The sequence below is a fragment of the Rhinoderma darwinii genome, chromosome 3 (genome assembly GCF_050947455.1).
Source record: "Rhinoderma darwinii isolate aRhiDar2 chromosome 3, aRhiDar2.hap1, whole genome shotgun sequence".
Lineage (NCBI taxonomy): Eukaryota > Metazoa > Chordata > Amphibia > Anura > Rhinodermatidae > Rhinoderma > Rhinoderma darwinii.
In genome coordinates this window covers 425,841,668-425,913,756 of record NC_134689.1, presented here as the reverse complement: position 1 = coordinate 425,913,756, position 72,089 = coordinate 425,841,668, and the positions used below count along the sequence as shown (strand labels likewise).

General features: G+C 41.6%; 2 protein-coding genes across 2 annotated transcripts; both read right to left on the bottom strand.

Annotated features, from left to right (window-relative positions):
• Positions 1–12,531: 12,531 nt before the first annotated feature.
• Positions 12,532–13,660, bottom strand: LOC142750693 (olfactory receptor 1468-like). The gene is made up of 2 exons (XM_075859681.1): positions 13,604–13,660; positions 12,532–13,461 (listed from the first exon to the last, which is right to left on the bottom strand). Exons 1-2 carry the CDS (start codon positions 13,658–13,660, stop codon positions 12,532–12,534), a joined length of 987 nt encoding a protein of 328 aa, XP_075715796.1.
• Positions 13,661–23,325: 9,665 nt separating this feature from the next.
• Positions 23,326–55,084, bottom strand: LOC142750692 (olfactory receptor 5G3-like). The gene is made up of 2 exons (XM_075859680.1): positions 54,863–55,084; positions 23,326–24,288 (listed from the first exon to the last, which is right to left on the bottom strand). Exons 1-2 carry the CDS (start codon positions 55,082–55,084, stop codon positions 23,326–23,328), a joined length of 1,185 nt encoding a protein of 394 aa, XP_075715795.1.
• Between the last annotated feature and the right edge of the window lie 17,005 nt (positions 55,085–72,089).

The window sequence follows — 72,089 nt, the reverse complement described above, 5'->3', positions numbered from 1 at the left end:
TGGTGTGTTGGTTAGCTACTACAATCAATTGCTTTTGTATTTTATTAGTGGCATTAAGTAAGCTGAGTATCTCAAATATTTGTTGAGCCAAATAGTCTGTAACCTCTATTAGTTTATCCCACATCTGCATTATCATAGGGTAGATGAATAGTGTACTTATGACTGTGTTAGCACTTCCCATACGTACAATATGGGGTCGCCCATCTGTCCGAGGTTTGTTGTATGCCCTTCTTTTATACAACGTGTGTCTGGGCACGGCATTAACATATACATTCTCATGTGGTATAATAAAAGTTGCAGGTGTTAGATAGGCTAATGTACATGTACCCGTGAAGTTACTTGGAAACCATTTATACATCTGATGTTCATCTACAATATACATATTTTTCGGTACCCCTATGACTGACCCTTTAAACAAACTGTTCACCCATTTAGCCATCATATTACCTTCTAATCTGGAGTAGAAAGCTGTGATGTCGGTGTTATTCCTAACATATAATCGCAAGGCCTCCCCAAGTAATCATACAGTGGTATTTACGCAGGGGAGCATCTGACCTAAAGTAGCATCAACTCTTACACACTGAGTATCGATGGAACTGGTTCCGTTGCACTCTGTGTAATTCATTAATGAGAAGGGTACTCCTTTAGATTTAATCTGAATACAGCTGCAGGATGAGAAGCTTGGATAACAGGCAAGGTCCACTCGAGCAGAAGCTCAAGGCGTCTGTGCAAATTTGAGGGGTAGTCGTTCCTGTTAAATAACATCCAAGGCTATTCCATCCATGTAGCTATGGGCAATGGTACATTTTTATTCTTGTTTTTCCCTGTTAGGGTGGTAATTATAGTACAGGGTGGGCCATTTATATGGATACACCTAAATAAAATGGGAATGGTTGGTGATATTAACTTCCTGTTTGTGGCACATTAGTATATGAGAGGGGGGACACTTTTCAAGCTGGGTGTTGACCATGGCGGCCATTTTGATGTCGGCCATTTTGTATCCAACTTTAGTTTTTTCAATGGGAAGAGGGTCATGTGACACATCAATTTTATCGAGAATTTCACAAGAAAAACAATGTTGTGCTTGGTTTTAACGTTACTTTTTCTTTCATGAGTTATTTACAAGTTTCTGACCACTTATAAAATGTGTTCAAAGTGCTGCCCATTGTGTTGGGTTGTCAATGCAACCCTCTTCTCCCACTCTTCACACACTGATAGCAACACCGCAGAAGAAATGCCTCCCGATCTGACCCCCTTAGACTTTTATCTTTGGGGTCATCTGAAGGCAATTGTCTATGCTGTGAAGATACGAGATGTGCAGCAACTGAAACTACGGATACTGGAAGCCTGTGCTAGCATTTTTTCTGCAGTGTTGCGATCAGTGTGTGAAGAGTGAGAGAAGAGGTTGCATTGACAACCCAACACAATGGACAACACTTTGAACACATTTTATAAGTGGTCAGAAACTTGTAAATAACTCATGAAAGAATAAAGTAACGTTAAAACCAAGCACACCATTGTTTTTCTTGTGAAATTCTCGATAAGTTTGATGCATCACATGACCCTCTTCCCATTGAAAAAACTAAAGTTGGATACAAAATGGCCGACTTCAAAATGGCCACCATGGTCAACACCCAGCTTGAAAAGTTTCCCCCCTCCCATATACTAATGTGCCACAAACAGGAAGTTAATATCACCAACCATTCCCATTTTATTTAGGTGTATCCATATAAATGGCCCACCCTGTATTATTATTTTATCTAAAGTAACAGGGATAGCGAGGCAGGGCATGCTTTTGGCATTGACAGGGCTGTGTGTGCAAGTCCAACCATCAGTCAGGTTATTTTGCTCCCTCAGAGCATGATACAAAACCAGGTGAAGTTTGATAAACGTATTGTCCCAATCATCCTCGAGTACATCACTGAGGGTGCCCGCCAGTGGCAACATCATCAAGTAGAAACATCTTTGACTTCCTGGTTTACAATATTTTTGCAGTGGCTGGCGTGGATCCAGGTGTCTTTGCCTTCGAGCTTGACTGAAGTTGCAGTGACCAGTTGCACTTGGTATGGTTCAGTATATCTGGGCTCCAAGGCCTTCCTTGTGTGTAATTTCAGGACTACCCAATCTCTGGGCAGCAGTTGATGGGCACCTTCTAAGGAATTGGGGTCTGGACAAGAAGAATACAATTGTTTATGCAATTCAGTTAAATGTTTGTGTAGTTGGATAACATAGGCTCCTAGTCCGTCAAACTGTTGTGGGAAGTACAAACCGGTCTTTGGGACTGACCGAAACTGTACTTCATAGGGGCTGAGTTTCAATGGCCCACTAGTAGTAGTTCTTACAGAGTACAATGCCAGGGGTAGGCATTCAGTCCATGGCAAACCTGAGGACTTCATGGCTTTCTGTTTTTTAACTTTAGAGATCCATTTAGTCTTTCTACCATACCACTACTTTGGGGATGATATGGTGTTTGGAATGTCTGTGTGATGCCTAGGCTAATAAGTATATGTCCTAGTATTTCTTAGTAGTGTTTTTAGCTGTGGCTTTAGTTACTGGCCAGTTTGAAAACAAGTTAGTACATACGAGGACATATTCATATACACCTACCTTGGGTAGCTGTCTGTAGTCCACCTGCAGTCGCTGGAAGGGGTAATCAGGGCAAGGCATGTGCTTACTGGGTGTTTTTGTCAATTTACCGGGGTTGTGTCTGGCGCATGTCAGGCAACCCTCTACATGTCGAGCAGCAGCATTCTGGAATCCAGGGGAAAACCAGTGTTGTAACACTGTGCTACTCATGGCTCCTTTTGAGTTGCTGACTGGGGAATGCACTAGGGCGCACATCATTGGAAAAAGACTATGTGGTAAGCACGTTTTACCATTTATACGCCATGGCTCTCCTTCACCTCTGACAGCTTCTGCCTCCTGCCACAAATTCGGCTCAGGGGCCGGCGCTTGTGTCTGGGAAGCACACAGCAATTCCTCCGTGACTAGGCCCACTTCTTGGACTACCAACACAGGGAGGGTGGCAGCTGCTTTTGCTGCTTGGTCAGCCTGGACATTCCCTTTTGCTTCAGGGATATCTAGTCTTGTGTGTGCTTGCACTTTAATTATTGCTACCTCTGTAGATAATGCTAGTGCCTCGAGTATTTGTTGTACTGCATCTGCATTTTTTATTGGTTTGCCTGCTGAAGTCAGAAAGCCTCTTGCTCGCCATATTGTGCCATAATTGTGTGTGACTCCAAAGGCATACCTTGAGTCTGTATAGATGTTCACCCTTTTACCTGTGCCCAACTTACATGCTTCTGCGAGTGCCATGAGTTCTGCCTCTTGGGCAGAGCTGCTGGAGGCAAGTGACTTTGGCAGCACTGTCTTACCTTCCTGGAATACTGCATACCCGGTGGTGAAATGTCCTGTCTGCTCATTCCAGTATCTGGATCCGTCTACAAAATACTGAACATCATAGTTAGTCAAAGGTACATCAGTGACACCTGGTAACCCTTGGGATTCAAGTTGCATTAAACTTTTCTAATCATGCTTATGTTCTATATCAAACAAGTCATTGTCATTTGCAAGCTCATACATTAATGGTCTGGCATCCCCACCTTCCCCTCCTTTTGCTACAACCATAGGCATAAGAGTAGCAGGGTTGAGTGTAGTACATCTTTTCAGAGTGATGGAGGGATTTAACAATGCAAGTTCAAGTTTGGTGATACGAGAAGTGGTGAAGTGCTTAGTCTTAATATTGTGCATGACCTTGGGAACTGCATGTGGGACATGAAGCACTAAATCATGTTGTAAAATAATGTCTGCAGTTTTGTCAAGGAAGAGGGCGGCTACTGCAATAGCCCTGAGGAAAGAGGGAGCACCTTGTAAAATGGGATCCATGCTAGCCGAGTAATATATGATGGACCGCATACGACCACCATGGTCTTGTGTGAGCACACCTGAAGCGTGTCCATCTTGTTTGTGACAATAGAGATGGAAAAGCTTAAGGTGGCTAGGGATGCCCAGAGCTGGGGCTGAGATCAAAGACAACTTGAGGGTCAGACGAGAGTTGGAAGGGGTCAGTCTGTAGGTAATCACACAGGAGCTAGCACCTATAATACCCCTTGGGCATAAGTATAACCATAAGACTTATTAAAAAATAGAACAAACCTATATATGTCTCACATGTACATACCATACAAAAAATAATCTTTAGACCTATGTTTAGTCCAACATATAAATTGTATTGTTCCATAAATATGGATACCCCCAAAAAACTCACGTAAATATACATACAATTGTTAAAACATACTTAAAAAATAGAACTCCGAGATCATCAGAAGATAACCACCATAGTTTGTATAGTGTATAGTGATACGTAATATGCAACAAGTGAGGCTACAGCACACAGGGAGAGCAAGTAATGTGCTTAAACAAATACCCTCTAGCACATCCACCTCAATGTGATCTGTAAGGTGGTGGAATAACTAGTACACATAAATAATCAGCATAACTTCATATCCATTACCTGTGGCTGGCATGATGGCTGTTAGTGATCTCAGAGAGGAACACTACGACGTGCGTTTCGCACCCTTTTGTCAGGAGGTGATGCTAGTGTACTGAAATACGATTTAAATAGTGAACCTGCATACTGGTGACCAATCGCGCATAACGATTCATCAGACCGTCCCACATGTGTCTTCCGCATCAGGAGCGTGCTGTGCAGTGGCAGATTTCTCCATCATCTGCACTTCCGCCCGAACTCTGCCAGGTCAGAAACGCGTTTCTGACCTGGCTGTGTCCATTTGTAAGTATGGCCTTTTTCGGTATTTTTGTATATGTCCCCTTGTTTTTATCGGTTCTGTTTGTGCATCAGGAACATTCTGTTCCAGTTTAGGAGTTAAGGACTCGCAAATCTGGGGATCCTTGTCGTGGATTGCGAGCTTGCGTCCTTTTGGCCAAAATGATTACCAATACCCCAGGTATTTTTCATTATTATGTATATTCGCTTCTCTTGGACACAGCCGGGTCTTTGATGCTGGAAAGCATGGTGTGTTGTTGTTTGGCATAGCAAGCAGGGTAGCCCGCTCTATGAATTATCAAGGCGTCACAAATAGGCTTCTACCTGGCTATACACGTTGTGCCTCATGACGTACACACTATCCCTCCATGTTTCACTCACTTGCACCCCATTATCAATTTATTTCTATTGAGGCACTTCACTTATTACTGCCCCCTATATTTCACTTATAGTATTACACTTGCACACACACTATTCATTTATTATTTCTTACTACACATCCCATGCACCACACACCACTCCCCTCAAGACTAGTGGGAGTGGCTATTATTATTTAAAACACCTGCTCGCCCTTTCATCAGCGTTTCTGACCTGGCTGTGTCCATTTGTAAGTATGGCCTTTTTCGGTATTTTTGTATATGTCCCCTTGTTTTTATCGGTTCTGTCCGCCCGAACTCTGACAACATCCGGTACATCATGTAGACGGCCGATCAAGCGCATGCGCACATCACCCTATGTGTCAAAAAAAACTAGTTTCGTTTAGAGTCCGAATCTGACGTACAGCTCAGAGAGGAGTTTGTGGTGAATTCAATCTCTACCAACAGCCATCAGTCCACATCACAGTGAGTAAATAAGACTTAAATATATATATATATATATATATATATATATATATATATATGTATATATATATATATATATATATATATGTGTGTATCTCCATGCGACCTATCTATACAACGATGTCACACACTGAATCATTTACAGACAAACACAGTAAATATAACGTAAACTGGAGTGCATCAAACCACTGTGCGGTACAGTGTGCACCAACGGCGGAGGAGCGGATCGGGAAGACCACCACCAATGCCCAACACTGGTGGTGGAAATTCCCCACCCGGACCCCCACAGCAGCACACACTGCGCCACACACTAATGTGAAACATATTCTAAATTTATCGATAAAGATACAAATACACAAATTGTGTGTAAGGTCGGGACGTGGACGACGAAGACCACCACACGCAACCCAGTGAGCGGTGACATTCACCGAACATGCCCTGACCTCATTTGGCAGTAATACACACACTAATACAAACAAAGCCATATGGGATACAAAATAATATGTATGAGATGATACCGCAAGATGATCTACATAAACTCAAAATATATAGAGAGTATAAAATCCATAATTTATAAGTGAGTGGTGTCGTGACCAAATATATAAATAACATTTAGGGGGGATTCACACGAGCGTGTATTCGGTCCGTGCGGGCCGCGTGGTTTTCACGCGGCACGCATGGACAATACAAGTCTATGGGGCAGTACAGACAGTCCGTGCTTTTTGCGCAGCGTTTGTCTGCTGCGCAAAAAGCGCGACAGGTTCAAAAACTCTGCGTATTTCGCGCATCACGCACCCATTGAAGTCAATGGGTGCGTGAAAATCACGCGCACCACACGGAAGCACTTCCGTGGGACGAGCGTGATTCGCGCAACAGCAGTGAAAAGGATGAATGAAAACCGAAAAGCACCACGTGCTTTTCTGTTTCCGAACATCCAAACGGAGTGTCTTTGCGATGAGCGAAGCGGGACAAGCGTACCGAACTTCACCGGGTTCGGCCAAACTCGTTTTGGCCGATCCCGGCAAAAAAATTATCGGTACGCGACGTCAGGAGATAGTCACTGTCCATGGTGCTGAAAGAGTTAAACTGTTTCAGCACCATGGACAGTGACTTGCGATCCCAAAATACATTAACCTGTAAAAAAAAACGAAGTTCTAACTTACCGATTACTCCTGTCTCCTTCCTGCAGTCCGACCTCCCGGGATGACACTTCAGTTCAAGTGACAGCTCCAGCCAATCACAGGCCAAGCACAGGCTGCAGCCAATCACAGGCTGCAGCGGTCACTTGGACTGCTGCGTCATCCAGGGAGGTGGGGCCCGATGTCAAGAGAGGCGCGTCACCAAGGACGCGTCACCAAGGACGCGTCACCAAGGCAACGGCCGGGAAGTTCTCGGTAAGTAGGAACTTTATCTTTTTTTTTTACAGGTTTTTCGCTGTTGTGTTCGGCATTCACTGTCGAGGGTGCTGAAACATTTAGCTCTTTCAGCACCTTGGACAGTGACGGGCGTTGACAAGCCTCATCTCTATGATGCCGGCTGCGCGAAAATCACGCAGCCGCGCATCAGACACGCATGACACACGCAGCTGTCAAATGGTTTTTGCGCTCGCAAAACGCTGCGTTGTTTGCGCGCGCAAAAACGCAACGTTCGTGTGAATCTCCCCTTAGGCATATATGACAATAACACCTCCTACCAAGGAGCAAAAAATATATAAATAAAGGTGTAACCTTAAAGAAGATATGGAGAGAGTGGATGACCTCACTCCCCATAAATGTGATCCATTACAACACAGTGACCATCCAACTGTCCCCGGAAAAGTCCGGATTTAGATCCAAACTGGTCCGGGAAGCGACGGACAGGCACATAATTACATATATACCACAATAATAAAGCGCATAAGTAAAATGAATAAAAGGGAGGGTGTCCCGAAAAAATTTTTTTTATATGTTTTTGCTTTTAGTATGTTATTAAAATAAATTTTATTTATTTGTGTTTTTGTGTTTTACTTGTTTTTTCTTTCTTTTACTTCTCTATGGGGTCTGCCATTTTTTTTTCATCTCTGTATGTGTCGATTAACGACAGATACAGAGATGGAATACGGCACATACATCCCCACAGTGAATGTGAACCAGAGCCGTTCCATTCACTATAGCGTACACACAGTCCAAAAGGAAGGTCTTCGGCCGAGCGACATCCGGCACCATCTTCATGTGGACCGGAAGCCGCGGCCAGACAGTAAGATGACTACTTCCGGTCGCGGCTTCCATCCATATGTTCAGAAGCAAGGACTAGGAGCGGAAAGAGCGGAGGGACCGGAGGGAGCAGAGGCAGCGGCAGCGGCAGGAGCAGGTAAGTTATGTTTGTTTATGTTCATGTAATACTGTGTGATTACACTGTTTCTAATTCTCCTACACTGTGCATTTGCTCAAAAAATGGTGGCACACAGTGTAGGAGATTTGAAAATGCAACGCCCTCCTTTCTCCTGGCACTAGCCAGGATAAAGGAGGGGGTATTGTTTGAGGACGCTAGAGCAAGTGTGTCTTCTCCAATTTTGCAGCATAAAGCAATGAGGTTGCTTTACCACATGCCAATGCTGCAATTTTGGGAATTGCTCCCTGTAGTGACTAGCACATGGAAATGTTATAAATTAGAATCTAATTTACAATATTTCCTGACTTGTGAAAAAATTGAAAAAATTAGAACAATGTGTAATCATTTATATACTAACAGTTTAACAAAATATATATATATATATATATTTTTCTAGTGACACATTCTCTTTAAGTAAAATTAGTGCTAATAATACATATAAAAACAATTATAATGACATAATAACTGTAAAGATAGCAATTACTGATACTGCGTGAAGCACAAATAAATAGGTGTAAACCCTCCTATTTCACCGATATCTAAAAAACAAACCCCAAAACCCACCAAACTTCTCTCAATTTATTTCAGTAATCAATTATATATACTGTACATATTTGCAAATTCATCTCATAAATTCTTCTCACTGCGTTGATCCTACATCAGTCAATATAGATTCATTCGATATCTCGAAACTAGAGTTGATCAAGAATATATGTCCAATTCCATACACTAGCAATATGAAAAGATATAGAAAATTATTAAAAACGTAGATATATGTACAAATAGGATGCAAAGCTTAGAGACTCATTTAGCCCCTTTGGTTACATAGTATCTAATGTCAGAATCCACCTAAGATCTTTACGTAATAGCTGTTTAAATACATCTCACCCTCTGTTTCCTTCATAAAGCCTATCAATGCCTTTAATTTTTAGGAGTCTCCAATTTCTGTTGTGGAAATCTCTAAAATGTCTGGCTAAGGGTTTGCTTCTATCACCAAAATCATCCACATGATCTCTATATGTTATTCCCTTTATGTCCCTAATGTGTTCCATCACACGAGTTCTCAAATCCCTAGTAGTCATACCAATATAGACTTTATTACATGGGCAACTCGCGTGATAAACCACATTCCTGACACTACAGTTAATGTAGTGGACGATCCTATATCTCCTTGTGTCACTCAAACCCACAAAGCAATAAGTTCTCTCTATAACAGCACACGATACATTGCCCCACTTAGGTCCCTTTGATCCAAAAAGATATGTGGAGGGTGGGGATTAATACATTTTTTGGTTGGATTGGCTAACCTAAATCTTTTTGACATAACAGTTCGCCCATGGGATGCTAATGCACAGAGTCCACTCCGGGTCTAGGATCAGTGAAATCACCAACACTCTAGGCCTTCTAAGAGTGGAGTACAAACTGCCTCAGCATCGCAGGGGACCTATTCTATTGAAGACAAAGTCCTCCATCCGTTTCTAAAACATTGAGGGGCCACTCAGATGTAAGGGGCAGTCGAATCGAAGCTGCAGACGTTTGTAATCATTCTGAATTTTTATTTAATCCTCATCCTAACTTTTGTTTGTTTCCTAAGTTTAAAAAAGCATATTTACCCTAGGACAGAGTTCTACTAATACTGATGTAACATTTAGGTGACAGATTAATAAACTTTTTGGTTGCATTGGCTAACCTAAATCTTTTTGACATAACAACAGTTCGCCCATGGGATGCTAATGCACAGAGTTTACCCCGGGTCTAGGATCAGTGAAATCACCATCACTCTAGGCCTTCTAAGAGTGGAGTCCAAACTGCCTCAGCATCGCAGGGGGCCCATTCTAATGAAGGCAAAGTCCTCCACCCGTTTCCAAAACATTGAGGGGCCACTCGAAAGAAAGGGGCAGTCGAGCCGAAGCTGCTGACGTTTGTCTTCATCCTGAATTTTTATTTAATCCTCATCCTAACTTTTGTTTGTTTCCTAAGTTTATAAAGCATATTTACCCTAGTACATAATTCTACTAATACTGATGTAACATATAGGTGACAGATTAATAAATTTTTTGGTTGGATTGGCTAACCTAAATCTTTTTGACATAACAACAGTTCGCCCATGGGGTGCTAATGCACAGAGTTTACCCCGGGTCTAGGATCAGTGAAATCACCATTCCAAGATGACGCTGAGACCCGAGGACAGGAAGATAAATCACCTTTTCAAAGGTACCAGAGGACTGTACAAGCAGAGGGGGATCCCCTCTTACCTGAAGCTGTCGCACATGGTCGCTCAGGTATCCTCTGTCTCTGCTTTGCCTATAACTATGGGGGATGATAGTTCAAGCTCTCCTTCCTCCCCATTACAGTATAATACAGACCCTGGTTCAGATGATCTTGTCACTGTAGCCACTATGAAAAATTTATTGTCAGATCTGCATAAATCACTGCACACTGATCTATTTAAAGCTATGGGGAAACTTCAAACTGAGGTCACTTCAATAGGAGAACGGACTTCCCATATAGAGTATAAAATGTCTGAGCTTACTACAGCCCATAATGATCTTGTGGATGCATCTACTGCTATGGAAAAGGAACTTGAATTTGTTAAAGCAAAACTTGCTGATATCGAGGATCGTTCCAGGAGGAACAACCTGAGGTTCAGAGGTATTTCTGAGCAAATTAAGGCAGATCAGTTGGTAGAATTTATGGTGGATTTCTTTAAAAAGATAAGATAAGATAAGATAAGATAAGAAAAGCAGTAGATTACCATTATGAAATTAGGTCGGATCAATTCTTTGCCATTCTCCATCGATTCTTGCCGGTGATCTTCTGGGAGAAGCCGATTCAGGTGGGCCTGTAGAAATATCCCACAGCTTCAGCAGTGATTGTCCTTTAGTGACTGTTTTGGGCATATGGATTGTGCCGTTGCGGTTCACGAGTATCTTCGTCGGGTAGCCCCATCTATATGGAATGTCATTTTTCCTTAACATTTCTGTTAACGGCGCCAATTCTCTTCTTGCTTGCAAAGTGGCAGCCGATAAATCTTGGAACAATTTAAGATGAGAATATGGTGAGAGTAGAGGATGATGCATCCTTGAAGCGTACATTAGTTCTTCTTTCGTCTGGAATAAAGTAAATCTTACTAGCACGTCACGTGGTACATAGTCAGGTAGATTTTTAGGTTTGGGAACTCTGTGTGCTCGGTCAATGCTGAGTTCATATTCAATAATTCCTGGTAGAATGCTTTTAACAAATTGTTGTATGTAATCTCTCAGATTTGAGCCAGCTACCGATTCCAGAATGCCCCGAAATTTTATGTTATTTCTTCTATCTCCGTCTTCTGAGTCGATCAGTTTCGCTTGGATTTTGCTAACTTTCTCTTCCATATCTTTATGGGAGTCGACGAGTTCATTTAGTACAGTGACAAAGGACGCCATTTTATTTTCTATGTGCGAGACTCTATCTCCTACTTCAGATAGTGATTTTTGGAAAGACTGTATTATACTTGACATGTCGTTATGTAATGTGCTTCGGAGAGCGGACAACATCTCCTTAAGATTGTTTTCCGAAACAACCTTGTTTGAAGTATGGAAACTTTCAAAAGCGTCTGTTGCATTATTAACGGTAGTCAGAGATTTAGGATCTTGGCTTACCTCAGAATCATTGAGGTGATCATCCAGCTTCTGTTTCTGCTTAGCAGGGCTGGAGGACGGAGAGCTAGGGTCATTTTCCGAGCTCCCCAGGCTTGGGATCTGGATCTCAGCTGCATGATGTTTCAGCGTCATGGGATCATCTCATCCTGGCATGCCTCGTGGGGATGTTGGCGCCATTTTGGTAATGGAGTACTTCACAGTATTCCTTGTCTGTGCCAAGCGTAGCCCTGTTCGGGATGTCTGCGTTCCCTCCAACATGTTGTTGGAATAAGATCCTGCACAGTCTCCTCACATGCGGAAGGTAACATTGGGGGTTTGTTTGTGGCTGACGGTGCTGGGCTTCGTGATCTCTCATCACCATCTTTAGGAACCCCGGAGTTGCCTCTTCCATCGTGGAGATGTTTTGATCCGACTTTGGAGCCAATTGGTTAGTGAATCTCCTCCTGCCATATAGAGTTTTGAAATCCCTATCATGGGAATGTTTTTTTAGTCGCTGCCAGGTGCTTTTAGTAGCTTGTGATGAGCTTCTTTAGCGGAGCTCTAGACTCACACGGCCATCAGCTTCAGCGGCCAAACCACGCCCCTGGACAGTGTTATTTTATCAGCTCTTGGGCAGTGGTATCTTATGGCAATGTTATTTGGACACTGTATATTTGTATTATATGGGCACTCTATAGTGAATCATAAGACGGCGGTACAGAGGATGGGTGTTAACCTAAGGTGCTGCATAAGGCTTCAAACAACTTAAGGTCGGCCCTTTCCAAAGCCACTGGTAATGGTACTACGAGTAAAGTGTTGAAATAGTGATCCAACAACTAAAAGTAATGGCAAAAATTAAAGAGTGAAAAACTACTTTGCTACATGAAAACGTATTGTTTTATAACTATATAGATCAAAAATATATTTTTCTGTTCATTTTTATTTCTAAAGCATTTCTGATATCTTTATTTTTAAAACTATATATCATGGGGTTGATCAATGGGGTACATACAGTATAAAGCAGTGATAGGATTTTACTGACATTGAATGTTTCTACTTTTGTAGGAAAAACATAAACACAGAACATAGTCCAGTAAAATATACAGACCACAGTAAGGTGGGAGCCGCAGGTGGAGAAGGTTTTGTGTCTACCGGTTCTGGATGAAATCTTTAAGATGGTGGCGATGATTTTGATATAAGATATGACTATTATTATGCTTGGAATTAAAACTACAGGTATACCTATTAAATAGACTTCTAATTGAACTACGAAAGTATCAGAACAGGAAATTTCTAGCAAAGGGACGAGATCACAGAAAAAATGGTCAATGATATTGGATCCACAAAACATCAGCATCAATATTGCGATGGTGTCACTCAATGTAATGGAAAAACTGAACAACCAACAGATGATGGTTAATGTCTCACAATGGGACCTTGTCATGATAGAGGTGTAACGGAGGGGGTTACAGATGGCCACATATCTGTCATAGGACATCACTGTGAGGAGAAAACATTCAAGTGCTTCAGTGGCACAGAAGAAGTATAGTTGAGTGATACAATCCTTAAAAGTAATGGTCCCCCCATTATTGAGTAGAATGCGGAGCATGATGGGGACAATATTTGTGGTTAACAAGATATCACTGATGGACAGTTGTGTGAGGAAGAAGTACATTGGAGTGTGGAGGTTTTTACTGACGGACACCAGGGTGATGATCAGGAAGTTCCCACATAAAGTGATAAAGTAAGCCATTAGGAGAAGACAGAAAAGGAAATGCATGTAACGTTGGCTGACTTGGAATCCTAAGAGAAAAAATTCTGTGGTTACACTTTGATTCTTCTCCTGTTTAGAAAAGAAAAAGACTTTTGATCATATGATTTTATGGTGTGTTTTAGCTAAAAACAATAAAAAATAAGTTAAAGCGGCCCTCCAGTCAACCCAAAATTTTTACTATACACTGAAAACGTATAGTTACGTATCTTACCTGCTGCCCCTCCCCTGAATAATCCGGCATCTGCTGCTGGACAGAAGCCAATGTCATTAGTGCCCGTCCATTGGAGGGCAGAGGAGGGGCTGAGGGGCCTGTCTTAAACTTTTAAAGTAGATCTCCATAGCAAAATTTGAGACTGTGGTGGACATCCTAGAGAGCTGAAAACGGAGGACCGGAACATAGGAATCAAGGCTGAATCATTTAGGAGCAGGCCAGCAGGTAAATTAAATACACTTTTCCGCCTTAAGCGAGAGGTAAATATTAAAGAGCCTAGATAGTAGCAATATCCTGCTGAGCCTTACCACCAGTATATAAAACATACTGCACAAAATTAATCTATGAATGATAAAAGATCAAGAGAGAAGATCCAGAACATTAATGCTCATTAGGAATAGAAATGCCAACACAAGTTTACGCTCATCATCAATCGTGTGCCTCGGACCTCATGCACACCTTCAAGTTGTATTGAGACACACTAAAGCACCTGTAGAAATCTATGGATCCATATTGTTCCTCTGAATTCCTCTGATTTCATTGAGAGGCCCAAAGAGGTTTTCTGTTTCAATCTGTATTAATTTAACGTGAAAAAAATTAATAATTGTGGCATGCTTCTCCGACATGATATATGAAGGTACCATACGGATATAGAGACTGTCGTGTGCAGGAGGGCTTATTGTATGAGAAGAAAATATAAATAACATATTTCATAAAGGGTTCAGAAACAGGACAGCAGAATATGACTGTCAGACATAAAGGCCATTGACCTGTCTGACATTGTGTTACCTGATTCATCAATATGTCAAAATGTGAACAAGATGAACAGAAAGCCTTTTCTCAACTACATAACCAGGATTGCTAAAAATGTTAAGCTATTCCGAAATTTACCTATAACTATAACTGATAATAATATACATCAAGCTTGATGGCAAATAACTCTTCAGCGCCACCTATGAATGATACTACAGTGTCTGTAGCTGCATGAGCAAATGTGTGGATACAGCGGAGCTCAGGTACTCAGACTTCCTGTAGACAAGGTAAAAAGGTAAATTACTGTCTCTATTTGAGTCATATATGCATTGCTTGTGTAGGTGGATATTTTTTTTATATAGATGTTTTTAGAATCACTCATTTCTATATTGTTGCAACTCATCAGTACATTGGTGGGTTCTGGTTGGCTGCCATGTGTATTATCTCCTTGCCAACCAGAACCCTATTCTGTACCGACCAGGAGCAACAACTCCAAAACTGTGCTGTGGACAGATGGGTGTCTCTGGTTCAGCTGATTAACTGTATTTATAATTCAGGGCTTTTTAATGGGTCAGACATTGACATTTGCATAATTTTTCCCAGAGAGCATTGCCATAAAGACTATCTGGATCTCCGCAAAGAGAATCAATACCTTTCGAGAGTATGTATTATCACTGTAGTTTTGAGGTGTGATGGTTTATATTATTCTACATTTGCCTATATGTATACGGTATATATTAGCATCGTATGTAGATACATGTGGACCGATATATTTTTTGCCACCTCTCAGCTGACAATAATAATAATGTGTGTTACTGTGTAAGTTTTAGGATATTCTATTACTATTATATAATGTATATTTTGAAGTTTTTTCTCTCTTTTGCCTCTGTTTTTCAGAATGGGAGACAAATTAGGGGTCTGGAGATTATAAATGCTGCTTTGACCAATAAAGCTTATGACCAATGAAGGCTAAATATTTTGTAAAACCAAAAATTATTTGATCATACAGTTTAGTTCTAATAGAATACATCACCTCTTAGACATCTTTGGCCATATTATCCTAAAAAAAAACCTGCACAGCAGCACCTGGAGTGCCTATAGATCCATACTACTGACCGCCTGCACTCTATGTGCCACTGTATAATGCCCCTGCTATGGCTGCGGGGTAGAATAGCTCTGTGATACGACATCCGATAGAATTTTATTTATTTCTGCCCAGTGTCCTATTAATCTGACCGAAAAAAGAACCCTCTGTATTCTCTCATATAAAGTAAGAATCATACGTATGTGAAGGATAGGCTCATGGACTTCTATAGGTGCCGTAATACTCAATGTACACAGCCATCATACGGCCTTGTGCCAGAGGCCTAAATTTAAGTTGCACAATCCAACACCGTAGACAGTGACTGTGAGAATACTTACATGAAGGATTCCCATATCTTCACATTAGTGGATCATTTTTTGTTTTGTGTTTGAGTTCTCCTTAAACATGTTCTAAGGAAAAATCCAATGCAAAGTAAATTTCTTCAGTGTGCGACAGGTTCATTATCAGGCACAGAGACATTTCACACAACATGTGAACCTCTATATATATACAGGAATGAAGGCGACTTGTGAATATTTTTCATATTGCCTCCTGTGTTTTACTCCACTGAGAAAATAGAAAATAAAACTGCGGGTAATTAGCTAATTGTCCCAAACATCACACAATTCATTTTCTCCAAGTAAACAGATAAGATAAATCTGACTGTTTATAAATGTTTAAATGAAGCCTAAAGCGGCCCTGTAAAATCTCCTGTGCTACCTTATCTGTGGCCAGCATAGGACGGAGGGAGAGCTGCTGAGCGTGGGGATATATGGTTTTCAATAGTCTGAAACTATATTTCCACGCAAAAAGCTTTGTAAATTCTAGCAAAACTCATTGAGGAAGCCTGTAACTGCTGCTTCCCCAACCATGCATACAGAAAGCTTGGGAGTCCTGCTTCCCATGCGCACTCGTAGAGTAAACCTGTGAGTCCTGCTTCTCCTGCCCATCATACAGAAAGCCTGTGAGTCCTGCTTCCCGCCCACTAATACAGAAAGCCTGTGAGTTTTCCTTACCTCGCCTACTCATAGAGAAAGCCTGTGAGTCCTGCTTCTCTTGCCCACTAATAGAGAAAACTTGTGAGTACTGCTTATCCCGCCACTCATACAGAAAGCCTGTGAGTCCTGCTTCTCCTGCCCAATCATAGAGAAAACTTGTGAGTACTGCTTATATTGCCACTCATACAGAAAGTCTGTGAGTCCTGCTTCCCCTGCCCATCATACAGAAAGTCTGTGAGTCCTGCTTCCCCTGCCCATCATACAGAAAGCCTGTGTGTCCTGCTTCCACTGCCCTCTCATAGAAAAAACGCTTATGAGTTCTGCTTCCCCCTGCCACTAATAGAGAAAGCCTGTGAGTCCTGCTTCCCCCCACCATTCATAAAGAGCCTGTGAGTCCTGCTTCCACTTGGTACAGTTTCGGTTTCGTTACAGACTCCGAGCTCGAGATCTGGCTAGTTATTGGGAAATCTCGTGTTTCTGTCTAAAAGAGCGCTATCTACTGTGTTGTTACTTACTGAGCGGTAATTGATGTATTAATACAGGAGTTAGTGCTTTTTTTAGATGGAACGCGAGGTCTCGCATTATGAGCCTGTAGGTTACCGTGGGGGATTGATGAAGGACGTTGAATGTGGGAGGAATTGTTTCGAGAACCATAGAAAATAGGAAATATTTTTAATAAATGGTAAGGCTTGTTAATTTCCTAACACCAATACTTGGCCGAAAGAAGGTATTATGCGATTTATTATAACATATTAATATTTGGGCTGTAGGATTTCTTATCCACCAGATGTCCACCACTTTGAGCTGAGATTTTCTACTGAGGCATAACCTCCCCATCTATCCCAGTTGCCATCCAGAACGCAATTGAAAAGTGACCTCCTTTTTTTGGTGCGGACAAACTGCTCCAAGTCAAAAATACTATCTTCATGGAGAATGGTAAAGGAATATAAACAGACATCAATCCTTACACCTCTTTCATGAGCAGAAAAGGCAGAGTGATGTCTCTACGTTACTTTTTTTTAATTTTTATAAATTAATTTCATACTCCAGGAGATGTGCCTCCCAAATACATATAATTCTCAGAAGTTAGTTCCTCACCACAGGAAACATTACGCATCTATTTCATACTGCATACTTTCCATATAAATAACTTCATATACAATTGAAAATAAAAAGGAAGCAACATCAAATAAAAATCCCCCTGGAGACCTTTAGATTTCAAGTTGAGGTTTCTATTTCTAGCATCCCCCCTCCTCTCACCCATCCCCAGGAGACCTAACAGCCAACAATCTCTCATTAAAGGGAAGGTGTCATGATTTATTTATTTTTTTATTATATTGCTTTTAATATAATGTAAACAAAAAATTGATTTATTTGTGTTCTCATTTTTTACTTTTTAATGTATTCATACTTTTACTTCTGTATGGCGGCTCCCATTTTATTTTCATCTCTGTATGTGTCGATTAACGACACATACAGAGATGCTTAACGGCACATACAACCCCATAGAGAATGTGAACGGGTGCCGTTCCAGTCTCAGAAGCGTGTGCCGCTTTTGTGGGAACAGCGCATGCGCCGTTCCCACACAGACCAAAACTAAACTCGTTTGTAGAGCGAAATCCGGCACCATTTTCATGTGGAACGGAAGCCGCTGCCGGACTGTAACATGACGACTTCCGGCCGCAGCTTTCGGCCATATGTTGAACGAAGGCGCAAGGAAGAGGAGCGTAGGTGGCAAGAACTTTGGTAGACCAGCGGAGGCGGCGGCAGGAGCAGGTAATTTATGTTTGTGTATGATGTGCCTATTATGTTCATGTATTTTCATGTGTGATACTGTCTGCTGAGCCCTGTATCTAATCCTCCTACCACTGTGCAGTCGCTCAGAAAATGGCGGCACACAGTGTAGGCGGTTATGACATTCAAACCACTCCCTCTCCTGGCACTAGCCAGAAGAAAGGAGGGGGGATTGTGTGAGGACACTAGAGGAGAGTGTGTCCACCCCAAATTTGCAGCATAAATCAATGAGGTTGCTTTACATCATTGACCATGCTACAATTTTGGGAACTACTCCCTTTAGTGGCCAGCACATGGAAATATTATAAATTAGAATCTAATTTATAATATTTCCTGACTTGTGAAAAAAATTAAAACAATGTGTAATCACTTAAATACTAATTGTTTAACTGAAGAAATTTTTTTTTTATAGCGACACATTCCCTTTAAACATAGGACATTATAAGCCGTTTCTTGACAGCCATTCCTCCACATCCTCTACTTAGGAGAAATAAAATGCCTTTTCCTAAAAAATAACCCGGAACTTGGAGGGAAACGAAAGTGCACATTTAATGTTCGCTGAAATAAGTTTTTCCTTCACGTTTTGGAAAAGTCTTTTTTGTAGCAAATGGCTTATCTGAGAAGAAACTAATCTTTTAATCATTGTAGTTTGGAGATGTAACTCTTGCTGCTCTAAAAATGTTATCTCTGCCCTCGACATTTAGTAATTTCAGCAAAATGGCCCCGGGGGGAGCCCGTGGACGTAGCGCTTGTGTTGTAATGGCACCCGATGTTTCCGTTCCACAAGATAAATTTGACAGCACCTCTTTACCAATATTTTCAGTGATTTATTTCTACATTAATATCGAACAATTCTCTCTTTTAGTACCTTCCGATAATATTGCCAATCTCATGTTATACCTTCATGAGCGATCCTTCATATCAATTAATTTAGTGGACAACTTTTCATTGCTTGGGGTACAAGTCTTCAATTCACCTTATTGGCAGTACGGACACCGTTTTTTCCAGTCCATTATCATTTCCCTGCACCTCCTCCAAGTGAACTTTGATCTTACACAAACTGTATCTTAACATCCCTTAACAATGAAATATTTAATCTCCTACCCCCCAGTTCCATAGAAAGTTCCATTAGGCCCCCTGCACATGACTGTGCCTGTAATCACTGTCCGTGATTCCGGACACTGATGGCCATAGATAGCCACCCGCATTTGCGGGCCGAGGTCCCATATAAAGTATGGGAGCACGGTCCGTAAAAAGCAAAAAATAGGACATGTCTTATCTTTTGCAGAGGCTTTCTATGGCATGGATACCTTCCCATAAATATACGTGAAAGTGTCCGTCGGCCATAGAAATGAATGGGTCCGTAATTACAGACCATATTAAACAGCCTGTAATTATGGACGAAATCTACAGGCGTGTGCCTGGGGCCTTACTGAGTTTAATACTTGTTCAAAAAATCCATTATTCTTTCTATGGCCTCTTTCAGACAAGCATATTTGTAAATGACCGTAATTCTGACTTTTTATGAATGATATTGCATTGTAATATTTCATCTGTATTGCATCAGCATTACAGATCCGAATTACTGGTGGGCTGTCTTCTAGGGAGAAAATTGAATGACATAAGAAAGCCCATTTTGAAAAACGAATGGAATACGGACTAAATACAGACCAAATACGGATGCATCCATATTTTAATCACTTTCCATAGATTCAATGGAAATTTTCCATCCACAATACGGATGACAGTAGAGCATGCTCTGTTTCTAAACTACGCACCATGTGAACCCAGCCTTTCTCAGCTCTCCTGTAACTTTAGATTTCACAGCAGGGGACTTGAACCTCTTCTCAAATATTTGTAAAGGGAAGCTCCCGGATCGCCTTTGTTTATTTCATATCATATAATCCTGCTGTCTGTGCCTCGTTGTATTTAATAGCGGTCTAACACCCTGTAGAGACTTTTATCCTTTATATATCAGCACAGGCCCCTCTTAAATTTTAACAATGGGACCTATCTCAACACTTTTTAGGTACAGCACCAATTAGCTGCCATCTCAGATGAGCGTGTTGGCCCCTCTGAACTTATCCAGGGTGAAAAAAAAGCAAACTTCTTCAGGTTCTTCCAGCACAGAGGAAAACAGCAGCTCTCTTTATATACATCACACTTAAATTATTTAGTAAGCGGCTTCCTCAGGTAGAAGTAAGGGTTCCTCTAGACTTGTCCAAGTAGAAGTTTCTGCCCAGGATCTTCTAAATGACCACTGCAATAACCAACAATGTCCCGATGGCGCAGGGAAAGAATAGCAGATAGGTGTATGTTCCACAGGTGCCACTTAGATGCTTAGCAGGGCAGGAGTGGAAGTGGAGAGCTCCTAGCACTTAGTGACGGGGGCACCTGATATTTACAAGTGTTTTGTTTAAAAGGCAACATGGGAGAGGGACAGTGGTGGAGGGTGGTAGTAGAAGGTTCCAAGCTCAACAGGATCACTGGCGGTTGTAGTACTTGGGGCATGGAGGTCAGGGTGTGCAGAATATAGCCATACTCTGCCTACTTCAGATGCCAAGTAGATCACTTAATCTTGTGGGTTCTAGCTAGAGGGGAAAGTGTTGCTACGTCAGCACGCTCACCTGTTTACTCTCTTGAATATTTTCTACATTCTACTGAACAATGGGGGACCATTGCTTTTGTTGGTTGTTTCACTCGGTTAATTATTTTTTTTTGCCTTGAAAGAATGGAAATGTCTTCTCCTCACAGTGATGTCTAAAATGACTTATTTACTAAAAAAGTTACATTTTCTAGACCCAATATTAATAACGTTATCCTCTATCTAGAGCTTGCCCGTTGAGACCACTTTTTTGTTTATCTGGAGATATATTTCACCCCGACTCGCACCATTACGTAATTGCCCGGTAAAAAGCATAAATCGACAATAGCTTGTTGATTGACGCTCTATGGTTTATTTATACATGGAGCAATGATCATGTAAGTTTTACTCATAGACAATAAGCAAAAATAGTAAAACCTTTTAAGAAAATCATTTTTTTTTTAAAAATCACCTTCATTTTAATAAGATTGTATTGTTTAGTGGTTACCACACAGGAAAAGCAGAATTGGGAGCTCTTTTTAAAGTGTAACTAAACTTTTAAAAAACTTTTCACATTTCATATTGAGTTACCTTATAACAAAGATCAACACAATTACAAATTACAGGGGATGATAAAAAGACAAATATTTACTACATTTACATCTAAAGGAAAAATAAATCCAAGATCAGAAATTGAGTCATTTCATCAGTCCATTTCTTGTGTTGGATTTCTTCCACATAAAGAGGAGATGATCTGGAGTTGTAGGTTACTCATCTGCTTTGATGTGGAATATACAATTATGTTTAGTTCAGTAAGAGCAGATGAATAAACTTGTCTCGATTTGTAGCTCGGGACCCTGATGACTTGGATTTTCATGGATGTCCACATTACCAACCGGTGAAGGATGAAATGAGCGAATTATAAAAAATTTGCCAGAGATACATTGCTGGACAAATCGTCTATTATAGCGTCGTATCTCTCCCGTATAAGACAGTGGAGGCTGAAGTAGGGATCTGTATTACACATATTCCACATGCAATTTTGTACATAAGTAAAATAAAAAGGCTCCAAAAATAGGACATTTGTTGGGGAGATTGCAGCAAAAACATTTATATATTTATTCATCACTAGTTGCAGGTTTGGGGTATATAGTAAATTATTGGCTCTCTCTATGTATTACATGAGTCCCGGTCATTTGAAACTTTTTTGAATCCCACAACAAAATTGTGACCAACTTCCAAGACTTCTACTCCCAGAACCTGTCACAAACCTGTTCCCCCTTTAAAATGCTTATAGGAATTTCAGCAATTTTGCTTAGAATCTAGAAAAATTGATCCTTGATTACTCTTAAAGGAACACTAAATATAAAAAAGGAAATGACTCAGCAATTACTACATTAACCCCTTAAGGACCGGGCCAACTTTTTGCCTACTATTTTTGATTTTTCTTTTTTGCATCCTAGCGGTTATATCTTTTTTATAGATAGATTGACAGATATGGGATAGATATGAGATATAGATAGATAGATAGATAGATAGATAGATAGATAGATAGATAGATAGATAGATAGATAGATAGATAGATAGATAGATAGATAGATATGAGATAGATAGATAGATAGATAGATAGATAGATAGATAGATAGATAGATAGATAGATAGATAGATAGATAGATAGATAGATAGATAGATAGATACTTACTAGGGCTTACCTTTGACTGCCCCAGTCGCAGAAAAGTATTTAAAAAAAAGCTTCACCCTCTACTCCCACTAATCTTATGTCAAGGGTCTGAGGTCGTTCGAGATGGATGAGTGATCCCTTCAGTGCCTCAATTATAACTGATTGTTTCACCATACAGATCGGAACACCCCTTTTACTGATGATCGCTGATGCAGTCATCACCAGTATCATCAGCTAAGGACCTGACAATAGTCCCCAGGGTTGCCTCTTGTAAATACCTGTTGTACAGACCAGTGGTATTCCAAAACAGTTGCCTGTGTGATTTTCGGAAGCCATTGCCCAATCTACCAATTAACAACTTTGACAACCCATTTTTTTAGTGTAGAGTTGAGCAAAAAATTAAAAAAATACATTTGCTAATAATTTGTTCAGTTTGATCATTGGATTTACTTGTTGCAAATAACCATTACAATGTGATAGACATTGAAGAAGTCATAGTCTGGATCTACAGTATACAGTATTTGTAGACTCAGGTCACTTCTACATCCATAGTTCCTGTATTTGGGGTTGAATTTGAAATTCAGAATTCATTTTTTAATCTCAAACCTTTTTGCTGACCTCTGTTTACGCATTGGTGTGCTAAACTTATAAGAGTCATGCATAACCATATATTAGGCATTATAAGCCACCCAAAAAATTATTTATGTTACTTATATAGCACCAACATATTCCACAGTATTGTACAGAGGTAGTCTTTACTTACTGTCCCCTTTGGGGCTCACAATCTAAATTCCCTATCGATATGTTTTTGCTATGTAAAACTGAAGTTCATTTGTGACTAAGTATATGGATGTGTCCATGCAGAGACCTTTGTATAAGAAGTGTTTCCTGTACGGCTTTCCAAATATCTTCATTTCTCAGACTGTATATCATGGGGTTGACTAAAGGAGTAAACACAGTGTACAGCAGGGATAGGATCTTACTGATGGTCGAAGTTTGACCTCTTGTTGGAAGAACATAAACGCTGAACAATGTCCCATAGAATATGGAGACCACAATGAGGTGGGAGCTACAGGTGGAGAAGGCTTTCTGTCTACCGGTCCTGGATGAGATCCTTAAGATGGTGATAATAATATAAACATAAGATACTATGATTATTATGGTTGGGATGCCTACCATGGGGGTACCTAGTGCAGTCACCTCTAGTTGAAGAATGGAAGTATCAGAACAGGCAATATCTAGTAAGTAAAGAATGTCACAGTAGAAATGGTCAATGATATTAGGTCCACAGAACGTCATCATAGATGTTGTAATGGTCTCAATCAATGTAAAGAAAAAACTAAAAAACCAACAGGTGGCGGCCAATTTTATGCAACATTCATTTGTCATGATCGAGGTGTACCGGAGGGGATTACAGATGGCCACATATCTGTCATAAGACATCACTGTGAGGAGAAGACATTCAAATCCTTCCGAGACACTGAAAACAAAAAACTGAGTCATACAGCCAATAAAAGTGATGCTTCCTCCATTATTTAGTAGAATGTGGAGCATTTCGGGGACAATATCTGTCGGTAACAAGATGTCACTAATAGACAGGTGTGTGATAAAGAAGTACATTGGATTGTGAAGGTTCTTGCTGATGGACACCAGGGTGATGATCAGGAGATTCCCACATATTGTCAATAAGAAAATCACCAGGAGAAGACAAAATAATAAAAATCTTAAATTTTGGCTGCATTGGAATCCCATGAGGAAGAATTCTGTAGCTGCAGTCAGATTGTTCTCCTGCTTTAAAAATGAAAAAAAACATAATAAATTATGTATTTTTTTTTTTGTTATTTAAAGAAGACAATAACATTGTAAAGGGTCATGGAACCAAATGATTCCACGACAACCAGAGAAAGACTGAAAGTGTTTTACGGGTCTCAGCTCTGGGACTCACACCTATATTGAGTGCTACTACGTAACGCCCATATAACTTAATAGAGAGAGCCAGGTGCATGCAAAGCTGCCTGTTCACATAGTCCCTGCCCGGAATTAACAACCGATGGCCGACTCACCAGGCAGAATGGGGGTCGGGTGACCCCTGTTCTCGAAAGGTGTCGGTCCCAGAGCTGAGATGTCTAACATGGGAATAACCCTTTAAACTGATCTGCAGATTTGACCAATTTTCCATGTTTTTTTGTTTACATCCGTATTGAAACCTCACTATACATTGAACCTGACACAATAATGACTCAAAAGATTATGCCTGATTCCAGACGAGATGAGAGAAAGTTGTTGTATTAATGTATCCAGAATTACTATGAGACGCTACTGAACACCATGGAGAAAAAGTGTTGCAACTTTGTAGAAGTGTCATGTTGACCTTAAACAGTAGCTGCTACCAAGATCATGCTGCCGTAACCGATCCCCTAAACATGGAGAGGTTCAACAATCATGTTTACCCTGAAAGAGCTGCTGCCTTTTACAGAAAACATTGTTCTAACACAGGGTCACCACCAATCAAATGTGCCGTGCTGAGGCAGAAGTTACTGCTGAGCAGCTTCCCTACACGCCCGATTCGGAGAGACCGGTCATAAAGCATCACCTGAATATTGTATGTGCATTCAGCCTTAAGGGGAAAGATACTTTTTCACACGGGTGATATGAGGATTTAAATTTTTTTTTCAATAATCAAAAGTAATTTAAATCAAAAATATATTCCTCCCTTTTGGCAATATTGTTAATTTTGTTTAGCCATTTATTGGGAGAAACATGAAGCTGAACTGGACATCTGAAGGATACAAAAGGATACACATGCTTTGACAAAGTAATGTATATAGTATTTACTGGTCAGCCCTAAAATCTGACGAGGGGGGAGATATATTCGGCAGCAAGTGATCAGTCAGTTCTTCAAGTTGATGTATTAGATGCAAAATAAATGGGCAAATGTAAAGATCTGAGCGACTGTGACAAGGACCAAATGATGATGGACAACCGGCTCAGAGCATATCCAAAATGGCAAATCTTGTTTGGGGTATTCCCGGTTATGCAGTGGCTAGTACACTGCATTGTAGGATAACCGGTGAGAATAACCGGTGAGCCAGCAAGGAAGGATAACCGGTGAGCCAGCAATAGGGTCATTGATAAACATGGCAATCGAAGTCTAGCCTGATCTGGTCTGATCCCACAAAAGATCTACTGTAGCACAAATTGCTGAAAAGTTACTGCTGCCTATAATTATAAGATGCCAGATCACAAAGAGCATCGCAACTTGATGCGCAGCCACATACCGGTCAGAGTGCTCATGCTGACCCCTGTCCACATCTAAAAGTACCTACAATGGGTACATAAGCAGTTTTATAAAACAGGTCATATAACATACCGATTAGCCATAGCATTAAAACCATTGACAGAGTAACTGAATAACAAACATAAGGACCTGGGTGACTGTTACAAGGGCCAAATTGTGATGGCTAGATGACTGGGTCAGAACAAAATAGCCGGTATTGTGGGGTATTCCCGGTATGCAGTGGTTAGTACCTACCAAAAGTGGTTCAAGGAAGGACAACTGGTGAATTGGCAACATGGGCACCCAAGATTAATTTGCTAGCCCATCTAGTCTGGTCCCAGAAAGAAACGACTGCAGCACAAATTGCTGAAAATTCTGATACTGGTTATGATAAAAAAAAGTGTCAGAACACGCAAAGCATCACAGCGTGCTGCATTTGGGACTGCATAGTTGCAGATGAGTCAGAGTGCACATGCTGACCCCTGTCCACCTCCAGAAGCACTTAACAATAGGCACGTGAAAGTCAAAACTGGACCATGGAAGAAGGTGGACTGGTCTGATAAATCACGCTTTTCTTGCATCATGGGCACGGCCGGGTGCGTGTGCATTGCTTTCCTGGGGAAGTGATGGCAGCAGGATGCATTATGCGAAGAAGACAAGCCGAAAGAGGCAGTGTGATGCTCTGGACAATGTTCTGCTGGGAAACCATGAGTCCTGGTATTCATGTAGATGTTTGTTGACACGTACTGCCTACCTTAACATTGTTGGAGAAAAAGTACAAAACGATAATCTCTAATGGCAGTGCCCTCTTTCAGCAGGATAATGCGGCCTGCCTCACTACAAAAATTGTTTAGGAATTGCTTGAGGAAAATGACAATACATCAAGATGTTGACTTGAGGAAATAGGATAGTAAAAACCAAAATATGCAAGGGTGCAGCCGTGATAGAAATAAATTTGAATTTGTACAATTAAAACGACAACAATGTGTTTCAAGGCCATACCGGCCCCTTCGTCAGGTTGAGTACAAGTGATCTAACATTTCCTAATACATGTGATTATATAGCGGGCTTAGAGATCAGTAGTCGAAATGACTACCGGGTCAGGATGTAGGTCAAACAATAACTAGTATAAACGAGGTTTGGCGATGAAGCAAAAACAATTATTTATTATAGAAATAACAAAACACTTGTATAATAATATGGAAGACCATTAAAAATGATGATAAATTGATTTAAAAGATAAACATTTTATACGTCAGAATAAAAAGTAGATTAAAATAAAGAGTGTAAAAATATAGTAAATATATATAATAATATAAACTATAGTTGCTGAGTCTTTTTGAAAGAAAAGCACAGTTTTTTTCAATAAAGATAACATTAAATTAATCAGAAATACACTCTATACATTGTTTATGTGCTAAATGACTATTCTAGCTGCAAACGTTTGGTTTTTAATGCAATATCTACATAGGTGTATAGAGGCCCATTTCCAGCAACCATCACTCCAGTGTTCTAATGGTACATTGTGTTTGCTAACTGTGTTAGAAGGCTAATGGATGATTAGAAAACACTTGAAAACCCTTGTGCAATTATGTTAGCACCGCTGTAAACAGTTTTGCTGTTTAGAGGAGCTATAAAACTGACCTTCCTTTGAGCTAGTTGAGAATCTGGAGCATTACATTTGAAGGTTCGATTAAACTCTCAAAATGGCTAGAAAAAGAAAGCTTTCATGTGAAACTCGACAGTCTATTCTTGTTCTTAGAAATGAAGGCTATTTCATGCGAGAAATTGCCAAGAAACTGAAGATTTCCTACAACGGTGTGTACTACTCCCTTCAGAGGACAGCACAAACAGGCTCTAACCAGAGTAGAAAGAGAAGTGGGAGGCCCCGCTGCACAACTGAGCAACAAGACAAGTACATTAGAGTCTCTAGTTTGAGAAATAGACGCCTCACAGGTCCTCAACTGGCAGCTTCATTAAATAGTACCCACAAAACGCCAGTGTCAACGTCTACAGTGAAGAGGCGACTCCGGGATGCTGGTCTTCAGGGCAGAGTGGCAAAGAAAAAGCCATATCTGAGACTGGCTAATAAAAGGAAAAGATGGTAAAGTGGGAGATTTGTACAAGGTAAAAGGGATTTTGAATAAGGAAGGCTATCACTCCATTTTGCAACGCCATGCCATACCCTGTGGACAGCGCTTGATTGGAGCCAATTTCATCCTACAACAGGACAATGACCCAAAGCACACCTCCAAATTATGCAAGAACTATTTAGGGAAGAAGCAGGCAGCTGGTATTCTATCTGTAATGGAGTGGCCAGTGCAGTCGCCAGATTTCAACCCCATAGAGCTGTTGTTGGAGCAGCTTGACCGTATGGTACGCAAGAAGTGCCCATCAAGCCAATCCAACTTGTGGGAGGGGCTTCTGGAAGCATGGGGTGAAATTTCTCCCGATTACCTCAGCAAATTAACAGCTAGAATGCCAAAGGTCTGCAATGCTGGAATTGCTGCAAATGGAGCATTCTTGGACGAAAGCAAAGTTTGAAGGAGAAAATTATTATTTAAAATAAAAATCATTATTTCTAACCTTGTCAATGTCTTGACTATATTTTCTAGTCATTTTGCAACTCATTTGATAAATATAAGTGTGAGTTTTCATGGAAAGCACAAAATTGTCTGGGTGACCCCAAACTTTTGAACGGTAGTGTATAATAATATAAAATATAGTTGCTGAGTCAGATTAATATGAAAGAATTGTATGTTTATACATACGTAAATTGTGTTGTTGGTCTACGTTATAAATTAGAAGCTGTCAGTTGCGTGTACTGTTGTCATGGTGATATGACGCTCCTGGCGCCGAGTGAGTCACCAATGCAAAGCGAACCACTGCTGACTGAACGATGGAGCCATACATTTCAAAAGGGGAATTTCAGATCAGAAAACCAAGGAAAAGACAATCAGAAAGAACAGAAATATACAGAAAGAAAGCGGCCCGTGTCACAAGCCACAACAGTAAGTATTTATTTATATTTATATGCTATATGTAAAAACCGTTTGTTTGCTTCTTTCTCTGGAAGAGGAAGAAATAGACTGGTAGTGTATTTAGACTAGGGAAATTACGAGGCTTTAAGTACCATTGTGGGACTTGATTGCAGTATGATTTAAAAATGTTTATACATGAAAAGATTCCTTATTTATTTCTCTTGAGATTGTTAGAAATGTTAAATAATAGTCTCTGTTATTTCGTTTAGACCTATCGGTTTTAATGTCTTTAATTTATTGATCAAAAAAAATTCTCTTTTGCAAAGGGTGTTAAAACGGTCTCTTTGATTTTCATTAATGTGATCAATAGGAGTGATAGTGATGCAGTCAATATCACTATCATGTACCAATGTGCAATGTTTGGATACACTATGAAGTAGGAATTTCTTTTTGCAGTTTGATCTATGTTTATTAAGTCGGCAGTGTAGAGGTTGGATTGTTCTTCCCACGTATTGAAGTCCGCATTTGCAGTTGATTAAATAGATCACAAATTTCGACTGACAGTTTAGATTTTTTTCAATGTTAAATGTTTTTCCAGTTTGTTTGGATCGGAATGTGTATGTTTTGTCTGTGATAGATTGGCCACATAGGCATCTGGTTATTCCACATTCAAAACTGCCTATTTTGTTCGATTGATTGTGTTGTTGTGTATCTCGTTCGGAATTGCCCTTTATTTCAAAGAGATTCACACGGCTTTGGGCTAGGATATTTTTAATTGTTCTAGCTCTTCTCAAAGTAATTGCTGGTTTTGATGGTAGAACTTTTTGAAGAAGAGGGTCTGTTTGTAGTATATGCCAATGTTTGTTGAGAATATCTCTATTTTTTATAGGACGTGTTATATTGTGTAATGAAGTTGAATCCGGAATTCTTATTTATTTTCGTCTCGGTATGTTTTTGTGGTTCTGTTACGACCCTTTGATCACCAATTGTTGATCGTGGTAGACAGTCCATTTGAGTGAGAATCTCGGTCTTTTTATAGGCATCAGTCAGGGGTGTATGAGGATAATCTTTTTCTTTTAAACGTTTGTAAAGTATCCGACTCTGTTTTTTAAAATCTGTTTTGAGGATACAATTTTTCCTTATTCTTTTATACTGACTAGAGATGAGCGAACTTATGAAAAGTTCGGTTCGGCTGGTTCGCCGAATTTCATGAAAAAGTTTGATTCGGACCGAACTAGTTCTGACCGAACCTGTAATACAAGAAAGCCCCTAAAAATCGTGTATAACACTGTTTAAAAGCCCTAGAAGCCCTGTATAACACTCTTAGGTCACCCATGAGTGTATCCAAGTACTTTTGAGCTGTCTTTAAGGCAAAGTTAGTGTCAAAGTTACGCCAACATGTATGGCTATAGGAAAACGGATGGGACACGGTGATAACTAACAGAAACCACTGCACTTGTGCATGTTGTATGCTTAATGCATTGTTAAAAAAGGTACACAAATTAACCATATTAGGGGGCTGATGCCTGCAAGGGTTCATACATATAAGGTGGTAAAAGAAGAAGCAACGGCTTTTGACAAGCCCTCAAAAAATTGACCCTTTATGGTGGCAGATGCCTGCCGGGGTTCATCCATACATGGATGTAAAAGCAACAAGCAACGGCTTTTCACAAGCCCTCCAAAAATTTGCCCTTTTTATTGCCAGATGCCTGCCGGGGTTTATCCATACATGGATGTAAAAGCAACAAGCAATGGCTTTTGACAAGCCCTCCAAAAATGTACCCTTTTTATTGGCAGATGCCTGCCGGGGTTCATCCATACATGGATGTAAAAGCAACAAGCAATGGCTTTTGACAAGCCCTCCTAAAATGTACCCTTTTTATTGGCAGAAGCCTGCCGGGGTTCATCCATACATGGATGTAATGTAAAAGCAACAAGCAATGGCTTTTGACAAGCCCTCCAAAAATTTACCATTTTTATTGGCAGATGCCTGCCGGGGTTCATCCATACATGGATGTAAAAGCAACAAGCAATGGCTTTTCACAAGCCCTCCAAAAATTTACCATTTTTATTGGCAGATGCCTGCTGGGGTTCATCCATACATGGATGTAAAAGCAACAAGCAATGGCTTTTGAGTGAAAGCCCTCCAAAAATTTACCCTTTTTATTGGCAGATGCCTGCCGGGGTTCATCCATACATGGATGTAAAAGCAACAAGCAAAGGCTTTTCACAAGCCCTCCAGACCTGCTTGTAGCAGACAGCAGTGGAGGTGTATTGGTGGTAGTAGAGGTAGCCAACGGACAGCAAGGGTGGTGGTAGTAGTAGTAGCAGCACATTAAAAGAGACTGGACAGTAACAGGACAAAGCCCTGTGGTGGGGCAGGCCTCAGGCCTGCTTGTAGCAGACGGCAGTGGAGGTGTATTGGTGGTAGTAGAGGTAACCAACAGACAGCAAGGGTGGTGGTAGTAGTAATAGTAGTAGTAGCAGCACATTAAAAGAGACTGGACAGTCACAGGACAAAGCCCTGTGGTGGGGCAGGCCTCAGGCCTGCTTGTAGCAGACGGCAGTGGAGGTGTATTGGTGGTAGTAGAGGTAGCCAACAGACAGCAAGGGTGGTGTTAGTAGTAGTGGTAGTAGTAGCAGCACATTAAAAGAGACTGGACAGTCACAGGACAAAGCCCTGTGGTGGGGCAAGCCTCAGGTCTGCTTGTAGCTGACAGCAGTGGAGGTGTATTGGTGGTAGTAGAGGTAGCCAACGGACAGCAAAGATGGAAGTAGTAGTAGCAGCATATTAAAAAAATACACTTGACAGTCACAGGACAAAGCCCTGTGGTGGGGCAGGCCTGCTTGTAGCTGACGGCAGTGGAGGTGTATTGGTGGTAGTAGAGGTAGCCAACGGACAGCAAGGGTGGTAGTAGTAGTAGTAGCAGCACATTAAAAAAAGACACTGGACAGTCACAGGACAAAGCCCTGTGGTGGGGCAGGCCTGCTTGTAGCTGACGGCAGTGGAGGTGTATTGGTGGTAGTAGAGGTAGCCAACAGACAGCAAGGGTGGTAGTAGTAGTAGCAGCACATTAAAAAAAAGACACTGGACAGTCACAGGACAAAGCCCTGTGGTGGGGCAGGCCTGCTTGTAGCTGACGGCAGTGGAGGTGTATTGGTGGTAGTAGAGGTAGCCAACAGACAGCAAGGGTGGTAGTAGTAGTAGCAGCACATTAAAAGAGACTGGACAGTCACAGTACAAAGCCCTGTGGTGGGGCAGGCCTGCTTGTAGCAGACGGCAGTGGAGGTGTATTGGTGGTAGTAGAGGTAGCCAACGGACAGCAAGGGTGGTAGTAGTAGTAGTAGCAGCACATTAAAAAAAGACACTGGACAGTCACAGGACAAAGCCCTGTGGTGGGGCAGGCCTCAGGCCTGCTTGTAGCAGACGGCAGTGGAGGTGTATTGGTGTTAGTAGAGGTAGCCAACGTACAGCAAGGGTGGTAGTAGTAGTAGCAGCACATTAATAAAAGACACTGGACAGTCACAGGACAAAGCCCTGTGGTGGGGCAAGCCTCAGGCCTGCTTGTAGCAGACGGCAGTGGAGGTGTATTGGTGGTAGTAGTTGTAGGCAACGGACAGCAAGGGTGGTAGTAGCAGTAGCAGCACATTAAAAGACACTGGATAGTCACAGGACAAAGCCCTGTGGTGGGGCAGGCCTGCTTGTAGCAGACGGCACTGGGGGTGGATTGGTGGTAGAAGTAGTAGCAGCACTAACAGCGGCACATTAAAAAAAGAGTGGACAGGACAGAATCCCGTAGTAGCAGGCGGCAGTAGCAGGCGGCAGCGGCAGCAGCAGCAGCAGCAATGTCAGATCTAATCAGTGGCATCAGGCACAGGGGTTTTAAAATCCTCACCGATCCACGCTTGATTCATTTTCAGAAACGTTGGATTTGCCAAGCTGTTGGCGGACAATCTTGTTCACTTAGGGGTGACGAAGCCCCCTACCGCACTGAATACCCTCTCTGACGCTTCACTGGAGGGTGGACAAGACAGCACACCCATGGCAAACTGGGCCATTTCTTGCCAATGATCCAATCTGCTGACCCAGAAGTCCATGGGGTCTGGGATCAGCATTTCTGATGGAGAAAGGGCACAGTCCAGGTACGAGTGAACCTGGTTGTTTAGGTGCTGCACCTGGTGATGGTGAACATCCCTTTGGTGACTACGATGTGTGTCAGGTCGGGGTATTGGATGTAAAAATGTTGTCATCATATTTTCCAAACTGAATTGACTGCTGCTGCTGCCGCTGCTGCCGCCTATTGCAGAGGTAGCTCTGCCAGAGGAGGTGGAACGATGAGACAGTGGGAAGCGGAGAATGGCCCCCCGGTCAGACATGCTTGCAGCAGGTGTTTGCCGTTTGAAAGCCGTGACTAGCTGGCTGCATAGCTTCTCTCGATAATAAGCCAATTTTGCCTCCCTCTCGGAAGGCGCAAAAAACTCCCCCATTCTGGCTTTATACCGAGGGTCTAAAAGTGTGGCTATCCAGTACTCATCTCTTTGCTTCATGCTAACAATACGACAGTCAGCGCGCAAGTAACGAAGCATACAGCTCGCAATCCTGGCCAGCGTTTCAGAGGGCCCGGTTGGTTCCATCTCCGCGCCCATACTGCCATGGTTGTCCATCATCAAGTTCGTCGTCAGACTCGTCATCACCATCACTGTCATGTTGTGCGGCTGCCTCGTCCCCTATCCCTTCCTGTGATTCTATCTCCAAATCCAGCTCCTCTTCAGGTCCTGTTTCCTCATCCTCATCCTCCTCCTCAACATCCATAGCCAGATGTGATCCTTCCTGCATCCTTTGCTGAATCATCGCTGTGAGCGTATGATCCATAATGAATATCAGCGGCATAACATCGTTCATTCCGCTAGCGTCATGGCTCACAAATCGTGTGGCCTCTTCAAAGGGCCTCAAAACGCGACATGCATCTCTAACCAGCTGCCAGTGCCTGAGCTCGAAATTACACTGGCTCCAAACGCTGCCCGTCTGCTGCATCAGGAAATCATTTACGGCTTTCCGCTGTTCGTAACAGACAGTCCAACATGTGCAGGGTGGAATTCCAGCGTATTGGAACGTCGCAAATCAGGCTGTGTTCTGGGAGATTGTTTTGACGCTGCAAGTCCAGGAGGGTGTGCTTAAATCCATACGAACGTCTAAAGCGAACGCAAACCCTCCTGGACATGGCCAGCACACCCTTCAAACCAACATATGACTTTAAGAAGCGTGCTATGACCAGATTGATCACATGTGCCATGCAAGAAGCGTGTGTCAGGTGACCTAGACGCAGTGCAGCCACAACGTTCTTCCCGTTATCAGAGACAACATTGCCCAGTGTGAGTTTCAGAGGAGACAGCCAGCATGCGATTTCCTCTTTGATGCACAGCAGCAGCTCCTGCCATGTGTGGCTTTTCTCGCCCAGGCTCAGCAGGTGTAAGACAGCGTTGTGGCGCTTCACCTTGCACCTATGAAAAGAGGAGGGAGGAGGAGTGGAAGATACGCTGTGTCCTGTCGGGGACGGGAAGACCTCCATTGAGGAGGGCAAGGAGGAGGAGGAGGAGTAGGAGGAGGAGGATGGTAGGCGCCTGGTGTCCGGAGTTGAACCAGAAAGATACAAGCGTGGAGGTGGTAATGCCTGGCATTGCTGCGGTGGTGCATCGGACTGCAAAATATTGACCCAGTGGGCCGTGAAAGACATGTACTGTCCCTGCCCATAGTTGCTGCTCCACGTGTCGATGGTGGCATGTACCCTGCTGCACACGGATAATTGCAAGGACTGGCCCACCTTTTCCACCACTTGCTTGTGCAGGGCAGGGACAGCTGTTTTGGAGAAGTAATGGCGGCTAGGTATTCGCCACCTAGGCTGAGCGCACGCCATCAATTGCTTGAATCCGGCGGAGTCGACCAGGTGGTACGGCAGCGACTGCACCACCAACAACTTAGCCAGGTGTGAATTAAGCCACACGACAAGTGGATGACTGGGTATATATTGTTGCTTATTGGACAACGATTCCGTAATGGAGAACTGACGGGACGTAGGAGGAGCACTAGATGACAGTGATGATGATGATGACAACGACATGGTGGATAAGGCCTGGCTACTACTTAGATGACAGGGACTCGGAGCAGCAGCAGCAGCAGCGGCAGAGGGGTCTTCATTAGATGCACATGATGATGGTGGGGCATGTCGATTGTCCCACATGGCCTTCTGATTCCGCTCCATGTGTTTACGTAGAGCGGTAGTTCCTACATTGCTGCCCTGCCCATGCCTTACTTTCTGCTTGCAGATACGGCACTGTGCCATGTATTCGTCCTCCGGGAAGGTACAGAAAAATTGCCACACGGCAGAGTACCGTAAAGAGGTAGTACCACGTCCACCACCACCACCACCCGAGCTTGCCCTTGTCTGGCAGGCTTTTTTTGGGAGCCTACGCCAGCATCAGTGTCGCCGTCACCGGCTCCTGAGCTGACCCTACCGCTGCAACGTTTTGCAGATTGACTTCTGCCCCTACCTCGGCTTGGCTGTTTATCACTGCCAGTGCCGCCACTACTACCCTCCTCCTCTGACGCCGTCATCACCTCGTCACCTGGTTCCCACGTCCTGTCTAAAACAACATCATCATCATAGCCCTCCTCATCATCCCCGCCACTTCTGTCACTGTGTTGTGAATGTGATGTGACATCATGGCGGGCTCCATGCCCCCCCTCATTACTGCGTCTGCCACCACGGCTACCACCACCAACAACCCCACTACCACAGCTATGCTTCTTGGACACCACTTCCACCTCCACCACCACCGCAACACACTGCGTTGGCTGACTCGCGGAAAACAAATCATCATCACTATGTTGTTCAGTATCTTCCTTCGCACCCGAGGAGATGTCTCTTAGGACTCTCAGGAAAGATGGCTTCCCGCTGGGAAGGGGGAGTGAAGACATAGATGATGGAATGGAAATGCTAGAAATACCCATATTACTACTGTCACTGTGCCAAGGAACTGTAGAGGATCTGGAATCTAATGAAACCTGGCTTGAAGCCAGATCATCAGAGTCTTCCTGCTGAGATGACCGCGAGCCAGCCAACCAGTCCACAATGGCCGTATTGTCTAAAGTAACCCGCCCAACGGAGGAGATGGACAAGTCTGGCTTGCTGATACTGCTACTACTACCAGCAGGCACATGGCTGCTGCTACTAGTGGAACTGGGCACATGTCTTGTGCCACAAATGCTGGTACTGGGTCTGGCACCAACAGATCCAACATTTGGACTGGAAGAGGACACGGCATGGGTGTTTTTTCCTCTACCCCGTCCTTTCACAACCTTTTTTTTACCAAACATTTCACTGCTGGAGTGCAGCAAGTTGAATCAAAACCTGGGGGATGAGCCCCTTCTAAAAGCGTATTCACACTCTGGCTTGGCAAATGGCAATGAATGAGAATTTCTATCAGCCATGCCGCAATGCACTCAGGGAATGCTGGGCGTTGTAATACTACGTCTACTACAAAGGCTGCCTGTATTGCAAGTTGGATTGTTATTTGTTTGTTATGTTAACGGCCGGGGATGAGCCCCTTCTAAAAGCGTATTCACACACCTACACTGGCTTGGCAAATGGCAATGAATGTGAATTTCTATCAGCCACGCCGCATTGCACTCAGGGAATGCTGGGAGTTGTAGTACTACGTCTACTAAAAAGGCTGCCTGTATTGCAAGTTGGATTGTTATTTGTTTGTTCTGTTAACGGCCGGGGATGAGCCCCTTCTAAAAGCGTATTCACACACTGACACTGGCTTGGCAAATGGCAATGAATGAGAATTTCTATCAGCCATGCCGCAATGCACTCAGGGAATGCTGGGCGTTGTAATACTACGTCTACTACAAAGGCTGCCTGTATTGCAAGTTGGATTGTTATTTGTTTGTTATGTTAACGGCCGGGGATGAGCCCCTTCTAAAAGCGTATTCACACACTAACACTGGCTTGGCAAATGGCAATGAATGAGAATTTCTATCAGCCACGCCGCAATGCACTCAGGGAATGCTGGGCGTTGTAGTACTACGTCTACTACAAAGGCTGCCTGTATTGCAAGTTGGATTGTTATTTGTTTGTTATGTTAATGCCCGGCGATGAGCCCCTTCTAAAAGCGTATTCACACACTGGCTTGGCAAATGGCAATGAATGAGAATTTCTATCAGCCACTGTGCACTGACTACAAAGCCTTCCTGTATTGCAAGTTGGATGCAACGGGGATGAGCCCCTTATAAAATCGTATTCACACACTGGCTGAGTAGTGAGTAGTAGATGAGCCCCTTCGATTGCTGGATTCCTGGCTTTTAGATTCCTAAAGCTTTCCCTTACTACACAGAGATGCTATCCCTACAGCTCCGTGCATAGACTTTTATTGCAGGCTTGAGCCCGCCCTATGCTGCCTCCCGATTGGCTGGGAGAGCCGTTTGCAAGGCATTATGGGGTAGCCTGATGTCAGGTGATATTGTGAAATCCTCCATTTTACATCTAACATGTGGCAGGCGCCAAAATGTAGCCGGGTTCGGTCAAAATGGGTTCGGCCGAACCCGGTGAAGTTCGGATTCGCTGCGAACCAAACTTTTCCCGATATTCGGACCGAAACCGGGTTCGGTTGTCCCGGTTCGCTCATCTCTAATACTGACTATAAGGAATATTTTTAAGCCATTTGGGATGGTGTCCACTGTCAAAGTTTAAATTACTGTTCGTATCCACTTTTTTAAAATGAGTGCGTATAATAAATTTGTTTGTCGATGAGATTATAGTTAAATCAAGAAAGTCAATTTCATCTTTTCGTATATTTGATACACCAAGTATTGTCATTGAGTGAGTGACAGAAATTTGTGGCACTTGTCTGGTCACCTTCCCATACAAAGAAAAGATAGTCTATATATATTTTATATAGTAAACAACAACACAATTTACGTATGTATAAACATACAATTCTTTCATATTAACCCGTTAGTGACCGCCAATACGCCTTTTCACGGCGGCCACTAACGGGCTTTATTCTGATGCATATGCATTTTTACGGCACTGCATCAGGATGAGTAAACAGTGCAGGGAGCGTCAAATCTCCCTGCTCTCAGCTGCCAGACGTAGCTGAGGGCTGGGTGCGTCCTTGCTCTGCCGTGTGAGATCGATATAAGTATCGATCTCACCCGTTTAACCCCTCAGATGCGGTGCACAATAGCGTGCACCACATCTGAGTGGTTTTGGAGAGAGGGAGGGAGGTCCCTCTCTCCCCCACCGACACCCGGCGATACGATTGCCGAGTGTCTGTATCTCCAATTGCAGCCGGGGGCCTACTAAAGGCCCCTAGGTCTGCCTGGAGCGAATGCCTGCTAGATCATGCCGGAGGCATGATCTAGCAGATGCCTGTCCGTTTTAAACGGACAGGCAGTAATACACTGCAATACAGAAGTATTGCAGAGTATTATAATAGTGATCGGAGAATCGCATATTAAAGTCCCCTAGTGGGACTAGTGAAAAAGTAAAAAAAAAGTTTAATAAAGTTAATTAAAAAAAAATTTTGAAAAAAAATGAAAAACCCAGCTTTTCCCAAAATGCTTTACTATTAAAAAACCAAAATAAAGTAAAAAAGTTACACATATTTGGTATTGCCGCGTCCGTAACGACCCCGACTATAAATCTATTACATTATTTAACCCGCACGGTGAACGCCGTAAAAAATGTAATCAAAAACTATGGAAAAATTGCTGTTTTCTGTGAATCCTGACTTAAAAAAAATGTGATAAAAAGTGATCAAAAAGTCGCATCTACTCCAAAATGGTACCAATAAAAACTATAAGTCTTCCCGCAAAAAAAAGCCCTCATACAACCGCATCGGCGAAAAAATAAAAACGTTACGGCTCTTCAAATATGGAGACACAAAAACAAATAATTTTGAAAAAAAAGTGTTTTTACTGTGTAAAAGTAGTAAAACATACAAAAACTATACAAATTTGGTATCGTTGCAATCGTAACAACCCGCTGAATAAAGTTATTGTGTTATTTATATCACAGGTAAACGGCGTAGATTTAAGACGCGAAAAAGAGTGACAAAATTTCTGTTTTTTTTCTATTCCCCCTCAAAAAAAAGTTAATAAAAGTTAATCAATAAATAATATGTCCCCCAAAATGGTGCTATTAAAAAATACAACTTGTCCCGCAAAAAACAAGACCTTATACAGCTATGTCAACGCAAAAATATAAAGGTTATAGCTCTTGGAACGCGACGATGGAAAAACTTAAAAAATGGTTTTGTCATTAAGGTTTAAAATAGGCTGGTTATTAAGGGGTTAATCTGACTCAGCAATTATTATTATATATATTTACTATATTTTTACACTCTTTATTTTAATCTACTTTTTATTCTGACATATAAAATTTTCATCTTTTAAATCAATTTATCATTATTTTTAATGGTCTTCCATTTTATTATACAAGTGTATTGTTATTTCTATAATGAATAATTGTTTTTGCTTCATCGCCAAACCTCGTTTATACTAGTTATTGTTTGACCTACATCCTGACCCGGTAGTCATTTCGACTACTGATCTCTAAGCCCGCTATATAATCACATGTATTAGGAAATGTTAGATCACTTGTACTGGACCTGACGAAGGGGCCAGTACGGCCTTGAAACACATTGTTGTCGTTTTAATTGTACAAATTAAAAGTTATTTCTATCACGGCTGCACCCTTGGATATTTTGTTTTTTACTCTCCTATTTCCTGGATTCATACAGCGAAGTTGTATCAACCTTCAGACCGGAATTCGGGCTGCAACCGTTCACCTGAGTGACTGCTTGGACACGCTTCATTGGATGTTATGCTCCTAGCATAACAGCACAAGGTCAGCATATTTGACCACCATTTTTCATTCCCTTGAAATTACTGGTTCATGCACTATGTGGGCTTTGTATTCTTTTTTTTCTACAGTGTGAAGGCGTTGACTTGGACTCAGATTTCCCAGATCTTAATCTGATTTAGCATCTGTGGAATATGTTAGAAAAACATGTCTGATCCATGTACAGGACATAAAGGATCTGCTGCTAACGTCTTGGTACCAGATACCACAGGAACTTTTAGAGGTCTAGTGGAGTCCATGCCTCAATGGCTCAGAGCTGTTTTAGTGGCCCCATGGGTACCTAGAGTATTAGGTAGGTGGTTTTAATGTTATGGCTGACCGGATGTATGTATGCAGGGACCTTTCCTCAATGTAACATCTGAAGAACCTATATGCTGATAATCCATCATTTGCTTTAAGCACGAAACTGCAAAATATTCTGGAATCTTTCAAGATCACAGGCAGAGCAGATATAAACAATTAGATGAATTAGGGGATCACAACTAAAGACACACATCTGTACTGTATTGTTAGTAGATAAAAGTTGTCATACTCTTAAATCCAATCATAGAAAGTCCTTGAGACTAACGGGTTGTACACACGGTCATGTTACAAGCTTCCATAGAAGTACATTAGACCTCTAGTGTATATATTTTTACCTTCGATTGGATACAAAGACATACATTGGGTTTTGTTAAATTCTTTAGAAACTCAATATAAAAAAAAATTGTGGAATGCTCCATCGGACTCTATATAAATGGAGGTATAAGGAATCAATGTTTCTAACGGTGAATATCTATGTACACATATAGTGTGACAGAGCCTGTATGACAGAGGGCTCTACCATATGCGTGATTCCTCAGAGTAATGATGACCTAAAATAACACATCAACACTATAAAAAGTCAATTTTTGTTAAAACTTACATGAAATATTTCCATGGTCCTGGTTCAAGGTTATCCTATTGATGATCCTAGTTGCCTGGATTTACGTAGGAATATTGTGTTTATCGTGGGAAAAGACATCACAAATAGTGATAATCAGCACATAAACACTATATAATGAAGAACCATGAAGGGTCTGCCTATATATAGAGAGATTGAAGGAAATGCACTGTGCCAGCTAAACCTATAGAGCTTTGTGCCATGGTCCCCTGTGATCAGTCCACTAACGAGCAGTAGGTAATTATCTGCATTGTATTCTAAGGGAAAACAAAAAAATATAATAACAATGTGTTTGCGGTGAAATTGGACAGATCATAGTATTTGTAAAAGTAGATTACTGTTTCATAATCACCCAAATTGTGAAACTATGGGATTTAGTTTGTAATGGTGGATTGCTGGTTTTGGGCACTCCCAGGAAGAGGTGGATTCAGATACTGATTTATGTACCCATTGTGCTCAGCCGAGCACATCAGCACCCCTTACAAGATAGTCAGTCATTAGTAATCTCCAAAAATATGGAGTATCAGTACTATCTCCGGGACCGGTAGCCAATAGGGCAGAGATATAGGAGAAATAAATGCTTTCGCGACAAGTGTTGATGAGGACCTTGTGCAACCATAACACTTGAAATGGATGAGGAAGAAGATACAATTGCTAAGGCAGAAGTGGTTGTAAGCAGTAAAAACACAAATGGAATGGCAGTGGTGATGTTTTCACCCATTTATGATAATGGAATGGACCATGGGTGGTTCTCTTTACATTGTAGCAGAGATGGGTCGCAACATGGAAGATCATGATTGCCAACACGGTCGCTGCACAAAAGCTAGTAACACGGTCGTGTTAGGAGGAGGAGGCAGAGAAAGAGGTGGAGGAACATTGATTAGTGAGGGGAATAACAGGCCCTAGTCAAGAAGACCTCTTTAGAGTAAGAAGTGATTCACCAAAATGGCTTCTTTTTTTATGATGACAAGAGCAAGTCCTCGAGGAATAGTGGGATCCCTGTGTGTGTAATAGAGTTTTTTTTTTTAATTATTTCTTAGTGGTCATCAGTAGAGTTTGTGAACAGCCCATCATTTGGAGACTTCCCTCTGCAATAGACACCACTGAATGAGACTGACTGAGACACCATTGTTAATCTTTCATTTTGTGTTCCCATAACCATTTCAGTGTGGATTTTGATGTGTGTTTCAGGTCATTATTATACTGAAAGGTCCAACCACACCCAAGTTTCAGCCTTCTGGTAGATGCAAACAGAGTTAGGACTGAAATTACCTGAAATTATGTAGACTTCATCATACACAGTCAAGTCACATTTTTATGACCACCAGCTAATATCCAGAGTAACCACCATGCTCCACACGGACAGCAACTAGATGGGCTCGGAGTCACTCAATAAGGAGCCGGTCGGTTGTGTCAGGTATCTGGAGCCATTTTGACTGCAGTGCATCCCACATTTGCTGGAGTGTCCGTGGGGCAGGATCCATAGAGCGAAAAACAAGATCGAGGTAGTCCCACAGATGCTCAATTGGGCTAAAGTCTGGCGAATTAGGGGGCCAGGGAAGTACTTGGAAGTCTTGGTTGCACTCTTCCAACCACTCTCGGACATTTCTAGCTGTGTCACATGTCGCATTGTCTTGCTGGAAGATTCCATCTACCCCATGGTCTGCAATAATGGATTCATACCTAAATCGGTTCAGAGTGCCTTCCACATGGATGAGTGGGCCCAGAGAATGCCATGAAACAATTCCCCAGACTATAATGCTGCCGCCACCAGCTTGTGTTTTTCCAGCAATGGTTGCAGGGTGTTTGTTCTCTGATGTTTTTCGCCTGACACGCCAATGTTCATCCGTTCCATGAAACAGAAAACGTTACTCATCAGAGTAGACAACCGTTTGCCAATCATCGGTGGTCCAATTCCGATACTGGCGTGCAAATTTAAGCCTTTTTTTCCGATGCACCTTTGTTAGTACAGGAGCACTGACCGTCCGTCTGCTTCAGAGCCCCATACACAGTTGGGTTTGCTGAACTGTTGCTTTAGACACATGTCTGGTATACCCCTGGTTGATTTTCATGGTGAGCTGATCCACTTTAGTGTGTTGTTCTGCCCACGTACACTTTCGTAGGTGATGCTCACCTCTCACATCAATGGCACGTGGTGCTCCACAGTTTCCACGTCTGTTATTCCCAATGGTGTCATTTGTCCACTCAAGATACACTTTCACCCCAGCAGCACACAAACAGTTCACAAACTGCGCTGCTTGAGAAATACCGCCACCCTGGGCCCGAAAGCCAATAATCATCCCTTATGGCAACTCTGATAAATCACCCCTTTTACCCATGGCAACATCGAGTGATATGTGTTCATTCAGCCTATCGCACACTTTTTATACCCACCAATCACTTATAAAAAGGTGTTACATATGCTCTTTATTATCACTAACTCTTGGTTTTGTAATGTGTCCGTAAAAATTTAAATCTGTCTGTAATTTTTAGATCAGTTGTCCAGAAATTAATGAAGTGGAGGTTGGCAGCCCTAACGTCAGGGGCTTCTCCAGGAGTGGAATCCCCGGCCAGAGCATTGCCGACACTCTGGCCAGGGATTCCAGCATTTCAAAGCACCTGACGTCACTCCCCATATATGGACATTGACGTCAGGGGCTTCTCCGGGCTAAGCTCTTAAAGTAGCACTGTGCCCAGGGAGTCCCCTTCAAGGGCCAGGATAATTTTTTAATGGCCGGGAATGGCACCATCTCATAGACCATGACTTCATTGTCCATACATGGACAGTGATGTCATGGCCTCCTCCAGGAGCGGAATCTCCGGCCAGAGCGTTGATGACACTCTGACCAGGGATTCAGGCATCTCAAAGCCCCTGACATCACTGTTCATATATGTCTCCTGTTATTGGAGATGTACGTTTTTCCTTTTCTTTTCTACCCAGTCCAGACACCATGAAAACTTCTCCCAGCCACCACTAAAGTTTGCTGCTCCCTTAGTGAACCACATAGTAATATTGCCCAACTTAGTGTGCCACATAAGTAATAGTGACTCATTAGTGTGCCTATAGTAGTAGTGCCGCCCTATGTGGGCCACACAATAACAGTACCCCCTGTGATCCCCCCACACAGAAAAGGTGTCCCCAAATAGTAAAGGCGCCTCAACACAGTAATGGTGCCACTACAATGGTGCCTCCTTAGTTACTCTCACACTAATAGATGCCCCCACTTTAGTGAAAATGTCCCCCAGTACTGGTGCCAACTTAGTGTCCTCCACACAGTAATTATGCCCCTCCACTCATTAATGATGCCCTTTTCATGTCCCCAATGCATAATGGTCCCTCTTAGTGCCTCCCCACTCAATAATTATGTGAATTAGTGCCCCTACTCATTAATGGTCCGTCCTAATGCCCTGACACTCAGTAATAATGTGACTTAGTGCTCCCACTCAGTAATGATGACCCATACATCACTCAAAAAAAGTGGCCAAATAAGTAATAAAACTACGTAATACTCAGTGTCTTTGGAAGCTCCCTCATATACTCTCAAAGGCTACAAGCTACTTTCCGCTTGCAGGCTATGAGACGCTGGGACTACTGTGCAGACCGATGCGATCACATCATAGTGACAATTTTATTTTATGTCTTTAACCCCTTATATAATCTATAGATTTTTGTTGTTGTTTTTTCTGTGGGTGGACAGGACTCACTTTGAAGTATTTTTTTTTGCTATTTTTATATGGCATTCACGAAACATACATTTATTCTACTGGTTGTTATGGTTAAGTTGATACCAAATCTGTGCACATTGCTGGGGTCAAGATGCCACAGTAATTACGGAACATTTCTGCACTCATCCTTTTTTTTCTATTTTAATCTCTTTGATGCCTCATTTTGCTTAAGAAAAATTGTTGGCTGATTTGACGGCAATTTATGGCATTTCTTAATTTGTATATTGTGTATGACATCCTATAAACCAAACTTATAATGGTCACCATTAAATTAAACTTTTTTATATCATTATAAAAAGAAGCGGCAGGACAAAACCATCAAATTTATTGTAAGTAGGGGCCAATCCAAGATATGTGTAATGTCCATGGCTGCGAGCTGTCAGCTCCGGTCCCCTCCTGACAGCCGCAGCCACGAGTCGGCAAGTGCTGGCCCCAGCCTCATTACATATTCTGTGCTTAGTCCCTGGGTGCAGTCCAGGGCACACAGACCATATATCAGTACTGCACCAGGCTGTTTTTGTAGAAACAAACACAAAGAAAGGACAAGGCTCTCAGTAAGCCATGGAGTCTCTTATCACATGGTGGAATTCCCTTATTTATTTATTTTATTACAAAATGAACATCTCCAAAACTAACCATTGAATATCCCTCATATTTATTACACATGTAGCCCTTGACACTCTGACCTATCCTAAAAATATTCAAGGTTCTGTGACACGCGCTTGGCCCACAGAAGCCTCGCCAGCAACGTCTGTTTTTACGCACGTTTAGACCGTTTTTTGGTGAAACACCGCCGATGAATGTAAAATAAGTGCAGTATCGATTGCACGGTGTTTTTTCACAGATCAATCTGAAAACAGATTTGACACCGTATTATCACACAAGAAAGCTATTTAAAGCCCCATGGCACATATAGCACCCAGAATGCATTTCTTGACATGCTGCGGTAGTGACCCCAAAATGTGAGTCAGTCCCCCCCTAGTCTCCTGTGAGAGTTTGTAACACTTCTTTGAGTGTATCCATAACAGGGCTTAGGAAGAGGTGTTAGGCATGCATGCTGGAGCTGTTTGGATGTGGATTTTTTAAATGACCGTTTTTTTGTGAAAATCCACGGATGAATATAAAATAAGTGTAGTATCGATTTCACTGTGTTTTTTCACGGATCCATCTGAAAACAGATTTGACATGGTATAATCAAACGAGAAAGATATTTAAAGCCCCTGGGCACATATAGCACCCAGAGTGCTAGTTTCCTGCGAGGGCTCAGAACACAGCTGTGAGTACCTCACCAGTAAGTACCTTTATGTGTTATTTCATTTTTGACTTTGCACCACCGGTGGTGATGGCGAAAGTCAATAACGGACCGCGTCCGTCCATACAAAACTTTCTGTCCCAAAAGGTGAAATAGACTCTAAAACACACTCTAGTGCGCTCGGAATATAGACATATATGACTATTCACCAGAAATGTTTATCTGTTATGTAACACATATTGTGTATTATGTTGTGGTTTCTTACTGTATATTTTTCAGGTCTGGATGCCATGGTGTCGAGGATAACACCTATTTAAGAGGGGAGACATGTGGTACCCCACAAAGTGGAGTCTTCAGAAAGCAGGAATACACTGTATTTTGTATATGTGATGTGTTTTACTACTGTAATCTGTGTAAAGTGATTGCAGGCAGTGCTCAAAGGGTTACTTTCTTTACAAGGTTTGTTAATAATTAAACCAGTTCAGGGTAGAATTCTCTGGAAACATTATAAGTCTTTTGGAGAAGCAACTAGCCAATCACAGAGCTCCTAACTAATGAGCCTGTGAGGGAGGAGTTAGCTAGTGGAGTGAGAAAGGAAAAAGCATGCTGAGCTAGTCTCTGCAGAGGGAGACATCTAACTCCTAAAGAAGCCGGTGTACAGAGACATATTGTCCAGGGAGTAAAGAAATCTAACAGACAGAGAGAGATGAAGAGTTACAGCCGAACTTCTAGAGAAGCAAAGACCAATTGGCTGAACACTAACCTGAGAAAAGAAGAAAGGAACCTCATGAGCCTGCCTGTACTCCATGCTACATCCAGCCTGCCTGTACTCCATGCTACATCCAGCCTGCCTGTACTCCATGCTACATCCAGCCTGCCTGTACTCCATGCTAAGAATGCGACGCAGACCCTTGAAATTTTCTGGGGTAGGACAGAGTGTCATCTGCTACAGGTGTCAGAAGATTTATGGCTTTGAGGCGATTCGCTTTTAAGACATTATTTTTTCATTAGAACTAAATTGTAAACGTGCGTAAAAATAGCCGTTGCTCACAAGGCTTTTGTGGGCCAAGCGCGCCTCACAGAACCTTGAATTTTCTTAGGATAGGTCAGAGCGTCAAGGGCTACATGTCTAACAAATATTAGATATATTCAACAGCTAGTTTTTAAGATATTCATTTTTTAATGAAAATAAATGGAAGCCATGTGTAGAAACAGGCGTCGCTAACGAGGAGTTTCCTCACTAACCGCGCGACGTATCGTCACGAGTCTTGGCGTACATACTCAGTAGATGGTGAGGTATAATATTTCTGGGGCTCGTAACTCCACATTGAGCGGTTACGGAAATATTTTGGTAAAACTATCAATATTAAGCTCTAAGTAAGGAAATTCCGCCATGTTTATGGGGCAAAAGAGGAGTCCCCTTTTAGAAAAGATGACGCTCATGGGAGATGGAGGTGTTTTTTCCCACGAGCAGAAAAAGCGTTCGCTGTAAAAAGCATCATGCCCTTTCTTCGGGCGTTTCCGTCTCTGACCTCCCATTGACATCAATGGGAGGGAGAGAAAAGTATTTGTCGCTGCGTTTTTTGCCCCCAGCTGAAAAACGCGGCAAACGGCGTGCAGGCAGGTCAAAATCTGATTTTTCTACCTGCAAACAACTCTGTGTGAACAGGGCCTTACCGTGGCTGAGGGTCGCATCACAGCTCTATTATATGGGGGAACTGTGAATAGCTCCATTATGGGGACACTCTGGCAACTTCTGTTATAGGAGCACTGCGGTGCCTCTATTATGGGACAACTGTGGTCTGCTCAATTAGAGGCGCGTTCTGTGGCTGGCTTTATTTATGGGGGCACTATGACAAGCACTGTTATGGGGACACTCTGGCAGGTTCTGTTATATAGACACGCTGGCCGGCTCTATTATGGAGGAACTGGTTAGCACTATCACAGGTGCACACTATTGCTGCCTCTAAAATGGGGGCACCATGAAAAGAATGGTTATGGGCCAGGTTCTGTCATGTGGCTAACTCTTCTATAGGAGAACTAGGACTGATTCCAATATGGAGCCACTCTGGCAGGATCTATTATAGGAACACTGTGGCTTTCTCTATTATGGGGGGGAGGGAGTGTAGTTGCTTCTGTTATGGGGGAACTATGGCGGGTTAGGAAAGACACTGTGGCTCACTCTATTATTAACTGTGACTAGCTCTATAATGGGGGCACTCTGGCACACTCTTATGGAGCACTGTGGCTTACTCTGTTATATGGATGGCTGATATAGGGGCACTCTGGCACACAGTGTGGCTTACTCACATGTGACTAGCTCTATAATGGGGGCACTCTGGCAGGTTGTTATGAAGCACTGTGGCTTACTCTGTTATATGGATGGCTGATATAGGGGCACTCTGGCACGCACTGTGGCATACTCTCATGTGACTAGCTCTATAATGGGGGCACTCTGGCACGCATTGTGGCCTACTCTCATGTGCCTGGCTCTATAATGGGGGCACTCTGGCAGGCTGTTATGGTTGCACTCTGGCAGGCTGTGGTATGGGGGCACCGCAGACAGAAAATGCTCAGTCTGTACTGGCCCCCCTACTCCATCTCTAAAAATCGGGGGGGGGGGGGGGGGAGGGATGACGACTATTCACACAGGCATCAGGCAACCCCATAATAGGGGCAACAAGTGACTTTCGGGTATTAAGTGACGTCCTGTGCTTGTGTAAGTCATAGGCCTGTAACATGGTGACACCAAGAATGCTCCCACCCCCCGACTTATCCTGCACCCCTGTACAAACACAGGTGTCTCTCTCTATATACACATAGATACATATATACATCCCTGTCCTCTTCTCCCCGCACATAGTAATGACCCGGTAATCACCGACCTGACAGCCGCTACCGCTGTATTCAAATAGAACCGCGGAGCGCAGCGCTGCAGTCACACCCGGCAGCCAATAACAGGCTTCTAAACGCTGGAGCTCAAACAGCACTCACATGAAAGTTACGTGGTCGGCCATATTTCTAAAGACCATGTAACTCATCATTGTGAGGGAAAGCGGCCTCTGCTGACAGGACACGTGGAAAGGGACAATCTGGAGAGCGGCTCGTGATGTGATGATTTACCTTTACTCGGTGCTTTACATGTAACACGCAGCTTAATTAACCCCTTCAGGACTGAGCCTGTTTTGGCCTTCAGGACGAAGCCAATTTTTAACCCCTTAATGACCAGCCTATTTTGGACCTTAATGACCAAGCTATTTTTTACGTTTTTCAATCGTCGCATTCCAAGGGCTATAACCTTTTTATTTTTGCGTCGACATAGCTGTATAAGGTCTTGTTTTTTGCGGGACAAGTTGTATTTTTTAATAGCACCATTTTTAGGTACATATTATTTATTGATTAACTTTTTTTGGGGGGGGAATAGAAAAAAATCGGAAATTTCGCCACTCTTTTCTGCATCCTAAATCTACGCTGTTTACCGTGTGGTATAAATAACACAATAACTTTATTCAGCGGGTTGTTACGATTGCAACAATACCAAATTTGTATAGTTTTTGTATGTTTTACTACTTTTACACAGTAAAAACGCTTTTTTTTCAAAATTATTTGTTTTTGTGTCTCCATATTTGAAGAGCCGTAACGTTTTTATTTTTTCACCGATGCAGTTGTATGAGGGCTTTTTTTTGCGGGGCGACTTGTAGTTTTTATTGGTACCATTTTGGAGTAGATGCGACTTTTTGATCACGTTTTATCACATTTTTTTAAAGTCAGTATTCACAGAAAAAAGCAATTTTTCCATAGTTTTTTTATTACATTTTTTTACGGCGTTCATCGTGCAGGTTAAATAATGTAATAGATTTATAGCCTGGGTCGTTACGGACGTGGCAATACCAAATATGTGTAACTTTTTAACTTTATTTTGTTTTTTTAATAGTAAAGCATTTTGTAAGGGGAAAAGCTGGGTTTTTCATTTTTTTTCACATTTTTTTTTTCATTAACTTTATTAAACTTTTTTTTCACTTTTTTACTAGTCCCACTAGGGGACTATAATATGCGATTCTCCGATCGCATTTATAATACACTGCAATACTTTTGTATTGCAGTGTATTACTGCCTGTCCGTTTAACACGGACAGGCATCTGCTAGGTCATGCCTGCGGCATGATCTAGCAGGCATTCACTCCAGGCAGACCTGGGGGCCTTTATTAGACCCCCGGCTGCCATTAGAGACACAGACACTCGGCGATCGTATCGCCGGGTGTCGGTGGGGGAAGAGAGGGAGCTCCCTCCCTCTCTCCAAAACCACTCAGATGCGGTGCTCGCTATTGAGCACCGCATCTTAGGGGTTAAACATGTGAGATCCATACTAATATCGATCTCACACGGCAGAGCAGGGACGCTCCCAGCCCTCAGCTGCCTCTAGCAGCTGAGAGCAGGGAGATTTGACAGCTCCCTGCTCTGTTTACTTATTCCGATGCCGCGACGTAAAAAGTCTATGGCATCGGAATAAGGCCCGTTAGTGACCGACGTAGAAATACGATGGGTCGGTCACTAACGGGTTTAAATCTGACATGTGTCACTTTATGTGGTAATAACTCCGGAATGCTTTTGCCTATCCAAGTGATTCTGAGACTGTTTTCTCGTGACATATTGTACTTTATGTTAGGGAAAAAAATTAGTCCATAAATTCAATATTTATTTGTAAAACACACCAAGATTTAGAGAAAATTAGCAAAAATTAGCATTTTTCTAAATTTAAATGTATCTGCTTGTAAGACAGATAGTTATACCACACAAAATACTTACTAGTTTATATTTCCCATAGGTCTACTTTATGTTTGCATCGTTTTTTGAACATTCTTTTATTTTTCTAGGACATTACAAGGCTTAGAACTGTAGCAGCAATTTCTCATATTTTCAAGAAAATTTCAAAAGCCTATTTTTTCAGGGACCAGTTCAGTTCTGAAATGGCTTTGAGGGCCCTATATATTAGAAAGTCCCAATAAATCACCCCATTTTGAAAACTGCACCCCTCAAAGTATTCAAAACAGCATTCAGAAAGTGTTTTAACCCTTTAGATGTTTCACAGGAATTAAGGCAAAGTAGAGGTTAAATTTACAAATTATTTTTTTTTTTTCGAAAATTGATTTGTAATACATTTTTTCTGTACTACAGAAGGTTTTACCCAAGAAATGCAACTCAATATTTATTGCCCAGATTCTGAAGTTTTTAGAAATATCCCACATTTGGCCCTAGTGTCCTAATGGACTGAAAGACAGGCCTCAGAAGCAAAGGAGCACCTAGTGGATTTTGGGGCCTCCTTTTTTTAGAATATATTTTAGGCACCATGTCAGGTTTGAAGAGGTCTTGTGGTGCCAAAACAGTGGAAACCCCCCAAAAGTGACCACATTTTGGAAACTATACTCCTCAAGGAATTTTGAACCCACAGTTTTTTTGCTAAATTTATTTGAATTAGTATGTGAAGGTGAAAATCTACTTTTTTTGTGAAAAAACGTAGAAATTTTAAATTTTTACAAGGAATAAAGTAGAAAAAACACCCCAACATATGTAAAGCAATTTATTACAATTATAGCAATACCCCATATGTGGTAATAAACTGCTGTTTGGACCCACAGCAGGGCTCAGAAGAGAAGGAGCGCCATTTGGAGTTTGGATTTCTGATTTTGCTGGAATAGTTTTCAGTGCCATGTTGCATTTGCAATGCACTGGAGGGATGAAAACAGTGGAAACCCCCCAAATGTGACCCCATTTTGGAAACTACACCCCTCAAGGAATTTTTCTAGGGGTAAAGTTAGCATTTTGACCCTGCAGTTGTTTTGCTGAATTCATTGGAATTAGTCTGTGAAGGTAAAAATCTACTTTTTTTCTGTAAGAACTTAGACATTTTTAATTTTTACAAGAACTAAAAGAGAAAAAGCACCCCAACATTTGTAAAACAATTTCTCCTGATTACGTAAATAACCCATATGTGGTAATAAACTGCTGTTTGGACCCACACCGGGGCTTAGAAGGGAAGGAGCGCTATTTGGCTTTTGGAGCTGAAATTTAGCTGGAATAGTTTTTGGGTGTCATGTCGAATTTGCAAAGCCACTGAGAGACCGAAACAGTGGAAGCCCCCCAAAAGTAACCCCATTTTGGAAACTAAACCACTTAAGGAATCTATCTAGGGGTATAGTGAGCATTCAGACCCCACACGTCTTTTGCAGAAATTTTTAGAATTAGGCCGTGAAAATTAATATCAACATTATTTCCACTAAAATGTTGAATTTTTTCAATTTCACAAAGGATAAAGGAGAAAATGCACCTCAACATTTGTAAAGCAATTTCTCCCGAGTACGGCTATACCCCACATGTGGTCGTAAATTATTTTTCATTAGAAAGTAATTAACCCTTTCCGAACTGATCCATGTTTTGCTTTTTCTTTTTTCCTCCCCGCTTTCCGAGAGTCACAACTTTTTTATTTTTTCGTCAATAGAGCGGTGTGAGGGCATATTTTTTGCGGGACGAGCTGTAGTTTTTATTGGTACCATTTTTTGGTACATAAGACTTTTTGAGCACTTTTTATTAAATTTTTTGGTAGAGCAAAGGTGACCAAAAAACTGCGATTTTGCAGTCTAAAATTCTTTATTTTTCACGGCGTTCACCGTGCGAGTTCAATAATGGTATATTGTAATAGCTTGGACTTTTACGGACGCAGCAATACCAATTTTGGGTATTTTTTTATTTTTTTTACAATACTTTAGAGAAAAAATTTGAAAAGGGTTTATTTTTGGACTTTAAATATTTATTTAATTTTTTCCACTAATAATAATAATTTACTTTTGTTTTTACATATTTTATTAGTCCCCCTAGGAGACTTGAACCAGCAATCGTTATATCACTTTTAGAATACACTGCAATACTAATGTATTGCAGTATATTGTGATTTTTACAGGCTCCTGTAACAGCGTGATCGCTGTTTCTGTCCGTTAGTCCCGGGTATCAGCTGTTATACACAGCTGACACCTGCAGCGTATGGCGCGGGCTCAGCGCGTGAGATGCTCCATATATCACCCCCCACACCACGACATGCTATTAAGTAATGGTGCGCGAAGGGTTTAATGCGCAGCGGATGGTGCAGAGTGAAAATTAAAATTTTCCACTAATGTGCCATTTTAGTGCACTATATGTTGTGCCCAGTTTGTGCCACAAATACCTCATAAAATTTTAACCGGGTTCTCCCGGGTATGGCGATGCCATATTGGTGGATGTAAACGGCTGTTTGGGCACTCTGTAGGGGTCAGAAGGGAGGGACGCCATTTGGCGCGCATATTTTGCTTGGTAGTAGCTCTGGCGTTTTGCTGGTATTTCAGTTTATAATGTGGGGGCAAATGTAGACTGGGCAGAGTACATCAGGGGCATAATAAAAGGGTATAATAATGCGGTAAATAAATAATAATCCGCAGATATGTGGCCTTTGTGGCACTTATAAATGGCGCCTGATCTTATCCGCTTTTGGACACTGCACAATTTGCATCGCCATAATCTGGGAGCCAGAACTTTTTTTATTTTTTCACCACCGGAGCCGTGTGAGGGCTTATTCTTTGCGGGACAATCTGTAGATTTCATTGGTACCATTTTGGGGTACATGCCATTTCTTTGATCACTTTTTATTCCATTTTTCGGCAAGCCAGGTGACCAAAAACCATAAATTCTGACAATGATTTTTATTTATTTTTTACGACGTTTACACTGGGCTATAAATGACCATTATATTTTATTCTGCGGGTCAGTACGATTACAGCGATACCAGATGTATATAGGTTTTTTATGTTTTGCAGCGTTTGCACAATAAAATCACTTATTTATAAAATAATTTATTTTTTGTGTCACCATATTCTGAGAGCCATAAGTTTTTTATTTTTCAGTCAAAAAAGCGGTGTAAGGGCTTGTTTTTTGCAGGACGGGTTGTAGTTTGTATCGGTACTATTTTGGCGTACATCCGACTTTTTGATCATTTTTTATTGTATATTTTGGGAGGGGTTGTGACCAAATAATAGTGATTCTGGCATTGTTTTTCGTTTATTTTTTTTGCGCTGTTCACCGCCCGGGAAAAATAATATTATAGTTTTATAGTTGGGGTCGTTACGAACGCGGTGATACCAAATATGTGTACTTTTTTCTTACGTGTTCATTTTTTCTTCCTATAATAAAAGACTTATTATAGGAAAAGAAGCAGTTCTTGTTTATATCACTTATAACTTTTATTTTTACACTTTTTTTAAAACATTTTTATTCCTTTTTTTCCTTTTTTCACTTGTCCCACTAGGGGACACTTAGACTTGCAGCTCTGATCGCTGCTGGAGTACATTACACTACACACGTAATGTAATGCATTCCAACTGTCATTGTGACGTAACAGTCACACTGACAGGAAGCCTACGACGACCAGTCTCCGGCTGGTCCTCATAGGCTTCTGTACATGGCAGCCCGAAAGCCATTGTCTGGTGTCCGGTTGCCATGGGTACCATCACCAGCCCCCTTGATTTCACATGGGGCCGCCGATCGGCGCTAAACACCTTAATTGTGGCGTTCAAAATCGAACGCCGCAACTAAGGGTTTAACTGCCGAAATCAGCGGCGATGGGCCGCTGATCGGCAATGGGGAATGCAGGGCAGACACCTTGCACAGTTAACCGTCGCTGCAGTGTAGCGCCGCGTGGCGGTTAACTGTCAAAGCACTGACGTTACTGCACGTCAAGGTGCGCAAAGTGACTGCTCACATTGACGTGCATTAACGTCAAGGTGCGGGTAGGGGTTAAGAACTACTTTAAAGGGGTTGTACAAGATTAGAAAAATATGGCTGTTTTTTTCCAAAAAAACATTGTCTTACCACACTTTGGTGACCCCTTTTCATCAGAAGGCTCAAATTATTATTTTTGTTTTTATACAGTGAAAAAAACCACCCGGCTATGGGTAAAGGCAACCATTCATCGGTTACAAAGTTCTTATTATTGGGATTCCCAGATGTCACTGGCTACAAGGCCGTTGTTTTTTTTATTGTTATCTTGAATGTTTACATAATGACTGTAATGATCAATTTTCTGGTTATGGTGTTGGTGTCCATCAAGCCTCAGCTCCATTCTCCCATGTACTTCTTCCTACAGCAGTTATCATTAGTTGAATCCATGTTTCTAACAGTTATAGTTCCGAACATGCTTCATGTTGTATGGTTAGAAGGAGCCACCATTTCCATTATTGGATGTATAACCCAGACTTACATGTATTGTGCCATAGGGTGCACAGAATGTCACCTCCTCACAGTCATGTCTTATGGCCGCTACTTGGCCATTTGTAACCCTCTTCGCTACAGCACCATCATGGATACGAGACTTCAGCACCTCTTGGTCATCTATTGTTGGGTTTTTGGCTTTCTGCTGACCCAAATCACTCTTAACTTTCTTTGTCAGCTTCAGTTCTGTGAACCTCATGTGATTGACCATTTTTTCTGCGATCTTGTTCCTTTTGTTGAACTTTCCTGTTCTTACAAGTTTGCCCTACAGTTGGAGATCCCGATTGTCGCCATCCCGATAATGGTCATACCTTTTATTTTAGTTCTTATCAGCTACATCTGTGTCTTTGTAACAATTTTTTGAATCTCGTCTGCAAAAGGAAGGCAGAAAACCTTCTCCACTTGTAGCTTCCACCTCACCGTAGTCACCATGTTTTATGGAACCTTAATCACTATCTACATGGTTCCAGCTAATGGATACACCTTGCCTATAAATAAATTGATTGATTTTTTTGTACATTGTAGTAACACCCCTATTCAACCCGATCATATACTCTTTGAGGAATCAATAAATAAGAATCGTCATGAAGAACTTATTTTGTAGTAGGGATGAAAAATAGGCAAAATAGGGGGGCACATTCGTGCGGACTATAGCTCCGCACCTCAACGGGAGTATCCAGCTATAATAAGCTATTTTCAGATTTTCAGACACTTGCCTTGATTGCCTTCCTCCTGCTTCCTTTATGGGGATTTTTTGATGGTGAAAGGGAATGCCAAAAAGTCTGGGATAGTCACCAGATCGACGACTGCAGAAGCGGCGACTCCATTGCACAGTGCACATGCAGAGCAAGCCATGATGGCGCCGGACCCGCCTCACTCTCCTCAATTGCAGGCACCCTCACCAGACCTGAGACACAGTATGGATCGAGATACCCCTTGTTTTCAGAGCCCGAGCTCTGCCTCAGATTTGTTTGAGGATGAGGATTCCATTGTCTCCTCCGCAGGACGCGTGAGGTTTTTCAATTAGCAAGACTGGGCGGGAGGGGCCTCCGCCATTATCCTTCCCGCAGCTGCAAGCTGACACTGGTGCATATTCCGGGGACAAAGTTCTTATTGCACGCTTTTCGCAACTCTTACAGCAAGAACTGTAAAAAACATGTGTGAAGATCACATCTGAACTTAAAGCTGATTTTCAAGCTCTGGGGTCTCAGATGGAAGCAATGGAGGCTAAAATTGATAATACGGTGACGACTGTTAATCAGCACTCTAATAGTATTTAAGATATATACACACATCAGCTTGAAGAAGTCCACTCTAAGCTTGAAGACATGGAAAATCGATCCAGGCGGGAAAATTTCCATACAAGAGGTCTGTCGGAGAATGTTCTGTATTTGGAAACTGGGGTTCATAATCTCTTCAAGCAGCTCCTTCTTGATTTATCTGATTGTTATTTTGATATTGATAGAGTGCATAGGGCGCTCACTGCTCTCCGCACGGATGGTCTGACTAGAGATGTGTTCGTGAAGCCTCATTATTACTCTGTGAAGGAAAGGGTCATGAAAGCTTCCAGGTCCTCGGAACAGTTACGACTGCGTAGCTGCAACATTCAGATCTTTGCTGATTTGGCTCCTCGTACAATCCAGAGGCGTCGTTCATTAAAACCTCTCTTACAAGTCCTGATCCGTCACAAGATCAGATATCAATGGGCCTTCCCTTTTTGTCTTACATTTTCCTATCGCAATTGGTCACACAGCTTTGCTTCTCTCCGAGAAGGGGAAGCCATTATGGAATGCTTGGGTCTTCTTTCGAAAGATGGCAAACCCCCGCTGAGGCAATCGCCACCGCCTGATTCCTCCTCTTTTACAGCACATCTTCAGTCACTATGGAGCTCCAGACCTTTGGCCCGACCCTCAGCTTCTAATACCTGCACTTGCTCATCCTTTATTGTCATCTGGATGCACTCCTCATAGGATCCTGCGACTGGAACTTTCTTCACATGCTGGTTCCCTTTGATACTTACTATTAATGTTTACTTTCACATTGCTTTTGCCTTTATTTTTGTAGTATTTTTTGCTGTTGTCTTTCAGCTAGATAGGGGCTGATCTAGTGAGAGCTGGCTCTTCCGTTGGGTGATTTCATGCCCTCCATGGGATCTTGAGAGACCCCACTGATATTGTATTGTTCTTGGGTGGTGCGCTCTCAACATCCCTTATGGCCCTGTTTGAGGCGTTGCTTTACATCTTGCTATATATACCAAATTAGCATGTGTTTATTGTCCTTTCTATTTTACTTTTGCTTCTCTCTCCTTCTTGCCTGTCCCGTTCTTATGATGGTCGAATGTCTTCAATATTGTGCTTCCTGTGAACATTTAGGTCATGGCTGACCCTTCGTCCTCTTTTAACATTGTCACTCACAATTTTCAAGGCCTCAATTTGCCTAAATTTTACAAGAACTGCATTTCTCCACTAGCTCTTGTCCTAAATGTATGCATAATTATTATCCTTTGTATTACTTAGCGGTTGGTGTGGAAAAGAAAAGAGGAGTGGGCATCTTTTTCAAAATAAATATTCCCTTCACACATCAAACCACGGTGGCAGATCCTGAGGGCAAGTATTTGCTTGTGAATGGTACGCTACAGGCCACTCAGGTCATGCTCATTTCTTATTGCGCACCAAACGAGGGCCAAATTAGTTTTTTTAATGCCATGTTTAGACACTTCATCATCTCCTTGGTAAAGTGTTTTTGGGTGGGGATTCTAATGTAGCATTGGATCACCTCCTTCACAAAAGGGTCGCAGGTCCTTCCTCCCTTTGCCCCCCCCCCTTTACAGGGGTTGCAATTAGCCAAACTCTTACACTCCCATGATTTTGTTGATGTCTGGAGATCTGCCAAACTCTCCACCAAGGATTATACCTTTTATTCTCATGCCCATTCATCTTATTCTCCTATAGACCATTTATTCCTTCCATCTCAGCTCTTAAATAGTCTACTTTGTGCCAAAATACATCCCATTTCGTGGTCAGATCATGACTTGTTGTTTACCTTGGATTGCTTCTGGCTTAAACCTAGGTCTAGCTAATGGTGTTTGAATGAATCCCTCCTGACAAACCCCAAAATATTTAAAGAACTTACAACGGAACTTAAACACTATTTCCAACATAACTGCACGACTGTCACTTCCCCGGCAATTAACTGGGTGTTCCACAAAGCTACTCTTATAGGGAAATGTATTCAGATTGCCTCAAGTTTAAAAAGAACTAGAGACCAAACTCTTAAAGATAAGGAAACGACTTACCTGGCTTTAGTTAGAAAACAGAAGGCAGACACTAATCTTGATTTGCGGTCTAAAATTGAGGATGCCTGTACTGAGCTTAACTTATGCCTTACAACTATAGCAGACTATCGTATCCAATGGATGCAATACCGATTTTTTTCGCAAAGTGACAAACCCGACACCCTCTTAGCTAGGAAACTTGCTCCATTGTCTCGTAATTTTATGGTCCCTTAACTAAGGCTAGCGAATGGTAATCTCACGCAGCACCTTAAAGAAGTTCTCAATAGTTTACTTTCATTCTATTCCTCCCTGTATAAATCTCCTCCCCAGCTAGATGAAGTGAAAGCTGATACATTATTTAAGGATATATCCTTGCCCATATTATCAGACCCCCACAGAGATAATATGGAGGCCCTTATTTTGAGTTAGGAAGTTCTGGCTGCAATTAAATCCCTCAAACCAGCTAAAACTCCAGGACCAGATGGGTTCTCTAATCTCTATTATAAAAAAATTGTGGATGTTTTGGCCCCTCACCTGGTCCTCCTAACACTTTAAGCGATGGTAGTCCTCCTGGACCTGAACCTCTCAGGACGTACATTTACGTGATCCCGAAGCCAGGTAAAGACCCCTCTTCTTGTCAGAACTATATGCCAATATCTCTAAGTAATGTTGACATGAAGATTCTCACTAAAATCTTGGCCACGGGAATCAATGCCTTTCTAGAACAATACATTCACCCTGATCAGGTGGGTTTCGTTCCGAACAGACAAGTGGCTGAACAGACTAGAAGGATCATTGATCATATATCCCTTGTTCATTCACAATGTGTTTGAACACGGAAGACGGGAGCACTAGGCCTTTCACTGGATTTGCATAAGGCTTTCGATTCTCTCACCTGGGACTACTTATTTTTTGTCCTGAAGCGTTGGGGGTTTAATGATACATTTCTTACCCTTTTGAGAAGTCTATATTCATCTCCAGCTGCCCAGGTAATGATCAAGGGATTCTTCTCAGACCGTATAACTATAGGCCGGGGAACAAGAAAGGGGTGTCCTCTATCCTTTATTCTTTTTGTCTTGGCAATTGAGCCCCTGGCCCACCTGATCAGTATGAATAATGATATAAAGGGGGTTGAGGTTAGGGGTCAGACACTTAAATGTGCAATTTATGCAAACGACATATTTCTGGTTTTATCGTCGTCCCCCTAAGGTTTTGAACATCAGCGTCATACATTCTATGGCCAAGTTGATACAATTTAATTTTGAGCTGAGATGGAGGGAAGACAAAATCTCCTATCTGGTGGTTCACCTTACTCCTTGCTATTCCACCCTTTTTCGTACAACTTTCCTCCCTCTTAAGCAAGAATTGAAACAGACCTGTTGAACTGGGCTTCTATGCCTCTTTCCTGGTTCGGTAGGATAGCAGCGGTTAAAATGATGGTACTTCCCAGAATCTTATACTTCTTCCGCACTTTACCAATAAATGTCCCTGCCCCCTATTTAAAAGACCTTCAAAGGCTTATATTGTCCTTCGTTTGGGGTCCTAAGTGTCATAAAGTCCCACAAAATACTTTATATGTTCCTAAAGTATTCGGGGGTTTATGTGTACCGAACCTCACTAAATATTTTTATGCTGCTCGTTTGACACTTTTAGTCTCACTCCACAGTATAAGTAACCAAACTCGTTGGATTTCTATAGAACAGGCAGCTACTCCTGATGTTCCTGTAGACCAGTTTTTATAGTTGAAGCCCAAGCATAGACCACCTGTGCTATGTCCACTCCTCTCTTCTTCCTTGGCGCTGTGGGATAAGTTAAGTCATAGGTTCCGGCTTTTTTCTGTGCACACAGCTGCAGCCAGATTATTTGCTAATCCCGTTTTTGCTCCTGGAATGCAACTGTCAGCGATTCAATGGTGGCTGGATAAAAATCTATACCGAATTAGACAATTTTGTGAACGATTAGGCGTAAAACCCTGTCGTTTTTACCAGTCCATCCATCACATGCCGGACTCTGATATTTTTTGCTTTCACCAGATTTATCATTGTATGTCCTCATTTAAACCTACATCAGATCTGCAGAATACTTCATTATTTGAGAATATATGTTTGAATAATTCTGGTGGTCATCATATATTGTCTAATATTTACTCATTTTTGGTTTCTTCGTTGGACAGGCTGTCATATATGTCTATGGAGGGACTTACACACATCCTTTACTATTAGGGAATGGCAGAATATGGTAGAATGCACTGCAAAAATTTCTACTATTGGTCGAAGCCAATTATAAAGTATTCTTACGATGGTACTTAGTTCCCTCTAGACTGACCAAGATGTTCCCTTCTTCCTCGTCTTCTTGCTTCCGATACTGTGGATGTGTGGGAGACCCTCTGCATATATGGTGGGGTTGCCCGGAGGTATGCCGTTTTGGTGAAAAAAATCTTTAATATGCTATAATCTATAGCTGAGATTAACTTGAAATTGTCCCCGTCACAGGCATTACTTAATGAGACCGTCCCTGGACTGTCTAAAGCCTCTCATAAATTTGGATCCTTTCTTTTCATGGCAGCCAAAATTGCTATAGCTACATCCTGGAAAAGCCCTGTGATTTCTCTTCATCTGGTTAAGACTAAACTGAATTGGGTATGGTCAATGACCGTTTACACTGTATGGTTTTAGATAAGGAGGAACTCTTCCTTCAAGTTTGGCAGCCATAGCTCAGATACCTTTGGACAATCTCTTAGGTTAATTTTGCCTGGAAGACATTTGACCCTCATTTTCCTGTCTTTTCCCCCATTTTCCCTCTTTACCTCCCTCCCTTTTATTCCTTCCTTAATTTTTTTCTTTCCTTTTTCAATATAAGTCAATATTTGGAATATATTTGTATGTTATGGTTCGATTTACGGGGAATGCCCTCAACTGTCATTTGTTTCATGTACAGTTTGTCTTTTCTTGAAAACCTTCAATAAAAATGATTGAATCAAAAAAATAGGCAAAATAATAGATTAAAAAAAGATTGTAACTTAAAGGTTTATATATGGTTTGCTGTCCCGACCAAAATCTGATCCTTGGTATTTTCACTTAGGAGAACTCCAACAATCATCAGTTAAGGCTGCTCAATGTCACCGGTCTGTATGTGTTTTTAATGACCACTTTCAAGTAGGGTTTTCATATACCGTATTTGTGATTACTCTACAACTTGTGTATTCTAAATCAATAAATATCGCTTGTGCATTCATTGATTTGCATGGAAATGCTCTTATATTGTGCTATTAGGATTATTAATATTATCATTATTAATTCATACCCCAGCCGGACCTCAGAATAAGCTCAGACTCCAAAATTCAGACCCTAGCCCAGACTCCAAAATGAATTCAGACTTCAGACAAGATCACAAATTTAATTCGGACCCCAGAACAGACCCCCATATTCAGACTTCAGACCTCAGACTAGACGCCTATATTTACTTACTGCTGCTTGGTCCTACACAGGTATATTTAGCTTTGGGTGCTGTCGCACACAGGGTCCTGATGCCAGGCAGCGATAAGACATTGTGTGCAACGGCACCTGGAGCTGAGGAGGACCTAGAAGTAAGGAGAGGTAAGTAATGGCAGTCGTTATCTATTGGATATAATTTGCATCACTGATCCCAATTCGTCCCACCAAAAGCAAGACTTCATACTTCTGCCTCAATATAAAAACACCCTCCCATCATTAATTTACAGACAACTCCATATATAATATGAGATATGAAAAGAAAGGAGTCTATAGCTATCTACTTATAAAAATATAACAACATTTATTAATCATACGACAAACAATATTCAAATTGATACAACAGGGCAAAAGACTCCAGTATTTATACATAGTATAGCAGGAAAAGAGCAGAGCGCTGGATCAGAACATATCACATCACTATAGCAGAATTATCTACATACACATAATATATGGGCGGCTGTATGTGAATCACTACTTTTTCTATTATGACCCCAAGTGACTCTATAAATACTATTCCTATTCAGGAGTTTCTATCATTGGGAAAAGAGAAATCATTTTTCAAACTATAAGCCTAAAAATTATTGAACAACAACAAAAAATATCTTTATAACTGATATAAAAATTTTTTTATTGGCTACCAATTTTTTTTAGCAAAAATCACATTGATATCCCAAAAAATAAAAAAGTCATAGCCGTTGAATTGACACTAAAAACTGGTAAACTGTGTCTGACCCTGAAGACCCAAAATATCCTGAAAATTGGAAACAATTCAGGACTCATATTTAAACCATTAGAGGCAATGGAGGCTGAAATAGGAATCTATCTTCTAACCTTCATTGTCTTACATGGTGGACATTTGGTTCCGTAATATAAAGTTTTCCTATCAGGTTATTGATGAACTTTGAAATTTTCTGGATTTCCGTCATATAATGTAATAGGATACTTCAATATGAAATGAAACAAAGCAATCAATATTTGACTGAAAATCCAACTGGTTTTCCACATCTCAATAAGGTGAATCCCCGTAGGACTAATTTAAAATGCAAGAAAGTTACACAATTAAAATACCACAATTAGCCATCGTTACTGTCCTTAACTAAGCAATTTAGGATTCTGTTAACATGATCCCAAGACATTTCCTACAATAGACACGTCATTATGGGATTTCACATCGCAATGTTTGTTTACGTGGAGTCGTTATGAAGAAAATTCTCCTTGGGTTTGGTTCATGAACTGAATCATATCAATATTCAGACACCATTTACTATGGAAATTTAAAATGTAATTAATTTGTATATGAAGAGGATATTATTGTGAATGATGTAGAATTAATACAGATAAGCAGAGCTGAACGTTATTGAACTGTCACTAAAACTATAACATTAAACTTAGATGGTGACCGATACAGAGGTGTAAATGTCAACTTTAGTACCTTAAAATAACCACATAACACATTGTTTAACAAAAATAAATCACAGCACCACACTCTCAAAGCCTCTAGCCTCTGGACCCGACTACTCAGCTGTCCCTTTACACCAGATGGACCTGCCCCATTAATCCATTCCACTGACCAATCCAAAAAAGTACCCAGATCATATTATGGGGCTTACTGTGTAGTCTTAAAGGGGTGTCTGGTTTAGAAAACCCATATATATATATATATATATATATATATATATATATATATATATTGTATATAAAATACACAAGTAACAACAAAGTTTGTTCAGCACATTACAACAAAACAAAAAAAAAAACAACATGTATACAGGTGCAAGAAAGGCTGTGACTGAAAACAATACGTTACACAAGAAAATGGTGACAGCACACTGCGAACACTGCCACCTAAAAACTATAAGTAAATAAATAGGCATAGCTGCTGAATCTACTTACAATAGTGAGACTCTTAGCACACATTTTGATCAAATTGTGTGATCCCACCTGCCACGACAAGGAAACCTCTATGAGGTGAGTACCTACACTGCACAAACACCCAGAACTGGGACTAAGAATATATAAATTCTATTGCACAATTCTGAGTTAATAGAGGGGTTCCCTGCTTAGACCGTCTCTCTCTCTGGAGGACCTGTCATGTCCTACTTTACACTGACAACACAATGTCACACTGTGGACACTGTGTAATACTTAATTTATCCTGTGGTGGCACTGCAGGGAAGCTAAACACTTACTGTCAGGTTTCTCCACAGAATACAGCTGATCACTGAGGGTTCTAGCTGGGGAACTCTTTGTTATTAGTTTAGTGTCAAGGGATCCTTCTAACAAGTAGAGATTGTCAAAACAAGAGGACCCCTTTAACTTATCAGTATAAAATATTTGCCCTCTAATAATAAGGAGATGAATAAGCCTGCCCCCAGTGTACACATCACATACAGAAAAGTGATAGAAAGGGTCACCTATTGTGGCTCAGTGGTAAGTGGGGAAACTTTATTTCAGGATTATTATTATTGTTGTTGTTGTTATTATTATTTTCATGTTTTAATATAGAGTAACATTGGAAGTTAAAAAATATAATTATTTCCTGATAATTAATTTCTTTGGACAATAAATTTAGAATTAGATGAAATTAGCAAAAAAACATATCCATAATACCACTTTACAAAGCATTAGTGCCGCCTCATCTAGGATATACAGTTCAGTTCTGGGCTCCAGTTCATAGAAAGGATGAAAAAATACAAAGAAGAGCAACTAAGCTAATAAGGGGCATGGAGTTTCTAAGTTATGAGGAAAGATTTAAGGAATTCAACTTTTTTAGCCTTGAAAAGAGACGACTAAGGGGGGGGCATGATTAATTTGTATAAATATATGAATGGCACATACAAAAAATATGGTGAAATCCTGTTCAATGTAAAACCCCCTAAAAAAACAAGGGGGTGCTCCCTCCATCTGGAGAAAGAAAGGTTCAATCTCATAAGTAAGGGGCACTCACTTCATGAGACTCCTGTATCTCCGGAGGCGACAAGCCTTCTTTACTGTGGATCTGTGGAATAGTCACCGCAGGAGCTGGTCACAGCAGGGACAGGAGATGGCTTCAAAAAAGGCTTAGATAATTTCCTAGAACAAAAAAATATCAGCTCTTATATCAATGTGCAGACATTTTGTTTCATCCCTTGGTTGAACTTTATGGACATCTCCTCTGTTGTGACAAGTGACAGGTGAGGGGCTGAGTCTTCACTAAAGATCTGGCTTTGTTTAACTGCTTTCCATTGAAAAAGGAGTGGAAAGTGTTGTTCCTGCATCGATACATCACATCGAGGAATTGTTCTGGTCTGTGAGAAGAAGGGGAAGTAAAATTGATGGTTCCAGTGAGATGTCAGGTATCTGTTCAATATTACACCTGTAAATTGGGCAACATATTCTCGAACTTGAGACAATAATAAGTATATAATTTCTTACCTGGCATTATTGGTTCAATAGGCTGGTTGTAGCATGGTGGATGCAGGGGTGGGCTGAGCATTCAGCCGTAAGGGCACTGCCTAATTACAGCTCTTGGTCAGTTCGAACACTCTTAAATTTAAGTGCAGTGACTAAAAAAAATAAAAAAATGCAAGTGATTAGAGTTCCTCAAATTCAGCTGATTAACCCAAATCAAGTGTATTGTGGCAATAATGGTTAATAAGGGGCCTGTGACTTTTGAAGCTTGGTGGTCTAAATCCTTCTGAACATATGAGACTGGGCATGATCCCCATCCCACAAAAATGTTACACTAGTGATGTTTTATTTGCATTTTATTTATTGTGCCAGATTAGTGTCCACAGTCTCCTAATAATCATGTAACCTGCTTTACCCTTCCCCAGGAGTATTGATACAATAAGGCTGGGTTCACACGACCTATTTTCAGACGTAATGGAGGCATTTTACGCCTCGAATTACATCTGAAAAACTGGCTCCAATACGTCGGCAAACATCTGCCCATTACTTGCAATGGGCTTTACGATGTTTTGTACCGACGACCTGTCATTTTACGCGTCGCTGTCAAAAGACGGCGCCTAAAATTACAGCCTCGTCAAAAGAAGTGCAGGACACTACTTGGGACGTAATTGGAGCCGTTTTTCATTGACTCCAATGAAGAACAGCTCCAAATTACGTCCGTAAAAGACAAGGTAGCAAAACGTGAGTACATGCAATTACGTCTAAAATTCAGGAGCTGTTTTCTCCCAAAGACAACTCCGTAATTTCAGACGTAATTGCAGTTATCGTGTGCACATACCCTTAGGGTATGTTCACACGCTAGACTAAAAACGTCTGAAAATACGGAGCTATTTTAAGAGAAAAAAGCCTCTGATTTTCAAGTGTTTTTGAAACTGAAAATTAAGCTTCTTTATTTTAGGCGTTTTTTTAGGCGTTTTTCATAGTGTTCAATGGAAAATCGCCTCAAGAAGTGACACGCTACTTCTTTTTACGGAGAGTCTTTTTACGCTCCGTTTTTTAAAACAGAGGCGTAAAAAGACGCCCCGTATGAACTAAATGCTCTCTTTCCCATTGATCTTAATGGGCAGATGTATGTAGGCGTTCAGCTTCCGTTTTTTTCAGGCGTTTTTCGAGGCGTAAAGGCCACAAAATATGCCTGAAAACACTTCATGTGAACATACCCTTAGAAGAACTGTTGTGTATAACTTGGGCATAACCAGTATTGTATTATCTATGTTGTGGTTGTCAGGCGGTGAAAGCTACTTTGGCTTTGTGTTGTTTGGCACCGACGAGAGTGTCGTCTGAGCTATTGATTCTGTCAAAACAAAGGAACCCTGTCACAACGGTGACAAACGGAAACCATTAGCAATTACCATTGAGATCTATGGTGATGAAAGCGGAAGCTAAGGTTTCCGTTTGCCATTCCGTTGAGGGGTTCCCCTGATGGAAACCTCCAATGGAACCCCTCAATGGAAAGCAAATGTGTCATTTAATAACGATAAATGCTACGCGTTTCGATACCGGACCCGCATCTTCATCAGGCATATCCTGATGAAGATGCCGGTCCGGTATCGAAACGCGTAGCATTTATCGTTATTACATCAATTTCATTAAGCAGCGCCGTGTATCCCGTTTTTTCACAGGAAATAAAACAAAGTACAGGTGACATTTACAAATTTCGTTTTTTTTTTGCCGAAATTCATTTTGAATCCATTTTTTTTGTAACACAGAAAGTTTTACCAGAGAAATGCAACTCAATATTTCAGATTCTGCAGTTTTTAGAAATATCCCACATGTGGCCCTGGTGTGCTAATGGACTGAAGCACCGGCCTCAGAAGCAAAGGAGCACTTAGAGGATTTTGGGGCCTTGTTTTTATTAGAATATATTTTAGGCACCATGTGAGGTTTGAAGGACTCTTGCGGTGCCAAAACAGTAGAAACACCCCACAATTAACCCCATTTTGGAAACTATACCCCTTGAGGAAATTATCTAGGGGTATAGTGAGCTTTTTGACCCCACAGGTTTTTTGCAGAAATTATTGGAAGTAGGACGTGAAAATGAAAATCTACATTTTTCCCAATAAAACGTAGGTTTAGCTAATTTATTTTCATTCCCACAAGCACTAAAGGAGAAAAAGCACCACAAAATTTGTAGAGCAGTTTGTCCCGAGTAAAACAGTACCCAACATGTGGTCATAAACGGCTGTTTGGACACACGGCAGGGCTCAAATGGGAAAGAACACCATTTGGAGTTCAAATGTAACTGGAATGGTTTGCGGTGGCCATGTCGCATTTGCAAAGCCCCTGAGTGGTCAAAACAGTGGAAACCCCCCAAGAGTGACTCCATGTGGGAATTTACACCCCTCAAGGAATTTATCTAGGGGTATAGTGAACATTTTAAAAAATGTTTCAATTAAAAATCCATGGATGTGTGATAAACTTTGAAGCACTCCTTTATGCACAGGCCAGGTTTGTCGGGGCAGGTTTCACATTGATAAGTTGTGTCTCGTCTTCTCCCCCTTTTGTTACACACTTTACACCTTTTTTTGTCTCCTTCCCTTTTTACCAGTGATGGGGATTTCACCAGGAAAGTGTTGCCCTGGTACAATACGTAGACCATCGCATGTAGAAGTACTGGGGCCCTCCCCTTCCTGGTTCCCAAATACAAGGGCCTTGATAACCGCTTCTTGAACCTGAAGGAATGTCCCTGTCTGGCCTGCACATTGGTATATCACGTAAGCGTTATACAATGCCATCTGCACCATGTGCACGGCCAGCTTTTTGTACCACGCCTTTGTTTTACGCATGGCACTGTACGGCTTCAGTACTTGATCAGAGAGATCAACCCCTCCCATGTACTTATTGTAGCCGAGGATGCAGTCTGGCTTGGGGGTCATTGTGGTGGTACCTCGGACAGGGACTGCCACTACCGTGTATTGTGGTCAACATAAGGATGTCCCTCTTGTCCTTATACTTGACCAGCAACATGTTATCGCTGTGTAGTGCCCTGCTTTCTCCTTTTCTTAGGGGTTGCCCAATCAGATTTTTAGAGAGGCCTCTCTGGTTTTTGCGCGCGGTGCTGCATGCTACAGTACTTCTGGTGGAGAGGCATTTAAATAGTGGGATGCTGGTATAGAAGTTATCCACGTAAAGGTGATAACCCTGGTCCAGCAGTGGGTGCACCAAGTCCCACACTATTTTTACACTAACTCCCAGGACAGGGGGGCATTCTGGAGGTTCTATCCTGGTGTCCTTCCCTTCATAAACCCGAAACCTGTAGGTGTACCCTGAGCTGCTCTCGCATAGCTTGTACATTTTCATTTCATACCTCGCCCTCTTGCTTGGCAGGTATTGGCAGAATTTTAGTCTCCCCTTAAAATGCACAAGGGACTCGTGTATTACTATGTTCTTTTCGGGGGTGTACACTTCCTGAAATTTGGTGCAGAAATAATCAATCATTGGCCTGATTTTGAATAGGCGGTCATATGTGGGGTCATCACGGGGTGGGCACTGTACATTATAATTATAATGCAAAAATTTCAGAATCATTTCAAAACGTGTCCGGGTCATTGCCATGCGGTATAATGGGGTGCTGTATAGAATGTCCACACTCCAGTATTGCCTAATCTCAGTTTTTTTTACTAGGCCCATATGTAGGACAAGGCCCCAAAATTTCATCATCTACGCTGCCTCTATGGGGGTCCACCTAGCAAATGATTACATGGGGTTTTGGGCTAAAAATTGTTGGGGGTATAAATTTGTTTGGGCCGCCATTAAATTAACAAAATCCTCAGAGAAAAACAGCTTGAAATAGTGAATTTCTGCGAGGCCTACAGTCTCTAACCGAATTCCTGAGCTCCTGTGATATCTGGAATGTGAGGCTCATAATTATCAGTGGGTGGGTTCCACAGGGTATCAATCATTTGGGGGGTTGCCTCAGCTGATGTCCTGGGGCGTCTTTGCGGGGGTTACTCATCACTGGATGAGGATGATGAGGTCAAGATGAATGGGGCAATTTCCTCTTCTCCCTCGCTGGCCGATTTAGTGTCAGAGGCCAGGATGGCGTATGCCTCCTCAGCTGAGTAGAGCCTTTGAGATGATTGGGACATTTTTATTAGGGGGGTATGTAGTGCTTCAACACGTGTAATACTCTTTATAGAGGTGGTTGTGTATGTTGTGCTTTTACACGTGTAATATGAAATTTATAGGAAAAAAAAAAGAAGAAAAAGAGAGAAGAATAAGAAAAATGTAGGAGAAAGAAATTTATAGAACGTTCAATATAGAACTGTAAAAAAAATTGAGCTACAACTGTGTCGCTGAATGTCTGTCACTAAACGGACGCTGACTATAGGCTGTAAATTTACACTAAAACTGTCGCTACGCTATCACAAATGTAGTGAACAAATTTCAGTTAAAAAAACCAGAATGTCGGTCACTAAACGGACGCTGACTATAACGCTATAAATATATACTAACTATCGCTACGCTATCAAAAATTTACTGAACGAACTTTAGTTAAAAAAAAACCTGAATGTCCGTCACTAAATGGACGCTAACTAGAAGATGTAAATTTACTCAAACTGTATAAAAAATATATAGCTATAACTTCTGCTATATATTTTGTTTACAAAACAGACGTCAGTAAACATCCGCTACTCTAATGCTACTCTAATACTACTTTTATAAAAAAAAAAAAAAAGGCCAAAAAAAAACCCTGCGTAAACAAATTACCACTGAGGCTGATTATTAGACTCCACACTCAGTGGCCACAGGGCGCATGCAAAAAAAGGTGCATGAATAAAAAAGGCCAAAAAATAAAAAAGCTTGCGGCAAAAAAAATTACCACGGATGCTGATCAGTGATGGCGGTCACTGATCAGCCCTCAGTGGGCGCAGGGCGCACACTGGGAGGTGCAAAAATACAAAAAATAAAAAAGTCCTGTGCCAAAAATTGGCGGTCAGTGATGGCGGTCACTGATCCGCACTCAGCGGCCGCAGGGCGTAAAAAGGGAAGAGGGGAAGGGTACAGGGATAAGAAGTTTAGGAAAAAAACAAGTGGTGCTGCTAAAAAAAAAAAATCAGCAGCAGCACAGATGATGATGATGATGATGATAACGGTTCACTCTTCTGCAGGAAGCAATCGGATGAAGACGTCACAGCCGGATCACAGCACAGAAGGCCTCAGAATCGGTATGTATGACTTCACAAACAGTCACACCAGCTCTGCTCACCGTTCCTAACCGGAATGAGGTGGGCAGAGCCGGTGGAGGGTGTTTCAAACAGTTATAAATACTTTACTTTGTAACTTTTATTTTTGACACTTTAACCCCTTCTGCATTTGGCGTATGGATACGGCAATTTGCGGGAAGTCATAGCTTTCCATGGCGTACCCATACGGCAAACATCGGGAAGGGGTTAATAATGGAATGATGACCTGTTTCTTATCCGGTGTTGCAGCTCTCCGGTTATTCCAGCATTTTTTACCATACGGTCCTTTTATTGTTTATTTTATCAGAGACGTGGGCAAAACGAAATGTGGCAATTAAAAAAAATTGCTACATTTTTCTGCTCTGTAAGTGCAGTGTTCCCTATTTCCCACTTTCACAGGACCATAGTATGCTGATGAGGAAATGATTGTAGTTCATCTGCTGTGCACCTTCAGCTTTCCTCGTTTTCGTCACATGTGAACAGAGCCGTGTGTCAATTTAAAAATCTGTGTAATTTTGCTCCTCTGTAAATGCAGCATAACTTTTTTTTATATTTTTCTTAAAAAAATAAAAAAATTTGTTTAATTCCACAGCCATATAAACATGTTCTCAGCACAGTGTCCCTCTCCTTCCATTTTTCCCATTATTCTCATGTAAAGGTCATCGTCCAGCGTCTTAACTTTTTTTTTTAGAGGGATATCATAGGCTTATAGTTTTGTTTCTTTTTTTATTTCTGTGCAATGATTTCCTTATTTCCTGAAGGATTTGGCTGATTTGAGCCTTATTAAGATAATGAATAAACAATAATTATTTCTACAGAATATTCTTTACCAGATCGATTATTTCCACACCTCAGAGACAATATGACAACAATCTCCACAGACTTTTTTTCGTCATAGGTTCTTGATTTTTCGTCTTTATATACTGGTCACAGCACACAGTCTAATATTCCTGCATATGAAATATTCTGGGATCTGGTGACCCATACACTCTGACATTTAACTGACTGACATGAGATGTTTTTGATCCTCTTATGGCAAGATTGAGCCTCCGGAAACATGAGGAGAATATCTGATGTAAGTAGCGGTAGAGATTCTTCTTCATGCAGGAGAGATGATATTACAGGGTAAGGCCCCATGCACACGACCGCAGAATTCATCCGTAAGTACAGACCGTAATTATGGACCCATTCATATCCATTGCCCACGGACACCTTCCGTATATTTAGAAAGGCTCTGCACAAGATAGGGCGAGTCCAATTTTTTGCTTTTTGCAGACCATTCTCCATACTTTATATGGGAGCACGGCCTGCAAATGCGGGTGGCTGTCCGTGGAGCTGAGCCGGCGCCATCAGCGGTGGATGTCAGCTGTATGTTACAGTTGACATCCACCTGTAAAGGCAGAAACCGGAGCTAACTCCGATTTCTGCCATTAACCCCTTAGATGCAGCGATCGAAAGCGATCGCTGCATCTTTGAGGTTGCTAGCAGATGGGCAGCCCTGCCGTGCAATCAGGGCCGGTGACTGCTACTATGGCAACAGGAGACCTAAGAATGGCCTCCTGCTCTGCCATTACGGAAGCCGATTATGCCACGCCGGGAGGCGAAGCCTAATCGGCTTGCTGTCAGTGAATGACTGACAGATGTAATACATTGCACTACATAAGTAGCGCAATGTATTATAAAAAAAAAATCTGACAGTTGGACCTTCAAGTCCCCTCATACAGTGCCATGAACAGGTTTGAGCTCCTTGTACAGTGGTATGATCAGGTTTGATTCCTTTGCACAGTGGTATGATCAGGTTTGATAATTTTT

What these genes read in the sequence shown, in the direction of transcription:
- LOC142750692 (XM_075859680.1), bottom strand. Translation starts at nt 55,084, where the DNA reads ATGGTCAATCACATGAGGTTCACAGAACTGAAGCTGACAAAGAAAGTT. An exon ending in CACCCTATGGCACAATACAT is followed by an intron (nt 24,289 to 54,862) that starts GTAAGTCTGGGT and finishes TCATTTTTAAAG; the next exon opens with CAGGAGAACAATCTGACTGC.
- LOC142750693 (XM_075859681.1), bottom strand. Translation starts at nt 13,660, where the DNA reads ATGACATTGGCTTCTGTCCAGCAGCAGATGCCGGATTATTCAGGGGAG. An exon ending in ATTCAGGGGAGGGGCAGCAG is followed by an intron (nt 13,462 to 13,603) that starts GTAAGATACGTA and finishes TTTTCTAAACAG; the next exon opens with GAGAAGAATCAAAGTGTAAC.